Consider the following 72,089-nt stretch of genomic DNA (forward strand, 5'->3'; position numbering starts at 1 on the left):
CATTTTTGTAAGATAAACAAAAGACACATGGAGAATCTGTGAGAAATAAATAGTTGCTTGAAAGAGAGGCCAACATTAGGTGTGCCAATAGACCACATCTCATATTTCACCTCTTCTTTTCACAAACCTCTTGGAATTTCCCTAAAATACCTAATTTGAAAAACGTATGACCCAAAATATTGTTTTAGTGCCCTTGTTACACAGATCTACATCCTCTCCATTAGTATTTATTTACATTTAACTCTTTTGGCACCCCAGTCTCACTATTATCTTCATCAAAGCATCTCATGCTAAAACGACAGTATTAGACCATCTCACTCAGCTACCCATTAAATTGAATGGAAAGAACACTGGATCTAGATGTGACTACCAGCTCTATCAAAAACTAGCTGTGTAACCTGAGTTTCCTCATTTGCAAATTTACTTAGATGAGTCTTTGATGTCCCTTCCAGCTCTAATAAAATATAATCCAATGACATGCACTCAAATGATCTTCGGAGTCTTCAAAACATTGTCATCAGTCTCAACAATCAATGATACCTCTAGCACTTCCTTTGATTATCTTCATGGGTATCTCCTCTGGGAAGACATTTAGAGGCATCACGGTAGATTTGAAAGAACACTCATTAGATTTAAAGGGTGTGAAAAATTCAAGTCTTAGTCCTGCTATTTACTATGAGTAATGGTAATTTAAAATGGGAAGATCTTTCTCATTCATTAATAGGCTCATGTGACCTGCCTGGGTCACATAAAAGCCTGAGTCACATGAGTCTGAATCACATGGAGCCTGTGGTGGGAGGAGTTTGCAGAAGGGGTGGAACAGGAAGAGGCAGAGCTAGAGCAGAATTGAGAGGAAGTTAGTCATGAGAGCAGTCAGGGCTAGGAAGGATGCAGGCTCCTGGGTAGCATGAGTGATTTTGTGATTGTTTGTGATTTTGCTTAATGGAGCTGGTTTGTGGGAAGCCTAGCAGGGGGATGGCTTGGGGATGGTGTAGTTGTCTGCGTTGTTATTGTGTATACATTTTTGTTACTATGGTGACTTTGGCTTTTTGGTGTCTGAATAAATGTTTTGGTTCTGTCTTCCATGTGGAAAGTTTATTGTATTTTGTGATTCAGAATTGCACTGGAATATTTATGGCTGCCATAGGCACTGTGAATATTGCATTGGTGCTACACTATGTGACTCTCAGCACATTGCTTGACCCTCAGTTCCTTATAAGTAAAATAGGTAGAATGGTGGTTGAGAAGACAGTTTGAAAAGTTAGAAGTGCCATACAAATGGGAACTCTAATTATTCATAAGGGTTAGTGAGACTGGATTTGTGTTACAACTGATACAAAGAACACCCAACTGAGGAAACTCTTTCCACCAATGCAGGTTGGCACTTTCTCAGCACCTCAGAGAGGTGCCCAGAGAACTAAGAAGTTAAGTGACTTTGCCAGGATCATAAAACCAGCGTATAGTAGAGAACTGTCTTGAACCCAGGTTCTTCTGTTTTCAAGATTTCTGTCCACAAAGACAGGTTTTTATTTATTTTTCTTCTATGGTTGTCATTTAAGCGCCCAATCCCAGATTATTACTGAGTATTTTCTAACACCTGCATGCATATGTCTTGAGACAGCTCCTCCAGTCTCCCAAGGGCTTGTCTGCCCCACTTTATTTGTCCTTACTGACTCTCCACTCCTCTTCCTCTTATGGTAACACTTACCTCCTGTCCAATCCCCTTGGGTGTTGTGAAGAACATTTGAGCTTTTGTAAAGCACACTTCCTATCTGAAAATGAGCATATGCATAACAGTTGCATGTGGATGTTATTAATACTTATTCCTAGTGGTTGGTTTGGAATATTGGAAGACTGTAATAATGCTGCAATGAAAGTGTTCATCTAAAGCGTTCCTTACCAGTCTAACAATGTCTGTCTGTCTCTTCTGCTATCTTTCTTGGTTTCTCTCTCTGCCTCACCTCTCTTTCTCTCTCTCAGTCTCTCTCTCTCTCTTTCTTTCTCTCTGTCCTGCTATCTCTTTGTCTTTTCCCTTTGTCTCTGTTTCTGTCTCTGCCCTTGTCTGTCCCTTTATCTCTGTCTCTCTCTTTCTCTCACTCTTTCACTCACTTTCTCCCACTCTGTCTTTCTACCTCTCTCTACATCACTCTGCCTGTTTCTCTCTGTGTGTCTCCCTCTTTCTCTCTCCCTCTCTCTCCTGCTATCTCTCTGTCTTTTCCTTGTCTCGTTTCTATCTCTGCCCTCTCTCTCTCTCTCTTTATCTCTCTCTTTGTCTCTCTCTCTCCCTCCCTCCTTCCCTCTCCCTTTCTCACTCTCTGCCTCCTGTTTTCACTTTGTCTCTCATTTCCTCTGGCTATCTCTGTCTTTATCTCTCTGTCTCTGTCTCCTATTCCCACGCTGTTTCCTTCCCCAAGATCCAGTACTGCAACTATCTTTATGCATACAAACTCCCACTGACTCTCATCAGTCCAGCATTTAGTTTTAGTAGTATGGTACTGATAATATTATTCACCATACTTTTTTCAGTGTGAAGTCATTTCTCCTGTCTCCCACTAGGAATGCTAAGTTATGCCCCAGGGATACATTTCTAATAATGCCCCATTCTTCTTTCCCAAACATCCATAACAGCTGCAATGCAATAGCAATTTTCAAACAATAAAAAATAAATACATGGAACTCAACTCTTTCTTGGTTTGCAGAGAACTTTGGTTGAATGGGAGTTATGGCAAAAATGTATTCCCTCCAGGAAACATCCTCAGTTTATAGCTATCATCTTCTCATAAGTATGTATTGCTTTAAACACAAAAAGTCTCAAGAACTTCAACTATGAAAAAGTCATCTCTTCATAAGCTTTTGGGCTGAATGTTTCTTGTTATCTGAAGCTTATGTTTTTTGTATTGTCAAAAACAGTTAATGAATTTTATCATATGAATCATTTTGTTGCTATTATGTAGGTATTTGGATTTGAACAAGTAAAAAAAACACATTCTTCCACCTGATTTTTATTCTCTTTCTCTGATGACTGGGAGGAATTAGCAAGGCATAACAGAAGCAAAGGAGATGGAGAAGGAATGATTGAAGAGTTAACAAACTATAAAGATACTATGTCATGAAGACTAAACTTTCTGGGATGGAGTGGTCAGTAGTGCCAGAAATTATGGAAAAGTTATAGATACAAAAGTTGGTTATTTGGTCAATAAAAAGAAAAGTCTCGTAAGAGATAGAATGAACCTATTATTATACAATCATAAGCCTCTTAAATCTTGGAAGACAAAATCATATTCAAATTACTCCAAATAGATAATTCTTCTTTGAGGTACCTTCCAAGAAAGAGTTTTAAGATGTCCTCATGTGTAGTGATGAACTGCCCATGTGCAGAGAAGAAGACATAAGGCCCTTCATTAGATGAGGAATTTAATTTTCAATATTAAAGATAGGTAAAAATAATTTGTTTGTCCCATTTGTCTAGAATACAAATTGTTCTAAATACAACAGACCTCTCCTCTTCTTCCCCCATAACTTGGCCCAGATATACAGTCTGTACATATCATGTGACCCTTGAATCTTGATTTAAAACTTAAATCTTCTCCCTTCCCACATCTCTATTACCTGTAATGAGGTGAGATGAAATGCTTTAATATGGTAGTATTCCTCTTACCTGCTATTAAAGTCTCAGGGAGGAAGAAGAAATAATCATTTCACCAACATCTTTCTCAGCTCAAATGACCAGAATCTAATGTTTCCCACTGTAGGCCAACTACCCCTGCTTCCTCCTCTAACTGATTTCCAGCATCCCAATTGGTCATAGATTCTGAGACTGATCCCTCCAGAAACTTGAGAGAAGGATGGAGAATCTACTAATATGTAAAATGTCGCCCTGGAACAGAATGCTACAAAGCATTTCAGTGTGTCTCTCTCGCTGGTCTCATAATGGTTCTTCTCTTCCTCTCTCTGTCTCTCTGTCTGTCTCTGTCTGTCTGTCTGTCTGTCTCTGTCTGTCTGTCTGTCTGTCTGTCTGTCTCTCTCTCTCTCTCTCCCTTACCATCCCTGAGATTTCATAGATCCAAACCAAAATAAAGAAAAAATGGTCATCTGTTCAATTAGGCTAGCCAGGCCCCTCTCATTACCTTCCACATGTAGTAGAAATTGTTGTAAGCCAGACCATTCTGCATTGTGGCAAACAATAACAGCCATTGATCCTTTGTATGTTTTCTTTCTCAAGGAAATACTTTGTCTTTCCTATGGGTACAATTTCAGGGTTTTAACTTTTTGAAAAAGTTAATTTACTTATTGATTCTGTCCCCTTGGGCTCATTATACAAAGCCCCTATCATCAAACTTCAAAATTCTCCAGCTGAAACTTAAAACTTGCCACCACAGTAGGTAACTACCCAAGGTTATTAGCAAATGTCACTAATGCAACAGGATAACAAGTATTAAAATGAAGCATCTGTCTTTAGACCTCCTCGATAATCTAAAACAGTAATTACACGCATTAGTGACACTTTTTGACAAAGAAGCTATCAGTTTTTGTTTCAATCTGAGGAGACCTTTTCTACATATTTCTTAGCAGTAATGGAAAGAAACTGCAATTAGAGGATGCAGAGCATGTTATCATTTTCTTCTTTCAGTCCAAAAATAGTAGGTTATATGAGATAGAGAGTGCTAAATTTCTTTAATTGAAAATAATTTCTGTTGATCTCCTACAGTTCTGTCAAAGCTCACAATAGCAGATAACAGGGTGATAAATGCTTAATCCCCTAACCTGGAGGTTGGAACCTGTTATAATTACCTGTTTCTTCCTTTGATTTGATTTCATTTTGTTTTTCTTAAATTAGGAGACCTCTTAGCAACCTTTGTGAATTATATGTTGTTTGTGACCTGGATTTACTGTTCACAGTCTAGAAATAGTAAGACCTGAGATTAGAGGGTTTCACATAGGATCTGAGAGCCACTCCTATTTTTGGGTAATAATGATAACATTCAGTACTTGGGCATTCAGAGCATGTTGTACTTAAGTTACAGCCCTTATCCTTTGAGAATTTGTCTCCATCAGCCTCCACATACCACCAAAATCACTCAAGGAGTACTTGCTATATGCCTAACATTCTGTTACATTCAGTGGGCAATACAGGAGTAAGATTGTGCTTCTGTTCTCAGACAGCAGATCTAATTGGACAGACAATGTAGGATGATTAAAAAAAAACTGCACACTTTTGGAAATGTAACTAGGCTCTATGTGAACATGTGGTCTGCACCCAATTGTTGTCACCCTTACTTCCAGTTTACTTCCAGCAAATTCTTTATTAAATTGTTTTAACTCCATGGTCCTGTGTAACCAAATTACTGAATAATAAATTTTCGGAAATGTTTAGTCCTTTTTGAATGACCCTGTATTAATACACAGCAAACAATTAAAGCACAACCCCATACACAGTAAATTAGCAAGTGCCAAGTAGTGTGATAATGAACATTAAGTTCCTAGGATTTCAGAGAGGAGAGAGATGTCCAAAGGCTCAGAGTAGTTGGGGAAGGATCTCATGGATTATAGGATCAATGACTGAAAGTTGATCCCAAGGGGACCTTAATGGTTATACATCACAACTCCTCTCATTTTACAAATGAAGAAAAAAAATATTTAAACTGAACATCTAAGGATAAATGGTAGCTGGATAGGTTAAAATCAGAAATAATATGGGAGAAAGTAAGAGAAAGGAAACGGTTGTCTTTGCTGTTTTAAGCTTGATAAATTTGAAGTAAAGCTTAGTGTTCAAAAGTAATTACTGTACCAAAGTTTGAAGAAAAACAGTTTTCTTCTTGAATGATACTGAATTTGGGGGAAGTCTTGTAAAAGATGTTTTGGGGATGAGTAATAGTTGCAAGGTATTCCCATGGACACATGGTTATGGTCAGTGGGAAAGGAAGAAGGAAGCATTAATATATTTGTGAACTTTAAAGGACTAACTGATACACTCAGAGCTAACCTTTCCATAGACAACTGGGGGGCACTGGTTACAATAGTAATGGAAGTAACCTTGTAATTAAACCCAGGTTCCTGGAGGCAAAAAGGAAAGAAGGAAGGTGTGGGGAAGAAATGCTGGAAGAAAGTAGTAAGGAGTAAGTCCAACCACCACATCTGCATTCTAGGGAAATTCATGGAGATAAAAGACAGCTAGAGGATAAATCAGGCAGTCCAGGGATCAAGGAAATATTTTTATGTGATCTCAGTATCCAGTATTTGCCTTGCAGTCAAGAAAACATAATTAAGCATTTCCTTTAAAAATGTAAGGGGGTGGAGGGGTAGGCCTTACCTTTTTACAAAGAATATTTTCTTTAGAATTGTGTTTGGTTTTTATTTGTCTTGTTTCTAAGGTTTCAGTTAATTAAGTCAATAAACTTTTATTAAACACCTACTATGTGCAAAGTATTGGCTAGGGGAGTATAAAAAGAGGCAAAGGGTAGTCCTTGCCCTCAAGGAGCTCACAGCCTAATGAAAGTTTAAGATCCAATAGAATTTAGTATTCCTCTCTCCTGTGATTTAATATAGTGTTTTTACATAGAAAAAGTTCATTTTCTGTCTCTTTCCCAAACCCTCTAAGCTATTCTCAGTTACCTCAATACCCCTTCCCTGTCTCCCCAGCCAGGTCCTCTTGTTTTCCCTGGCTCCATCTCAGTTGGCATAACTATCTAGAGTTCCTATGAAAGATGAATTCTTCACTAGATATTTTGTCTTTGAGGAAGCATAATGCAGTGCAGAGAACACTTTAGAAGTACAAGATCCTGAATTTCCCACTGGTGGGGAACACAACTCTCTGGACCTCAATTTCTTCATATGTAAGTAAGTAGCATGACTTAGATGATCTCTAACATCTCTAAATCTGGGAGGTGGAGCCAAGATGGCAGAAAAGAAAGATGCACATATACTAGCTATTCCCCCACATCCCATAAAATACCTGTAAAGAAAGACTCTCAACAAATTCTAGAGCAACAGGAGCCACAGAACAATGGAGTGGAGGAGATTTCCAGCCCAGGGTGACCTGAAAGGCCAATGGGAAAGGTCTGCCCAGCCTTGGTAGCAAGGCAGGGTGCCAGGAGGAGGACCCAAGCAGGCCTCAAGGGTGGAATCCCCAGCAACAGTAGCCATGGTTTGCAGATCCCTCAACCCACAGGTGCCAAAGGTCATTGAGAGGGTTTTTTCTGCTGACTGAGAAGGGAGTAGGGTCTTCCCATAGCTCTGGCCACAGGTGGCAGCGGCAAAGGCCACATGGAGGGTAGGGGGGCAGCAGCTCCCACAGCAGCCTGCATCCATTGTTGGATCATAAAGCCTACCTCCGCCCTGTATGATAGCCCTGCCCCAACCTAATGCTCCTGGAAGAATTGAGCTGCTGATCTTTATCTCACACTGAATGGAGGCCCTGCCCCTGACAAAAGCCCCTGGGGGAATTGAGCAGCTTATCTGAATCTCAGCCCCTAGTGCTGGCTTGGTGGAACTAGAGGCCAGGTGGCTGTGGAGAGAAAATTCTACTACTCACAGATTCTGGGCAAAAAAGTTGCTCCCAGACAAGTGTACATGCTTGACTGTGCCACCTTGGAGGAACTGAGATCTCACAGATACCCAGAGTATACCCTACTCTTGACAAAGGACCCAAAAGTCAAGTAACTGGTTGGGAAAATGCCCAAAAAAGGGGAAAAAAATAAGACTACAGAAGGTTACTTTCCTGGTGAATAGATATCTTCTCCCCTCCTTTCAGATGAGGAAGAACAATGCTTACCATCAGGGAAAGACATAAAAGTCAAGGCTTCTGTATCCCAAACATCCCAAATAAATATTCAATGGTCTCAGGCCATGGAAGAGCTCAAAAAGGATTTTGATAATCAAGTAAGAGAGGAAGAGGAAAAATTGGGAAGAGAAATGAGAGAGATACAAGAAAATCATGGAAAGCAAGTCAACAACTTGCTAAAAGAGACCCCAAAAAATGCTAACGAAATTAATGCCTTTAAAAATAGGCTAACTCAATTGGCAAAAGAGGTTCAAAAAGCCAATGAGGAGAAAAATGCTTTAAAAAGCAGAATTTAGGGGGCGGAGCCAAGATGGCAGAGTAGAAAGACGCAAATACACATAGCTCCAAACCCACAACCCATACAACATCTGTATAAAGTAACTCACGGCGAATTCTGGAGCAGTCAGGCCACAGAACAGTGGAGCGAAGGAGATTTCTGTTCCAGAGGGACCTGCAAACCTCTCGCAAAAGGTCTGTCACTCTATAGACAAGGAGCCCAGCCCAGATCTGCTGCGGCCGCGGCACCGAGAGGAAGAGATCCGAGCAGGCTTCAGGGACGGGATCTCCAGAGGCCGCACAAGTCCCTCCACCCACAGGTGATGGGGGTCAGTGAGAGAGTCTCGTTGGCGGGTTGAGAGGGGAGTAGGGTGCCCCCATAACTCAGGCCCCCTCGGGAGGCAGAAGCTAAGAGACAGTGGCAGACCAGGGCTCCCCAAGCAGGCAGGAGCCTGGATCCATTGTGGAAGGTCTGCGCATAAACCCCCTGAGGGAACTGAGCCTGAGAGGTGGCCCTGCCCCAACCTGACCACCTGAACTTAATCTCACACTGAATAGCAGCCCTGCCCCCGCCAAAAGCCCTGAGGCTGGAAGCAGCATTTGAATCTCAGACCCCAAATGCTGACTGGGAGGATCAGGAGGCGAGGTGGGTGTGAGGAGAATATTCAGAGGTCAAGTCACTGGCTGGGAAAATACCCAGAAAAGGGAAAAGAAATAAGACTATAGAAGGTTACTTTCTTGGTGAACAGGCATTTCCTCCCTGCCTTTCTGATGAGGAAGAACAATGCTTACCATCAGGCAAAGACACAGAAGTCAAGGCTTCTATATCCCAGCCCACGCAATGGGCTCAGGCCATGGAAGAGCTCAAAAAGAATTTTGAAAATCAAGTTAGAGAGGTGGAGGAAAAGCTGGGAAGAGAAATGAGAGACATGAAGTCAAAGCATGAACAGCAGGTCAGCATCCTGCTAAAGGAGACCCAAAAAAATGTTGAAGAAAATAACACCTTGAAAAATAGGCTAACTCAATTGGCAAAAGAGGTTCAAGAAGCCAATGAGGAGAAGAATGCTTTCAAAAGCAGAATTAGCCAGATGGAAAAGGAGATTCAAAAGCTCACTGAAGAAAATAGTTCTTTCAAAATTAGAATGGCACAGATGGAGGCTAATGACTTTATGAGAAAGCAAGAAATCACAAAACAAAACCAAAAGAATGGAAAAATGGAAGATAATGTGAAATATCTCATTGGAAAAACAACTGACCTGGAAAATAGATCCAGGAGAGACAATTTAAAACTTATGGGACTACCTGAAAGCCATGATCCAAAAAAGAGCCTAGACATCATCTTTCATGAAATTATCAAGGAAAACTGCCCTGAGATTCTAGAACCAGAGGGCAAAATAAATATTCAAGGAATCCACAGAACACTGCCTGAAAGAGATCCAAAAAGAGAAACTCCTAGGAACATTGTGGCCAAATTCCAGAGTTCCCAGGTCAAGGAGAAAATATTGCAAGCAGCTAGAAAGAAACAATTCAAGTATTGTGGAAATACAATCAGGATAACACAAGATCTAGCAGCTTCTACATTAAGGAATCGAAGGGCATGGAATAGGATATTCCAGAAGTCAAAGGAACTAGGACTAAAACCAAGAATCACCTACCCAGCAAAACTGAGTATAATACTTCAGGGGAAAAATTGGTCTTTCAATGAAATAGAGGATTTTCAAGCATTCTTGATGAAAAGACCAGAGCTGAAAAGAAAATTTGACTTTCAAACACAAGAATGAAGAGAACCATGAAAAGGTGAACAGCAAAGAGAAGTCATAAGGGACTTACTAAAGTTGAACTGTTTACATTCCTCCATGGAAAGACAATATTAGTAACTCTTGAAACTTTTCAGTATCTGGGTACTGGGTGGGATTACACACACACACATGCACACATGCACACACACATAGAGACAGAGTGCACAGAGTGAATTGAAGAGGATGGGATCATATCTTTAAAAAATGAAATCAAGCAGTGAGAGAGAAATATATTGGGAGGAGAAAGGGAGAAATTGAATGGGGCAAATTATCTCTCATAAAAGAGGCAAGCAAAAGACTCATTAGTGGAGGGATAAAGAGGGGAGGGGAGAGAAAAACATGAAGTCTACTCTCATCACATTCCACTAAAGGAAGGAATAAAATGCACACTCATTTTGGTATGAAAACCTATCTTACAATACGGGAAAGTGGGGGATAAGGGGATAAGCAGGGTGGGGGGGATGATAGAAGGGAGGGCATGGGGAGGAGGGTGCAATTCAAGGTTGACACTCATGGGGAGGGATAGGATCAAAAGAGAATAGAAGTAATGGGGGACAGGATAGGATGGAGGGAAATATAGTTAGTCTTATACAACACAACTATTATGGAAGTCATTTGCAAAACTACACAGATTTGGCCTATATTGAATTGCTTGCCTTCCAAAGGGAAGGGGTGGAGAGGGAGGGAGGTAAAGAAGTTGGACTCAAAAGTGTTAGGATCAACTGTCGAGTACTGTTCTTGCCACTAGGAAATAAGAAATACAGGTAAAGGGGTATAGAAAGCTATCTGGCCCTACAGGACAAAAGAAAAGACAAGGGCAGAGAGGGATGATAGAAGAGAGAGCAGATTGGTCATAGGGGCAATTAGAATGCTTGGTGTTTGGGGGAGGGGGGGAGGGGATAAAAGGGGAGAAAATTTGTAACCCAAAATTTTGTGAAAATGAATTTTAAAAGTTAAATAAATAAATTTAATTTAAAAAAAGCAGAATTTAGTCAAATGGAAAAGGAGGTTCAAAAGCTCACTGAAGAAAATAATTCTTTAAAAATTAGAATGGAACAGGTCTCTAAATCTGATTATATTCTTTTAGCTTTCAATTCTGATAGGAGATACATTACTAAAGGGCTAGATCTGTAGTCCAGAAGACCTGAGTTCAAATCTAGCCTCAGACATTTCCTACCTATGTCACCTTGTGCAAGTCACTTGACTTCTGTTTGCCTCAGTTTCCTCATTTATAAAATGGGGAAAATAATAGCATCTACCTCCCAAGGTATCTTGTAAAAGTAAAATGAAATAATATTTGTAAAGGGTTTTGCAAATCATTTTTTCCAGTTTATTTATTTATTTTTTAACATTCTTTCCACAAGATTTTGATTTCCAAATTTTCTCCCCATCTAGCCCTCCCCCACTCCAAAACATCATGCATTCTGATTATCCCTTCCCTCAATTTGCCCTCCCTTCTATCACACCCCTCCCATCCCTTATCCCCATCTTCTCTTTTTTCCTGTAGAGCAAGATAGATTTCTATACCCCATTAACCATATTTCTTATTTCCCAGTTACATGCAAAAACAATTCTCACCATTCACTCCTAAAACTCTGAGTTCTAACTTCTCTCCCTTCCTCCCTCCTCACCCATCCCCACTGAGAAGGCAAGCAATTCAATATAGGCTATAAATGTGTAGCTTTGCTAAAGACTTCCATAATAGTCATGTTGTGAAAGACTACCTATATTTCCCTCCATCATATCCTGCCACCTCACTTACTCTATTCTCTCTTTTGACCTTATCCCTCTCCAAAAGTGTTTACTTCTAATTACCTCCTCCTCTCATTTGCCCTCACTTCTATCATCCTTCCCCACATCTCACTTATCCCCTTCTCCCCTACTTTCCTGTAGTATAAGATACATTTTCATACTATATTGAATGTGTATGTTATTCCTTCCTTAAATCAAATGTGATGAGAGTAAGCTTCACTTTTTCCCTCTGACCTCTCCCTTTTTCCCTCCAATGAAAAAACTTTTTCTTGCCTTTTTTTTTATGAAAGATAATTTGCCCCATTCCATTTCTGCCTTTCTCCTCCCAATGTATTTCTCTCTCACCCCTTAATTTTATTTATTTAGATATCATCCCTTCTTATTCAACTCACCCTATGCCCTCTGTCTATATGTGTTTGTGTGTGTGTGTGTGTGTGTGTGTGTGTGTGTGTAATCCCTCCAGCTACCCAAATACTGAGAAAAGTTTCAAGTTACAAATGTTATCTTTCCATGTAGGAATGTAAACAGTTCAGCATTAGTAAGCATCTTATGATTTTTCTTTCCTGTTTACCTTTTCATGCTTTTCTTGATTCTTGTGGTTGAAAGTCAGATTTTCTATTTAGCTCTGGTCTTTTCATCAAGAATGCTTCTAAATCCTCTATTTCATTGAATAATCATTTTTTCCCTTGAAGTGTTATACTCAGTTTTGTTGGGAAGGTGATTGTTCATATAAGTCCTAGTTCCTTTGATTCTTGGAACATCATATTCTAAGCACTTTGATCCCTTAATGTAAAAGCTTCCAGATACTGTGTTATCCTAGTTATATTTCCACAGTACTTGAATTGTTTCTTTATGGCTGCTTGCAATATTTTCTCCTTGACCTGGGAACTCTGGAATTTGGCTACAATATTCCTAGGAGTTTTTCTTTTTGGATCTCTTTCAGTAAGTGATCAATGAATTCTTTCAATGTTTATTTTACCCTCTGGTTCTAGAATATCAGACAGTTTTCTTGATAATTTCATGAAAGATGATTCTAGGCTCTTTTTGTGATCATGGCTTTCAGGTAGTCCCATAATTTTTAAATTGTCTCTCCTGGATCTACTTTCCAGGTCAGTTGTTTTTTCAGTGAGATATTTCACATTGTCTTCTATTTTATCATTCTTTTGGTTTTGTAATGTAATTTCTTGGTTTCTCATAAAGTCATTAGCTTCCATCTGCTCCATTCTCATTTTTAAAGAACTATTTTCTCCAGTGAGCTTTTGAACCTCCTTTTCCATTTGGCTAATTCTGCTCTTTAAAGCATTCTTCTCTTCATTGGCTTTTTGGGTCTCTTTTGCCATTTGAGTTAGTCTATTTTTAAAAGTATTAATTTCTTCAGCATTTTTTTGGGTCTCCTTTAACAAGTTGTTGACTTGCTTTTCATGATTTTCTTACACTGTTCTCATTTCTCTTCCCAGTTTTTCCTCCACCTCTCTTAATTTGATTTTCAAAATTCTTTTTCTTCCATGGTCTGAGAATATTGCATATCTATTTTGGAAGTTTTGGATGCAGAAGCCTTGACTTTTAGGTCTTTCTCTGATGGTATGCATTGTTCCTCCTCATATAAAAGGATGGAAGAAAATACCTGCTCACCAAGAATGTAACTTTCTATTGTCTTATTATTTTTCCCTTTTGGGGACACTTTCCCAGTCAGTAACTTGATTTTTGAGTTCTTTGTCAAGGGGAGGGTATACTCTGGGGATCCGTAACTTCTCAGTTCCTCCAAAGTGGCACAATCAAGGGAGAGGAGTTTATTCCTCTCCTGGTCTGTGAGCAGGATTCCCTCTCCAGAGCCTCCACCAGCTCCACCATGTCATCCAGCACACCTCCTCACCACAGGGACTCTTCTCAGGGCTGAGATACAGATCAGCTACTCAATTCCCCCAGGGCCTTTAGGCCAGAGTTCCGACAATGGAAACTACTGTTGCCTGGGGCCGGGGCTAGACTGCTGCATTCTCTTTTCACCTAAGTAAAAGAACTTTCTCACTGACCTTTGAGGCTGTCTTTGGCATTTGTGAATTGAGGAATCTGGGACCCGCAGCTTCTGCTCATGGCACCTTGAAGACCACTCCAGCCCTGTCCTTGCTGCAGCACATCCCATTCTGTGCTGCACTCCACTCCACATGCAGTATGATAGACCTTTCCTATCAGCCTTCCAGGCTGCCTTAGGTTGGAAATCTCTTTCACTCTGTTTCTTTGTGGCTTCTCCTGCTCTAGAATTTGTTTAGAGTCATTTTTTACAGGTATTTTATGGGTTGTGAGAGAAGAGCTTCTAGAGGTACATCCTTCTACTCTGCCATCTTGGCTCCACCTCCACCTCCCCGGGTTTTGAAAATCTCAAAGCACTATGGAAATACTAGCTATTATTACCATTAAAAAAATTTTCTCCTCAAGAACTTTCTCCAAACCTTCCTCTTCTCATTAGGAGCTATTTAAGTGGCCACTGCTGATTTCTAATCAATGAATTCACTATTTGGAATCATGATTAAGAAGGAAGTTTCCTGAGCAGTCTGTGAGGGAAAGATCTCTATTTTCAGGGTAAAGAAGTTGTTGCTGAATCATGCAGAGAGATTTTGCCATTTCCCTCTGAAATTCCTATAGTTCTTCAAGATTCCTAAGGGCTCCTTTCTCCATCAAGGTAGAGGATGTCAAAACCTAAAAACCAGAGTCTATTCTAAGAAAGAAACAAACAAAATTAGAGTGTGTGCGTCCATATTTTAATTTCTCTCACAAGCTGGTGACATACATTGAATGGGAGTTGCAGTCCAGAACTAGCCCCCCTAAGGAGGCCAGCACAGAGCTGCCTCAATTTGGGATTTGGGGGTACAGTGTTATATACCCTTCCAAGAGTAGGAGTTTCCAAGGGGTGCCAATCAACTCTTATTGGTCAACACTATATTAAAACACTTGTTCTATAAGACCACCTCCAGTCTTGGGATATCTAGACAGAAGAATCTAACTCCACCCAAGCCTGTGTAAGATAGAACCAATTCTGGCTTGGGTCTGATTTGAGCAGGACAAGAAGATTCAATACAAGCTCATCATCAGCAATGTCCTTCTAAAAGAGAGACTGAATTTGTAAGGGGAGGGATCTGGGGGAAACTCTGAGTCTCCAAGACACTGATAACTAAGATTCAAAATCATTTTTCACAAGGATACATGTTGACAGATTTTCTAATTCTCTCTTCTCCTGCCAGTTCAACTTAAGAATACAGAAGATGTTTATTGAAGTATATTTTGGGTAGCTTCTGGAAGCCTGGATAGTCTCTTAGAAGTCTCTGGAAGAGAAATTATATAGGGTGCTCCTCATCTGCTATTTCAAAGCAGACGGTAGGGAAGATAGGGAAACAGGCTGCTCCCCACATGGTTAGTAAGGGATTTGAGTGGCAACTCTCAACAGTTCCATCAACATCAAAGAGCCTTTCTACAAGCAATATGGGAAGATCAGAGGCCACAAGCCTGAGGTCTTGGAGTAGCCAGTGAGAAGGGAGAAGGGGAGAGGCACCAGCACCAGTGTTTGCCCTGTGCATTAGTACTGTTGGGCATTAACCACCACTGATGGTTAGTGGTGATAGGGAGAAGATTGGTTGGTTGGTTGTTGTTCTTTGTTTTTGAAGAGGACCAAATGACCTCACCAAGATAAAGTGAAGTTTCAGTGTGTCCAACTGTGGCTGATCAGACCAATATGAGCTCAGAATGCTCTACCACAGATTGGGCACAGACAGTCCACGTGAATATTTAGGGTGTATACTCCAAACATGTGCATCTTGTGTTTACTTTGTGCTGTCTCAATTCTGCTTGGAAGGCAGCTGGGGAGAAGATAGCAAGTCCCCAAAAGAGGGCTCACAAGTTATATCTTCTTGTTTAAACAAGATCCTATATCTAACACACATTAGGAATGTTTCATTTTTCTAGTTTACTGGGATTGACCGAATGGAATACCTAGCAGAGGATTAGAAGATTTATTCTTCTTATTTCCCCTAAGGACATAGAAATTTGTTATTTATAGGAACTAGTGTGCTACCAAAAAGAAAAATCTGCCTTACTTCAGTTGAGATATATACAGATTCTCTCAGTTTTGGAAACAGGGAAAGATCTTCCTGACATTTTAGGGATATAGGACAAAATAGTGGAATTGCATAAGTAAGCAGAAGTATCCTAAGTAGTTTTTTTCCCTAGCTAGCCTAAACAATGCCAAGTGGGATAGCTTTAAAGCATTTCTTTCTCTCTGTGTGTCAGTGTGTGTGTGTGTGTGTGTGTGTGTGTGTGTGTGTGTGTGTGAGTATGTGAATGTGAGAGTGTGTGTGAGTCTGTGAGTGTGTGTGAGTGTATGTGTGTGAGTGTGAAGGACAATAAAGCTGTTGCCTTAAGGTTCAACTTTCCCTTGATATGTTACTAAGTAAGCAATGTCAGTTAATGCACTAGAAGGTATTTGCAATTTTAGAGCTACAAAATAACAGACATAGCCTTATATGCATTATAAACAGGAATACAGAATTATAAATATCAGACATTATGGAATGAATTTCAGCAGTCAAAATTTGTTGGTACTAACTAGCTAGGTATTTCTTATGTCATTTCTAGTGAAAAGGTCTTTCTCCTTGGAAAAGAAAACAGAACATAAGAATTGAACAGGTTGTCTTCTTTCTGTCACCAATAGTCATCATTCTATTTACCCTAAAAAGAAGGAAGTGGTCCTCTCTGCCTCACCCCTGCTCCATATTGTTATTTTATTGTCCTTGGCTTCCCTCCACAGTGTGAGTTCATTCTGAACTCTTAGCACTCCTAACTCTAGCTTCACAGGACCCTGACAGAATCTTATATTCAACTTCTTTTACTCATGCTAGCTTCTTTATACACTAATTTTAAAGAATCCTGACCGACTCCTATATTTATCCTTTCTGCTTCAAAAGAAACCCAGAGTCATTTTCTTTTCCTCAAAATTAAATAACACTGGCTTTAGTGGCTTATTGTTGAACTGCCCACAAATATTAGCTTAACAAATATTCGTTCAATGAGCATATAATTTTAAAACCAAAAACCTCATTATTTCAAAAAAGACCTGATGACTTTAGGAAAATCATTCACTACTACAAGTGCAGTTATCTTTCATTCAGTCCTTTCAGTCATATCTGACTCTCTGTGACTCTCTTTGGGGTTTTCTTGGCAGAGATACTGGAGTGGTTTGTCATTTTCTTCCCTTTTTCTTCCCATTTCCTTCATTTTACAGATGAGGACACTGAGAAAAATAGGATGAAGTGACTTCCTCTGGCTCACACAGGTAGTAAGTATCTGAGACCAGATTTGAAGTCAGGAAAATGAGTCTTCCTGATTCAAGCTCTGGGAGACTCTATCCACTGTGCTTCCTAGCTGCCCACAGAATAGTTATAAACTTAAAATAAAACTATTGCTATTATGGTTCAAAATTATGGGAAGAAGCTTGGTACAATGGAAGGCTTTAGAGTTTGAGACCATGGGCTATTCATCTCCTACCACTCTATCCTTGTGACATCAGGCACATAAATATCCCTGGGCCTTGATTTCCTCAATCTATAAAACATGGAAGTTGGATTGCATGGCCTCTGAAGGTCCCTCCAGTCCTAGTTCTGTGATCCTCTGGCCTCATGGAGTTACATGTATTAAGATTTAAGGATTTTTAGGGAGTGAAAGACAAAGGATAATGTGAAGTTATAATAACTGTATAATTTGCCAGTATGCTTTCTCAAAATAAAATGCAGTAAAATCTCTAAGAGTACCACTAGAAAGCTACATTTCCAAATATAAAATTTGAGGGTGATTTTTTCCCTGTCCTAATTTGCCTGTGGTTTAAAAAAAATTATTTGGTTGAAATCATAATTAAACATAACATTATAAAATAGAGAACAAAAACTATGGTGACAATATCTTAAAAGCAAAGTAGAAAGAAAATATGTGAATTTTATTTTTATTTAATTATACCTTTCTAAATGAATAGCACCAAAAGTTTTACCAAATGCCTCTTTAAGTGAATCTTCAGGTTGAATAGTGGAAAAATTTCAATGTCAGTTAGTGAGAGCAATTAACCTATTGAAAAATCTCCCAAGAGAAGTGATAAAATCACCATTGCTCAGACAGTTTAAATCAAGTTGGACAAAATGCAGAGAAAGCACACTGCAGAAAACAATCCCTTGGTGTCAGGAATGGTTGAGATGACCTTAATAGATTTCTCTCCTGCCTGGCTTATAAGTATTCCAAGATTCTGTCTTCTTTTCCTGTATTGTGATAAAGTGACCTCTTTATTGTCACTAGTTCTAATGCAAACTGCTACTTGTTAAAATCATTTGGCTCCCAACTGAATCTAGGCAATCAACATAGTGAGTCTGCACAGTTGAAAAGAAACAGGGGAAACATGTAGGGTCAGTATCCACTGTCTTCCCACAGTTATGGAAAGAGAAGAGTGCCAATGGATTCTCCAGCCATCTAATTTATATTTGTAAAACTTCAATGGAGGAATGAGGAACCCAGAACTGGATCTCATGATGAAGCTATGACAGTCATGGGTGATGTATGAAAAGAATGTTTGTCCATGGTTATCACAGGAAAGAAAATGTATCTGAGGTCTCTTCTAGGTTCATTCTAATAAAGTGTCAAACTACCCAGCAGCCCGCAAAGTTTTGCTTCTTAACCCTATTCTACAGTAAAATCATGGTGAATGTTTTTGCCTGTCGTAAGTTTCCTCTTCCTCCTCTTTCTAAAGTTCCATCTAGTGCATATCATCTTTGGATATAGCTGAGTGTCTTTTCTTTTGTGTTTTCTTGTGAGAAAGCATACTGGCAAATCATTCAATTGTTATAATTCCACATTATTCTTTGTCCTTCACTCTCTTTTCCCATTCTTTTAGGCTAATTCAGAAAATAAGAATTCACTAAAAGTATTAGACCAGTGGTGGGGAACCTGCAGCCTTGAGGCCACATGTAACCTTCTTGGGTGCAGTCTTTCGACTGAGTCCAAGTTTTAAAGAACAAATCCTTTTATTAAGAGGATTTGTTCTGTGAAATTTGGATTCAGTCAAAGTGCCACATTTGAGGACCACCTAGAGCCACATGTGACCTTGAGGATGCAGGTTTAACTCTGTACTAGAATTACTTTACAAAATTGTCAAATTAACTCTATCCTCACTGTAGGGAGGAAACTACTAGGGGAATTAGACAAAGACTCCAGGTTCACTCTCTGAATTCTATAGCCAACAAAGTAGTGCAACCAGAAAGGCATTTGCTGTTCTACAGAGAACAGAGGGCCTTCTGGGAAGTGGGTAAAATGGTTTCTCCGTGTCTCTTAAACTATTTTTTTAGTTTGAGGAACTAAATTCCCAAACAGCTTTATCCCAGCCAACAGGTCTGATGAATTTTATCATGATTCCTAAGCGAAATGCTGGAGAGCTAGCAAGTTCAGAGTCAGTGAAGAGCTAAGAAGAGTGAAGGGAATGGAGTTCAGCAGAGAAAACTTCAGAAAAAGAGAAGCAGTAAATAGACTAGTTCTAAAAAGAGGTCAGACTTGAACCCAGCCCAGACTCCTTGAGTTTTCTCCTGCAGCCTGGATGTGAAAACTGCAGAGGCACTTCACAGCTATTGACTGGAAATGTCTGCCTAAAGAGAACTATAATGTTCTCTACTGGGGAGAGGATTACTAATCACAGCATCTCTAATGGAAGGATCGCTGAGTTGCAGATGATCCCAAAGAGAGCACCTCAGTTGAAAACTATAACTGAGGCTCAGAAGGAGGTTGAAAACGCAGCCTGACTGAGCCAAATGAAACAGTTTTATTAGCTGCATCAACCCTTCGTGGATTGTGGTGCTGGTAAAAAAAGAGAGTGAAAATAAGCAGTCAAAGCATTCCTTGTAAATGATATATGGAGTATTAAGTAACCCCTGAAAATAGCCAAAGTGAATGGCCAGCTGGAAAACAAAGAAGTGATACCTGGTAGAAAGCAATGCAAGACCTCCAGTGAGAATAACATCTGCAGCCTTGCAACACTAGAGGTGTGAACTGCCCCCCTTCCTGCATCACAAATACTTGCACATCCTTTCAGACAGATGCCGTAGCTATGTGTTCCACAGTAATGGATATCCCACACACTATTACTATAAATGTCCTTTCATTTTACCCAGTTCTTATACACAGACTTGTGGAAGAGCAGTAAGTTCAAAGTTTATGAGAGAGATATTCTATTGTTACTTAAATTATTGTTTAAAATAAAATATACTTTTGTTATAAACTAAAGGTATTCTATAGTTGACTGGTAAAAGTAAAAAACATCAGTGAGGGCTTGCAAGTTATAGTTTAAAGAGGTTTCTGACTATAAATTTCCTACGACCTCAGGTAACTAACTAGATAATCCAGAGGAGTTACCCTGGCTACCCTGATATATAAAGCATCTAATGAACTCCATCCCAAACTCTTTACCTGATTTAGTATACTTTAGGTAAGTAATGATTCTCTTTATGACTCCTTATGATTCATTTTTAAGAAGGGAAGAAGAAAAACACAGTCTCATTTCATATCATTTTTTCAAGGGTTAAAAACATAATGTCCCCCATCAAGAGCTTCAGGGATAAGGGAAGGAGAGAGCTCTGATGGGGATGGCTGATACTCTTTCTTTCTATATAAATAATAATAAGAGAGAAGATGTCATACTTCATCTTGAATGGAATGAAATTAGTGAAGACTTCTCAGAGCTTAACAAAAGGCTTTCAGTAGATGGTTCGGCCTAAGCTTCAGTTTCCCAGAAATCATGTGACTTTTGGGAATACCAAACTTAAACTTAAACTCCTTGGATTGCCACAAGACAACTCTCTTGGTTTGACACATCAAACATTATTTTAGCTTTCTATTGGTTATTCCACTGCTTCCTTATCCACTATTCACAGGGTAGACTGTCACGTTCAGATTGTGAGCCTGCCTCCCATCCAATAGGAGTAAAAGGCCAGCAGGGGGGTGGGATCTACATTAGGGCTATATAATCTCTGTTTTTGCCTTCTGCAATTGCCTCACTCTACTGACTACCTGTCAGACAGGAGATGCCCTTTCTCCCGCAATCATAATAAAATCTTGCTGCTTTGCTTCTACCTTGAGAGGTTTCTGATTTTTATTTGAGTCAGTGGTCTCTGATCCACATAATCTTGTTAAACCCTAGTTCCTACATATTCACTCCAAAGAAAATGCTACCGGCCCTTTTTAAATCTCAAAGGGAACACTAATTAACACAAATAATTATCAAAAAGAAAGAGGTATTCTGAGTTCTATACGGGTCAGTGCTGGTTAAATACTAATCTTTGTAATAGTTACAATACTAAAATATTAATCTTCATAATAATGCTTGATTCAGTTGAAGGAGTGAGAACTAAAGGGGAAAATAGACTTGTAGCTAGGTTTAGCTTAGGTTAAGAATAAAGGATATTTTACCTGTAGAGTGAAAGACACTTCAAAATTGCTCATTCTCTGCAATACTTGCAAAAATCAAGTACTCATCAATATGGGCACTCCTTCCATAGGCCCAAATTGTAAACCTCACCTTTTTGAAGCAATGACTTGGCATCCAAATATGTGATGGAGTTCTGGCCTTGACAGTCTTTAACTATTTTGTTTTTGTTTTGCTTGGAAAGTGACTTAATGTCTCTGAGCCTCAGTTTCCTTATCTGTTAAATAGGGATAATAACATTTATCCCTACTTATTACAGAGTGCTTATAAAGAGAGCACTTTGTAAACTGTAAGGTACTATGTGAAGTTGAGATAGTAATAAGATAGAGGAATAGACATTCATCATTAATTGCTGCAGCCAGCCTTCTGGTGATAAACCTCTCCAAAATTAGGTAAGCAAGTCCTCAGGTAACAGACACATAATCTATCACTGGGTCACTACTAAAAGTCTTTGCCAATTTTGTAAGGGACCTACAGAGCTTCTATTCCATTGGCATAACCTTCAGAAAGCAAGGTCACCCCCATTCCCAAGCCATCATGTGGAATCTGACTATATTTAGAATATATCATTTCAGGAGTATCACAGATTTACCATGAAGAAGTAGAAATATTGCACAGTAGGATGATGTTAGTTCATCTACAAAAATATATCTTCAAGTATTTTAGTAATCATTAATGGTACATACACACACACACACACACAGATGCATGCACACATGCACACACACGTACACGTACACAACCTGATTCTGTCTTCCTTAATTTTAAAGAGGAGAAAAGCCTGAACAAAATAGATATTTGTGGGATCTCCTAACACATTCTGACAGACAGAAATCTGAGGTCAAAGAATATTAAGCCTGTCCCCAGATGGTTCATATCTGACCTTCATTCTTCTTTTGATGTCCCACTAATTCTGATTTTAATTATGGACAAGTTTGTACTTACTCAAATGCTAACATCTAATGTATCTACCAAAATGTATATTACTTCACTTAAAAATGTGTAAGGCCATAATGAGATCATTATTATTCATGATAAATATAGTTATAAATGCATTAATAGCCCATAGGTAATAATTTTTTAGGTTTATACTGGTGGTTCCCAAAAAAATGGATTGAAATCCCAGAGTTGTTAGGATTCCTTTAACCCTGAGGGAATCTATCTAGCGCAAACATCTTTAGATGTCTCAGACAGGTGAATGGAAGAGGAAGAGAAAAAAGGGGGGGGAGGGCTGAAGCAAAGAATATGACCACAGATTTAGGGCTGGAAAGAATCCTAGAGGTCATTCAGTCCACTCATCTTTGTTATCAGGGGAGACATGTGAGGTCTATAGAGACAATATTATTTGTACTAGGTCACACTGGTTAAAAAGCAACCAAGTCAGAATTTGGGATTCAAATTCTCTGATTACAAATCCACAAATTTCAAAATTTTACAAATTTCTAACTATATCAAACTGCTTCCCCAGGACCGTGGTAGAATGATTATACTGAGAAGAAAAAAAGAAATCCTCCCTGATTGGTAGAGATTTTCTAGGGACAGGAAAAGTGATCTTCCTCTGGCTATCTCTTCTACTCTTACTTTTTTAGCCCCATTGCTAAGATCACCACCATCACCACAAAAAATTTTGATATAGTTCATTTGTTTTCAGTTATGTCCAATTCTTTGTGACCCCATTTGGGGGCTTTCTTGGCAAAGATCCTGGAGCAATTTGCCATTTCCTTCTCCAGCTCATTGTATAGATGAGGAAACTGAGGCAAATAAGATTAAGTGACTTGCCCAGGGTCATAGAGCTAATAAATGAGCAAATGTCCAAGGCCAGGGACTCAGGAAGATAAGTCTTCCTAACTCCAGCCCAGACACTTGATCCACTGCTCTACCTAGCTGCCCCCAACTTTGATATAAGGCAGAGTGAAATGGGTGCAAAGGAGAGGGAAAGTCAAATGCCATTAGAAATTTGAGGAGGGAGAGATTTGGGGTGGGGGTGGAATAGAAGGGAGGGGCATGACACTTGAGGAAAGAAGCTTTTACAGTTAGTACCTAAGTTAGGCTTTTGAAAAAGGGAGGGACTTCAACAGTCAGGTATGTGAGGGAAGGTCATCATAGCACTGGTTTCTTCAAGACTTGCTGAGAATGTTACACATTTCACATATTTAGCAGCTAAAGAGTGAAAAACCACTATGGTAAGATCAAAAGAGAATAATAAAATTAAGCAATGGGAGATCTACAAAATCATCCCTTTCTTTTTCATGAAGAAAAAGAACAAAAAACTAATGCCCTACTTTCAAATATTGACTCTTTAGGCCTGTGTTGCATGTTAGGAGTAAGAGAGTGAGTAGCAAATGCCTGAATCAGAATCCTTTCAAAATAAAGCCCTCAGTGGTGGCACTTTTGGCATATTTAGTCTTCCTACTACATGCTGAAAATCACCTTTTTTCTAGATTTTCTAAATATCATTTTGTATCTCACTCTCCTTCCCTCCCATGAAAAGACAAACTAGTCTCTATAATCTAGCTAGGTTTCAGTTCAAGTAGATGGGAAAAATGGACTCCTTGACTTACTACTGCCAAGTTTCCTGTTCATGGCCACAGGGCCTGGGACCCAGTTAGGCTTCCTCTCAGACCTCTATCTCTTCTATTCCATTCTTGCACCCTCCACATACCTGCCTAACACAGAATAATGGAGCTAGAGGCACTTTCAAAGAACAGCTATTGATATGAATTTCCCATCTATGTTCTTCCATTGTCATGCTCAATTTTAGAACTAGTAGCCTAACATAACATTCAAAACTCAGGTTGGGGAGATGTTTCTCAATTATGGTGAAAAGCTTCTGTTTCTTGCCTTCTAGCTACCCTTAGCAATTCTGTTCTTCTTTGCACATAATGCTTTTCCAGGAGAAATATTGGGCTGGCAAACTGTTAAGCCAGTCTTTTTAGCTATCTCAGTTTTACAGATTGAAGCAGCTAGTTGGCACTCTGGATGAAGTGCCTTGCCTGAAGTCAGGAAGACTCATCTTCCTGAGTTCAAACATGGACTCAAACACTAACTAACTAGCTGTGTGACTCTAGGCAAGTCATAACACTATTAGCCTCAGTTGTCCTATCTGTACAATGAGCTGGAGAAAGAAATGGCAAATCACTCCAGGATCTTTGCCAAATAAACCCCAAATGGAGTCACAAAGAGTCAGACACAACTGAACAACAACAAAATTTTGTAGATTAGGAAAATGTTACCATAATTCAAAATTAGAGGAAAAATCAGAGATAGATTCAAATCCAGCAGCCCCTGGATTTTCAGCCTAATTCCTCAATCCAACAGATGGGTCTATCTTCACAAATTTTTTCACATTTGTCCCTGAACACATATTATCTATAATCATGGAATCATATGAAAATAATTTAGAGCTTCAAGATCCTTACAGATAATTTAATTTGCCCTCCCCCAATTTTACCCCTTTAGGTCAAAGTGGAGAAATGAAGTGATGCACACAAGATCACATGAACAGTAAAAGAACTAAAATAGGATTTGAATGCAGATTCTCTGTCTCCACATCATTGTTTTTTCCACTATACCACCAACATTCAAATATTTGAGATAACTGATATAAGGATTTAGTTCTGGACTGATGTCTATTTTCTCAAGGCAACTTGCAATATTTATAGGATATTTTCAAAGGAGGAGAAGTAGACTGTCATTTATGTGACCAGATTCTATCCCTGTTCATCTCTCTGATAGGGTAGTCCTTAAGCTCCCACCCCCCCAGGTTTCTGGCATCACTTATGTCAAAGAAGTAGAACATTAACTTCTCCACATTCCTTGAAGCACACTGCCATCTGGTGGTTAATTCTTGATGATAAAAGTCTAATTATTCCCCTCATCTAGTCTTCCAAGTGTTTCCTGGCTTCATTATCATAACCTTTGGGTGGGCTTGAGATAGCTACAGCTGACCAATGCAAACAAATAAACAAAAGAGGGGAAAATTAAACAGCTACCTACTTAAACTGGTTGGTCATTCTAATCTTTTTTTCTTGGTATCAGAAGCCTAGGTGTGGTGGTCATAGAAGCAAAATAGCTTTTAGTTTATTTGATTTTTTTTTCTTTCTTCCTATTATACTATGTTTTTTTAGTCAATAGGATACACAGACATTGTCAACAAAATACACATTTTGTAGATTTCAGAGGTGGTCACAAATAGCTGTTACACTATAGACATGTTTCTTCTAATGAAATTAATCATACTTTTAATTGATTTTAAAAGTTCAATTAAGTCCGTTTTTTCCTTATCATTAAGTTCAGTTCTATGCAATCAAATGTCCGAGATCACTGTTAAAGAAAATCAACCAACAGGGTTGTTTTATTTCATGATTTCTCTCTCAGCAGCAAGATTTTGAATTTGTTGGCTCTGGGTTTGACAGGCAGCATTAGCCTGCTAAAGTTTGCTGACCCTTTCCGTTCCCTGTTATTTCCCCTCATTTCCCCACACAGTGGCCTACCTCTCCTTTGTCTTTTCCCTCCCACTCCATTACCTGACAGGAAAAATGTAAATATTTATATATCCTACAGAAAACAAACTTGCACTGTCTGTGATAGGCTAGCTCAGGGGTGGGGAACCTGCAGTCTCGAGGCCACATGTGATTCTCTAGGTTCTCAAGTGCAGCCCTTTGACTGAATCCAAACTTCACAGAACAAATCCCTTTAATAAAAGGATTTGTAAACTTGAACCCAGTTAAAGGGCTACACCCATGGACATAAAGTGCCACATGTGCCTTGAGGTTACAGGTTCCCCATCCCTGGCTAGCTGATCATATCTTGGTTAGAACTAACATCCAAAGGTGCTTGGGTATCACTGACATGAATGACATTGATGGTTTCTTTGCTACACTAATGCCAATTTAGACCACCATGTTGCAGAATCTGATGCAGAAATGACTTTGGTCCACACTTCCCAAGATTTCAAATGACAAGAAACTAAGCACACTTGTTAGCATAGAGCCTTGCAATGGGTTTTGAGATCTACAAAGAGACTTGAAACTCAAGAGAACACCAAAGTCAAAGAGAGATTCAAAGAATTACAAAGTCATGAGCACCCTCCAAACAATATACCAACATAAAGCCCTCTGCAGCCTTAGAAATCTGAGTTTATTTGTTTGTTTGTTTGTTTGTTCGTTTTTTCCACAGCTTAAACCATCATAGTCTTGGAAACAGGAATATTTCATAAACTCCTAGAATTGAAAGGGATCTTAACGGTCATTTTATACTTATTTTACAGATGAGGAAACTGAGACCACAAAAGGCTATGTGATTTACCCAAGGTCACACAACCAGAAAGCAGCAGAGCTAGAAAGAATCTGGATCACCAGTGCTCTTTTCACCACACATACAGCTCATTTAAAAATATTTTTGGGGGAGCTGAGTGCAGACCTACCCGCGGCCGCGGCACCGAGAGGAAAAGATCTGAGCGGGCTTCAGGGACGGGATCTCCAGCAGCCACATGGTTCCCTCCACCCACAGAGGGACCTGCAAACCTCTCTCAAAAGGTCCGTCGCGCTGCAGACACGGAGCCCAGCCCAGACCTGCTGCGGCCGCGGCCGCGACCCCGGCCCCGAGAGAAACAGATCCCACCAGGCTTCAGGGATGGGATCACCAGCGGCCGCAGAAGTACCTCCACCCACAGGTGATGGGGGTCGGTGAGAGAGTCTCTTTGGCGGGTCGAGAGGGGAGTGGGGTGCCCCCATAATTCAGGCCCCCCCGGGAGGTAGAAGCTGAGAGGAGGCTGCAGACAGGGGCTCCCCAAGCGGGTGGGAGCCATTGTGGAAGGTCTGTGCATAAACCCCCTGAGGGAACTGAGCCTGAGAGGTGGCCCTGCCCCAACCTGACTACCTGAACTTAATCTCACACTGAATAGCAGCCCTGCCCCCGCCAAAAGCCCTAAGGCGGGAAGCAGCATTTGAATCTCAGACCCCAAACGCTGGCAGGATCAGGAGGTGAGGTGGGTGTGAGGAGAATACTCAGAGGTCAAGTCACTGGCTGGGAAAATACCCAGAAAAGGGAAAAGAAATAAGACGATAGAAGGTTACTTTCTTGGAGAACAGACATTTCCTCCCTTCCTTTCTGATGAGGAAGAACAATGCTTACCATCAGGCAAAGACACAGAAATCAAGGCTTCTGTGTCCCAGCCCACCCAATGGGCTCAGGCCATGGAAGAGCTCAAAAAGAATTTTGAAAATCAAGTTAGAGAGGTGGAGGAAAAACTGGGAAGAGAAATGAGAGAGATGAAAGAAAAGCATGAAAAGCAGATCAGCTCCCTGCTAAAGGAGACCCAAAAAAATGTTGAAGAAATTAACACCTTGAAAACTAGCCTAACTCAATTGGCAAAAGAGGTTCAAGAAGCCAATGAGGAGAAGAATGCTTTCAAAAGCAGAATTAGCCAAATGGAAAAGGAAATTCAAAAGCTCACTGAAGAAAATAGTTCTTTCAAAATTAAAATGGCACAGATGGAGGCTAATGACTTTATGAGAAAGCAAGAAATCACAAAACAAAACCAAAAGAATGGAAAAATGGAAGATAATGTGAAATATCTCATTGGAAAAACAACTGACCTGGAAAATAGATCCAGGAGAGACAATTTAAAACTTATGGGACTACCTGAAAGCCATGATCCAAAAAAGAGCCTAGACATCATCTTTCATGAAATTATCAAGGAAAACTGCCCTGAGATTCTAGAACCAGAGGGCAAAATAAATATTCAAGGAATCCACAGAACACTGCCTGAAAGAGATCCAAAAAGAGAAACTCCTAGGAACATTGTGGCCAAATTCCAGAGTTCCCAGGTCAAGGAGAAAATATTGCAAGCAGCTAGAAAGAAACAATTCAAGTATTGTGGAAATACAATCAGGATAACACAAGATCTAGCAGCCTCTACATTAAGGAATCGAAGGGCATGGAATAGGATATTCCAGAAGTCAAAGGAACTAGGACTAAAACCAAGAATCACCTACCCAGCAAAACTGAGTATAATACTTCAGGGGAAAAATTGGTCTTTCAATGAAATAGAGGATTTTCAAATTTTCTTGATGAAAAGACCAGAGGTGAAAAGAAAATTTGACTTTCAAACACAAGAATGAAGAGAACCATGAAAAGGTGAACAGCAAAGAGAAGTCATAAGGGACTTACTAAAGCTGAACTGTTTACATTCCTACATGGAAAGACAATATTTGTAACTCTTGAAACATTTCAGTATCTGGGTACTGGGTGGGATTACACACACACACATGCACACACGCACACATACATAGAGACAGAGTGCACAGAGTGAATTGAAGAGGATGGGATCATATCTTAAAAAAAAATGAAATCAAGCAGTGAGAGAGAAATATATTGGGAGGAGAAAGGGAGAAATTGAATGGGGAAAATTATCTCATAAACGAGGCATGCAAAAGACTCATTAGTGGAGGGATAAAGAGGGGAGGGGAGAGAAAAACATGAAGTCTACTCTCATCACATTCCACTAAAGGAAAGAATAAAATGCACACTCATTTTGGAGGAAAACCTATCTCACAATACAGGAAAGTGGGGGATAAGGGGACAAGCAGGGTGGGGGGGATGACAGAAGGGAGGGCATGGGGAGGAGAATGCAATTCAAGGTCGACACTCATGGGGAGGGATAGGATCAAAAGAGAATAGAAGTAATGGGGGACAGGATAGGATGGAGGGAAATATAGTTAGTCCTATACAACACAACTATTATGGAAGTCATTTGCAAAACTACACAGATTTGGCCTATATTGAATTGCTTGCCTTCCAAAGGGAAGGGGTGGAGAGGGAGGGAGGTAAAGAAGGTGGAACTCAAAGTGTTAGGATCAACTGTCGAGTAATGTTCTTGCCACTAGGAAATAAGAAATACAGGTAAAGGGGTATAGAAAGCTATCTGGCCCTACAGGACAAAAGAGAAGACGGAGACAAGGGCAGAGAGGGATGATAGAAGAGAGAGCAGATTGGTCATAGGGGCAATTAGAATGCTTGGTGTTTGGGGGGGGAGGGGATTAAAGGGGAGAAAATTTGTAACCCAAAATTTTGTGAAAATGAATGTTAAAAGTTAAATAAATAAATTTAATAAAATAAAAAAAAATGCTTAGCTGGAAAAAAAATATTTTTGACATCCTTTTTGCCAAAGGATATATAGCTTTTGTTTAAATTATCTGTGGATGCATCCTCATCAAAATCATGGACTATGTTCCTAGTTGTACCTAGAACTGCATTGGTTGCTGTTAGTGGAAGCTAACTGATCCAATCCCTGGCCTGTGGGTACTTGTTATCCAAGACAGATAACACTGCTGGAATAAATCAAATGAAATACCAGATGGAGAAGTACTTAGAAAAGTTAAAAGAGTCTTACAAATCTAAGGAATGATTATTATCATCATAAAACATACATATATGTCTGTTGCACACACATGCACAATTGAACCAAAATTAAATAAGTGCATGAATTAAGTAATATTAGCAATATGTACAAGCAGAAATATAAAATTCATGGCAGCTGTGAAGGTTAAATTAAGGAGTTAGGCAGCCTCTACACACTAATCTTTGGTTGAGGAATTGATAGTGAGAAGGCTTAATGAATTACTTTACATTTCTATAATCCCTTCTTTCCTGACTCCTAGAAGGACTATGGAAAGTCTTAACAACCACAAAACTGAAAACATAAGGCTCAGTTGCTGGCAGGCCCTCTCTAAATACTGCTGTACTTTACAGGACTCAGTGATGTGTATCCAAAAGATGCATGCAGTAAATTATGAGAACCATCCATCTCCCAAATGCTCTGTGTTAGAGCACCGTGAGTTCACAGTGCACATCGCAAGAATCTCTCACTCAGGAAGGTTTAAGCAAAGTTCAGACAAGATGAGTTCCCAGACAGCTATTCTTAAACCAGATCCAGTATCCACAAGGCTTTATTCATGAGGCTCTATAACCATAAGCTTCCTGCAGTGTGGAGACATCTCCTGACTTCCCTGCTGTTCTTTATAGTGTCAATTCTTTAGCAATATCTGCCACTGCATCATATCCCACAGTCTTCTCAGCAAAATCTAATAAACATTTATTAACAGGAGATGCAAGTTGGACAATACAAGCATAAGGAAGGGTGTGAGCAAAAGTACAGAAATAGGAGAGCTCTGAGGGGCAAAAGGTAGTCTAATGTGCTTATAATAGAGAGGAGTGTAAGGACAGGAAAAAAGAAAAAAACAAAAGAACTGAAGTATTATGTGCTAAGAAATTTCTGTTCTTTTATGTTTGCTATGTTTTCTTTCTCATCACGGTGTGGTAGTGAATTGGGACTTAGATGAACCTAAGTTCTGGAGGGTCTTCTCAAGTTAGAGAGGCTTCAGTTCTGAAGCAGGCAATGAGATTTCTTGTCTATTGTCTGAAACATACTGGGTGAGGTATCAAGTACAAAGAAGGAAAACCAGAGGTATAAAATTGTAATCCCTTTCAAAGCAGGAGTGTGTTGATTGTTGTGTTAAGTCATTTCGATTGCATCCAACTCTTAGTGACCCCATTTGGGATTTTCTTGGCAAAGCTACTGGGGTGGTTTGCCTGTTTCTTTGATACCTCATTTTATAGATTAGGAGGCAAACAGGGTTAAGTGACTTGAGCAGGGTCACATAACTAGTAAGTGTCTGAAATCACATTTGAACTCAGGTCTCCATGACTCCAGAGCTCTACAATGTCTCAATTATCCCTCAGGAACTTGTTGGGACAATATCGCACAATGACTATTTTTGTTTCCTCTAACAGAGATTCATTTGCTGTTGTTGCAGCACCTACAATTTTTGCTAGATCAGTTTTAAAGTTATTTAGTATCTCTCTCTGCTTCAAGTATCAAAATCTAGGCCCAAAGGGCTACAAAAATGTGCATACCCTTTGACCCAGCAATATCGCTACTAGGACTGTATCCCCAAGAGATCATAAAAATGGGAAAGGGTCCCACATGTACAAAAATATTTATAGCAGCACTTTTTGGAGTGGCCAAGAACTGGAAATCAAGGGGAGGTCCATCAATTGGGAAATGGCTGAATAAATTATGGTATATGAATGTAATGGAATAGTGTTGCACTATAAGAAATGGTGAGCAAGAAGACTTCAGAGAGGCCTGGAAGGACTTATATGACCTGATGCTGAGTGAAAGGAGCAGAACCAGGAGAACTTTGTGCACAGCAACGACCACAGTGTGTGAGAGTTTTTTCTGGTAGACTTGGAATTTCGTAATAACGGAAGAACTTCTTAAAAAAAAAAATCCCAATGGTGGTTCTCTAAGGCAAAATGCCTTTCACACTCAGAGAAAGAAATATGGAAGTCATTCGCAGAATGTAGCAGATCATGTTTGTGTGTGTGTATGTTTTTGTGAATCATATTTTGATTTGTTATATGATTTCTTCCATTTATTTTAGTCCGACTACATAGCATGACTATAGTGAAAATGTACTCAATAGGAAAGTATATGTAGAACCTATACAGAATTGTATGCAGTCGTGGGGAGGGAGGGGGGTAGTGGGAGGTAGGTGTGGGGGGGATAAAATCACAATTGTAAGGCAGTGATTGTTAAACATTAAAAAAAAAATTAAAAAAATTAAAAAAAGTATCAAAATCTAGGCTACAAATTAAACTGTTTTGGTGAGCAGCTAGTACGACTCTACCGTAGTACTACGATGGCCCAGTCAAATGACTGAGAGAAGGTTTTTTCTCAGTTTTCTCAAAGTGGGCAAGGATTGAAGATGGGGTTGCTATTACTGAGCTTACCTGTTAAGCTAGGGTAGATCGGAACATGTTCAGATAGGCTTCCATGAGCCAATCATTCAATTTCCCATGTAAACATTTACACCTTAGAAATTGGTAACCTCCAAAGTAGGACTTGATTTATTGGTTTGTTGATTGTCTGGACTTAAATAATTGATGGGGTTTTTTTTCCTCTTTTTCTTTTTTTGTCCTTAAAAAATTATATTTGTTTATATGGATGACTTTCTGGGAGGGGGATGCTGAGGAAAATTATGAGGATGTAAAAAAGTAGAAGATATTAATAAAAACTTTTTTTAAAAAAAAGAAAATTAATTTCATGCCATCCATGCTAACTTTAGCTATCTTTTTTTAGTACAAGTTATATAATAAAGTCAATTTCTTTAAAATTGTTATCCTATCTATCCATAATCACTGACATCTTCTTTGTTTAAAAAAAATAAGTTAATGGTCTTTCAAATTTTGTAGACTTGGAAATGGGCATTGCATGTATGTGTGTGTGTGTGTGTGTGTGTGTGTGTACTTATACATAATTATACACACACACATAAAGGGTAGAGCTTGCCAAGAGTTGTCATTTCAGTCCCTTAATTTCCACTTGTATTTCCCATCTCAAATGCAAACTGTCTGAAACTAAGTTCATAACACACACACACATACACACACACACACACACCAATTTCTCCTTAGCCTCCTGACTTTACTTCTTTAATTATAACTGCTGTCACTATTACCTTGGTTGTCTGGACTTGAAATCTGAGTCATCTTTGATTCTTTCCTATTCCCATGAGAATTGGGAGGGTAATAGAGGGGCCAATCCAATCTTCTGCCTTGGACACCATGTGGCTAAGAGTACATGTCCTGCCTATGTGAGTCTGAGCTTGGCTCTTAGATTGCCTCTTTTGAGCTTATTCTTTCCTGATGCATGTGGAAAAGTGTATTTTTTCTCATGGACATTTCCAGGCTTGTTGAGAGGTAAATCTTATGAACTTGAAGAAGTCTAGAGTTCTTATGTCCTTTGAGTTGGAGCTGACTGGTGGCCCAGAGTGGAGTCCCTAGTAATCCAGTGCTCTTGAAGAAGACTACCTTCAATAAGAGGATGGGGCTGGACCTTGGCTTGACTTGCCAGAAGACATGGACTTCTGTTGAGACAATGCAGACCTGTGGTGAGATGTAAAATGCCTAATCAGCAATCTAGGAAATCACTTTATGTTCTGAGGAAATGAAAGTATCAACCCCCAAAAGACTAACTAGTTACCCATTATAAGTTGCTGATTGCTTAAAGTATGTCAACAAATGACATGTCTTTTGGGTTTTCTATTTTATGTATAGAAAATAAATACCTGTCCCATATCTAATTCTTATGGTACATTGATTACCTCTCCATTCTCCCTCTCTTGTTGGGGGAGAACTTAGATGTGAACTACAACGTAAGCTTTAAGCAATTTGTACTCAGGCACTAGTGTAGGGGTTTAATGTGCTGAGAAAGAAGTTGACTTTATTTCTTTCATTAAAGCCTAGGCTCCCCCAAGATTAAACAGAGTGCATCATTCCAGAACAGAGAAGGCAAAATGCACAGCACAGCAGCCCATTGAGCCTACCAGCAGTTTTTAACATTAAACAAAAATTTGTCATTTTGTGTGTTCTCTATCAACAGAGATTGCAAGCCATCTACGACTAAAAGGTAAGTCTTAGAGTTGCCTGAGTGGTTTGTCCATACTGATGCAGCTATTAAGAGCTTCAGGGCAGGATTTGAACACCAGGCTTCCTGGCTCCAGGTCCAGAGCTTTGCCACAATTTTCAGTAGAATCATAAATCATAGGAACAAAAGTCTAGAACTGGAAGGCAACCTCAGAAGCCATTTACTACTACTACATTATATTGCAGTTAAGATAACGGAGGCCCAGAGGTCACTTGCTTAGGCTCTGGAATTTGAACACAATTCTTCTGACTCCAGAAATAGAACTCTTTCCATTGCAGCATGCTGACACCATTCCATACTTTAATGATCCTTTTGTGCACACCTTTCCCTTCTCTTCTTTCAAAAATCAGTCCATTAATGGGAAGGTTTACCTAGTTCTTGGATCAATTTGACATCACATTCTGCTTTGGTAAAGTAAGGCAGTCATTTCAGTCAGGTCAGAAACTAGAAGAGGAAAATGAAGCCAGAGTAAAAGAACTCATATGAAAATCCATTCTTGCAGTCAGGGTCCACTGTTAGTCATTTGATAGTCTAGATGCAGAGTTAGGGAACCTGTGGCCTCGAGGTCACACATGGTCCTCTAAGTCCTCGAGTGAAACCCTTTGACTGAATCCAAACTTCATGGAACAAATTCCCTTAATAAAAGGATTTGTTCTGTAAAACTTGGACTTAGTCAGAAGGCCTCACCCAAGGACCTAGAAGGCCACATGTGCCCTCAAGGCCACAGGTTTCCCACCACTGGTAGAGCAAAGGTTTCTCACTGTTTTTTGTGTCATGCCCCACTCCACCCACCACCAACTCTGCTCCCAGTCCAGGAGCCCATAGATTCCTTCTCATAATAACCTTTTAAAATATGTAAAATGAAATATGTATAACTCAAAAGGAAACTAAAGTTGAGTGAAAATAAAGGTGTATTTTTTCCCCATCTAAGTTCACAGACCAGCTGAAGTACATGAACCCCATGTTAAAAACCCCTGACCTAGAGTTTTCTCCCCCAAACTCCTGGAATCACATTAATTCAAAGTCACAGTAGCAATCACAGGAAACAGTACTGCTATTGTCAGTCACCTAATTTCTATGGACTTTTGTTTCCTCATCAATCTAATTAAAAAGGTGAAGGCTTCATATGAAGCCTTTCCTGATTCTCTCTCCACCCCAGCTGCTCGTGCCCACCTGCCCAAATTACCTTATAATTTTGATTTATTTGTATTTTTCTCTTTATATTTCATTCTGTATATATTTATTCAGAATATGTATTTATGTTTTGCATACATTATAATTTATATATGTATATACTAACACAGAATATGTGTTTCTATGCTGCATACATTATATTCTATATGTGCATATACATATACAGAACAAAATGCAATACAAAAAAAGTATGAATATACTGATCTTCCTTATTGTCACTTCCATTAGAATATGTTTCTTGCCAGTAGAAAGTATCTTGCCAGTCACATAAATAAATGTTTGCTAATTGATTGATTGAAGGGCTAGAGGAAATCTAAGGGCCTTCCTGTCTCTAATATCCTATGAATATAAGTTTTAAGAACTAAGGGTATACCATAATAGTTTTTAAAAGCCTATTTCTTCCTGTCTACCTCATTCCCAGTTCTCATTCTTTCATCTAAAATCATTTGGTTTATGTAGAATCTACACTATTATCTACTCTACCCCTGATTCTTGTTCTCTTACCTAAAAGAATTTGATTTATATACTATCTACACTCGAATCTACAGAGACTCTCAAAAGCAATAGAACAAGTCTATCATCTTATAGGTTGCTTTTGTGCTAAAGAAAGCCTGTTTTTAAGTTAATGTTGCTTAAAATAGACAGACTAGGGCAATATGCAACCTAGCAAAATTGAACTGACTGGAAGTTTGATTGCCTAAAGGCAAATAAGCTGGGTTTCTGCCAGAGAGGAAACACCATCTGAGAATACAAAGACATTGGATATCTTTGATTCTGAGCTAACTTTGATTCTGGCCAGATACAGCTTTTGAGTTGAAGAAAATGAAAGGCCTTAGAAGTACTTCTGTGCCTCCATCCAGCGTTTCCCATCTAAACTTGAAGATGTGAAATACATGGTTTGAGCCTAAAGATGACACAGCTGCTCCCGTGCCTTGTAAATGGAATTCACAAGAAAGATCTTTTTTCGTTTGTTTCTGCACTCCTCTATCTCCATCTAGAGGATGGGGATTCAGCTACAGTTCTGCTGACAGTAGCTGGCTATGGATGCAACAAATATAGGATATTTCCAGGAAATTTTTCCCATTCTCATTAATCCTTTGGAATAGAATTAACTTTCTAGAATAAAATTGCCAGCCATTCCTTTTCCCTCAGGTAGAGGAGCAGTTTATCAGCTCTCCCATGGCAATCACTGCCACACATTATCATTCCAGCCTGGGGCAAGAACTGACATTTTTAATCTAGAAAGGTGATTTGATCATCACTGTTCATTTTTTTTTTGCATGAGAAAAACTCAGAAACACAAAATGATAAATTCAGAGCTTCTGCAATTGGCAAAATGGAGGGTATCATCATTCTCCAAGCTAGCTAGTCTTTTATAGTTACATCTAACTAGTAGAAAATGAAATGATGTTGGCAAATGTTAACACTAAAAATAAGTCAATCAATTAACAAGTATTTATGAAGTATTTCTGAAGTGCCAAGACTGTGCTGGGCATTATGCTAGCTGGGAATACAAAAACAATGAATGAAACAATCTCTCCTGGAAAGGAACTTACATTGTAGAGATGAAATAATCCAACTTCTTTATTTTCCAAGTAAGGAAAACTGAGGTCCAAAAAGATAAAATAAGTTTTCCAAAAAAAACACAGTGCCCAGCACATGGTAAGCACTTAACATTCTTGTTAACTTTCCACTGACACACAGCTAGTGAGTAGCAGAGTCAATACTAGAACATGAGTTTCCTGAATTATAGGCCTAATCCATTGCCAAATGTAGCTGCTAGTAAGAGAATTAGAGTATAACCTCCTCCCCAAAAGCAATTTTTCTTCAACAGGAGACATCTCAGCCTGCATGCTTCAATCAATAAAAGGCTGGGTAGATGAGATCCAGGGCCATCCCAATTGTGCATATCAAATGGAAGTAAAGCAAAATGTATAAGCACTTCTTACTTCACCCCATCCCAACCTTGCCCCAATTTTTTAGCTGTATTTTTTATACAGGTGAAATAAAAGCAGAAATATAGTGTGGTCAAAAGATAGTCAGCCTTGGGGTAAGAAAAATTCTGTGTAGCCCTGTCTGATGCAAACTGGCTATACAAATGGACAAATAATTTCTCAGAGCCCCAAGAAATTCTTTAAAGTTATGAGTTATATAGAGACAAGTTGCTGATCTATATTAGTGAGGGGAGTTTACTTCCTCTGCCAAAAAAAAAAAAATACATCTCTAGCCAGAAAATTGGTCAAAATGCACAATTTTTTATAGTGAAAAGATCACTCACTGGTATCAGGGAACCTGGTTTCAAAGTGCCTTTGATTCTTGCCTGTGTGACCTTGAACAGGTTATTTACCTTCCTGGAGCCTCAGTCTCCTAATTTGAAAAAATGAGGGAGTTGAACTAAATGAAGGCCTCTTTGGTCACTGCTAGCTCTTGCCTATGATCACAGTGGCCTAAAGAAGATAAAAGGAAAACCTGATTTATTCCTGTGAAAAAGGTAGAGGTAAAGTCAGAGAACTGATTTGTATTTCTACCTACTTCATGGGGTTTTTAGCACCATCTAACAGATCCACAGCTTTCTATTCCTATGTACTTATTCCTTGAGCCTGTGTACCTTCGTAGGGTGGGAACAAAATAGCCAGAGTTAAATGGAGGAAACTGAGGATTATGTCCTTTTGTACCTGGTTTCATTCCTTACTGATGCCACGTGCTAATATGCATGACCTCAGCTGCCTTTTCACCCTGGAACCTCCCTCTACCTGAAAGCCCCCTTCTCCCATTGGTGAATTTCTCCCCAGGGTCTCCATGTGAGGAGCATGCCAGACCAGTTCTCCTTCATTCCTCCCCTAATCCTGCTTCCATCAGTACACATCTTCTCAGGCACCTTTCTCTGAGTGTAAGTCTCTGTGTCTCTCTGAGTCTGTCTCTGTCTCTCTCAATCTGTCTATATATCTCTGTCACATACACACACACACACAATTTTTCAGGTCCCTTTCATGTGCTGTCTTTTCTTATTAGGATTTAAGCTCTTGCCTATTTCCCAATTGACAAATGGTCTAAGGATATGAATAGGCAGTTTTTAGATAAAGAAATCAAAGCTATCAATAATCATATCAAAAAATGTTTTAAATAGCTAATAATTAGAGAAATGCAAATTAAAACAACTCTGAGGTATCGCTGAGATACCAGATTGACTAATATGACAGAAAAGGAAAATAACAGTGTTGAAGGGGATGTGGAAAAACAGGTACACTGTGGGTAGAGCTATGAACCAGTTCACTGATTTTCTGGAGAATAATTTGGAACAATATTCCTGAAGGGCTATAAAACTCTGCACACCCTTTCACCTAGCACTATCACTACTAGGTCACTCTACCCCCCAAGGAGATTTTAAAAAGAAAGAAAAAGCACCCACATATACAAAAATATTTATAGCAGCTCTTTTGGTGATGGTAAAAAGTTGGAAACTGAGAGGATGCCCATCAATCGGGGAGTGGCTGAACGAGTTATGGTATGTGAATGTGATGGAATATTATTGTGCTGTAAGAAATGATGAACAATATCATTTCAAAGAAACCTGGAAAGACTTATATGGATTGATGCAAAGTGAAGTGAGCAGAACCAGGAGAATAACGTACACAGTAGCAACAATAGTGTGAAGATAAACAGTTTCCATAAGCAATCAACAAGTTAATAAATATTTATTAAGCACTTATTATATGTCAAGCACTGTACTAGGCACTGGGGATACAAGGAAAAAAGAATGAATCTTTGCCTTCAAAGAGATCACATTCTTTTTTATAAAAAAATTATTTATTTTCAGTTTCAAATTCTTTCCCTCTTCATACTCCCCCTCTCACTCATTGAGAAGGCAAAAAAAAAGAAATATATGTGTGTGTGTGTGTGTGTGTGTGTACACATATATATGTATACTAAAAATTAGAGATTAATAGTTATTCCTTCCATATCATGACTTTCCCCATCGCAGTTTTGATATATCATGAGTCAGCATAAGACATTAAATGGAAATTTGGGGGGGAGTTTTGCAGAATGACACACAAAGGTCAACAGATAACACAGAAAAAGGTTAGAAACTCAGAAATGTATACTATTATATAATATCAACATATTTTATCTTTTAATATCATAATAATTCAGACTTCTTCTCTGGTCCAAAGAGAGAGCCAAAAAATTTTACATGGATTTTCCAGATTACAGGGTGCTATACTGTGAACCACAATGTGGATAACTGTATATCTGCGTGTGTATATGTGTGTGTGTGTGTGTCTACACACACATAGTTCTTGAGTCATTTCGGTCACGTCCAACTCTTAGTGACCCCATTTGGGATATTCTTGGCAAAGACACTGAAGTGGTTTTCCATTTCCTTCTTCAGCTCATTTTACAGTTGAGAAGAATGAGGCAAACAGGGCTAAATGACTTGCCCAAGTTCACATAGCTAGTAAGTGTCAGATTTGAGTCCGGATTTGAACTCATGAGGATGAGTCTTCCTGATTCCAGTGTGCTCTATCCACTGTGCCACCCAGCTGTGTATATACATACATACATACATACATAATAGACACATATTTAGGTATATGTATACATATACTTACATATACATGAACATTTGTGTGTGTGTGTTTAGCCTTGCGCAATATCAAGGCAGCTTCTTTTTCCTTGCTTATAAGCACATTGGTAACAGAATAAGATTTTAGAACTGGAAGAAATCTTAGAGATGATGGTAATTTAAATGGGAAGATCTTTCCCATTCATTAATAGACCCATGTGACCTGCTTAAATAATATGGAAGCCTAAGTCACATGTGGTAGGAGGAGTTTGCTGAATGGATGGAACAAGAAGAGCTGAGAGGAAGTTGGTGAGAGTGGTTAGAGTAGAGGAGAGAGAGGACACAAGCAAGCACAGCTTGTCTTGTGAGTGTTTGTTTGTAGGAAGGCTGGGGGAGAGAGAGGGAGGGGAAGGCTTGGGAATGTTTGGTCCCCTGTGGTGTTAATGTGTATGACTTTGACTTTTTGGTGTCTGAATAAATGTTTTTCTTCTACCTTCTATATGGAGAGTCTGTTATACTTTGCAATTCAGAACTACTCTGGCATATTTATAGTCACCATCAGTGCTATGAATATTGCCTGGGTGATACAAGTTCAGAAATAAAAAAAACTGAGTACTAAAGAAGTTCTCTATCCTAATTTAAATTAGCCCAAGCCCATTCCAGCCCTGTACATCTGACTTGAAATTTCATGCCTGTTTCCCCGTAAGTCTTTTTTTTTTAAATCTTTCATTTTTCTGTCCCGGGGATCAGTAAAATATAGCCTGAGGGCCAAATCTACCCAAGAACTGGGAACTAAGAATGTATTTTACATTTTTAGATACGCTTCTCCCAAAAAAAAAACTTTATTTAAAATGCCAAAATCATTCTTAGCTCCTAGGCAATACAAAAAGAAGGCAGGAGGCTGTATTTGGCTTCTCGCCTCAGACCTTGAGCAAGCCACTTAACTTCGTATTCTCAGTTTCTTGATCTGTAAAATGCGGATGATAACAGTACCTTCTTAACAGGAATGTTCTGAGAATCAAGTGAAATAACATATGTAAGTGCCTGTAAGGTTCTTAAGTTCAGCAAATGTCTTTTGCTTCTTTTTGTATCTCTTGTACTTAGCACAGTGCCTGACTGACTATTGATTAATTGATTGATTTGCAAACGTTGAAAACACAAAAGAAATGCTTTTATATATTTACATTAAAATGGATACTCCAGAGTGGAAACATGCTAGGGTATATTCTAAGCCAGTGACTAGAGGATTGGACTGGGCACTTAGTAGCCATGGGTAAGTCGCTTTACCTTGCTGATTAATCCTCGAGTAACTAACTCACTATGACATCTAAATTGTGGGTGGCTCCAGAGTGGCTACTGTGGAGACAGTCTTAGTTCCAAAGAAATCACTGTTCATTGATTTTGTACAAAACACCTTCAAGGTTTGCAAATCACTTTACACATACACAATTGTTTCTTGCAACAGCTCTTTGAAGTACTGGACCTGTTATCCTATTGATAGCAAAAGAAACTGCCTCCAACAATGCAAATCAGGACCATCTCTGCTTTAGAGTCTTCAAAACTTATCTACAACACTGAAAACAGGTGATTTGCCCAAGGTCATACTGCCTGTATGTGTCAGCTGCAGGGATTGAACTCAGATCTTTTTGACTTGAAAGCTGACTCTTTATCCATTATGCCACGATGCTTCTCTCTAGAGGTACTGTTATCCTCATTTTACAGATTTGGCAATTGAGGATGCAAAGAGAATTTAAATGACTTGTCCAAGATCATATAGCTAATAAGTTCGGGATTTGAAACGAGATCTTTTTGATGCTAAAACTAAAATTATTTCCATTATACCAAGCAATCATCTCTCTTTTCACTTTCTGAGACATTCTTGAAAAATTGTTTACTCCCAATAGCTCCAATTTCACACTAGCCAATCCCTCTTTAATCCCTAGTAATTAGGTTCCTCTCGTTGCCTAACTGAAACTACTCTGGCAGAGGCCAAGAGAAGCTAAACCTAATAGACCTTTTTCATTTTTTGTACTCCTTGTTGCCTCTCATTTACCACGCCCTTCTCCTGGATATCCTCCCTTCTCTTCTGAGATAGCAAATTTTACCTGGTTCTCCTTTTACTTCTTTAACTACTTCTTCTCTGATTCTTTTGCTGTCTACTTGTCCTCTTTTCTACCACTTAAAGTATATGTTATGTAAAGTAAAGCAAATGTCATATAAAGTAAAGTGTATATGTTCTCTATCCTTGGTGTTTCTGTCCTGTCTCTGTCAAATCCTCTTCTCTCTCTCTCTTCCTCTTTTATCTCTCTTCTCTCTCTCTTTCACTCTCTTTCTCTCTGTCTTTCTCAATTATCTCTGTGTGGATGACTCCCAAATCTCTAGCCCTGATATCTGCCCGAAGCCTCAAATCCACACCTCTCCTCTTCTAGGACATTAGGGCATCATCTGAATGTGTCATTGTCACCTTAAACTCAAAATGTCTAAAACTAAACTTATTTCCTTTCCCTCAAAATATGTTCCTTCTAATTTTGTGATTTCTGAAGGAACATCATCACTTGCCTAATTTTCCATTTTCAAGATCTTGGAATTCTTTTTGACTCTTTCCTTCTCCCTCATTACTCTTAGTTAAATACCAACCAATTCTATCAATTTTACCTCTGAAATATGTTACCTGGGAAGACCCTCATTATCATCTCCCTGATCTATCAGAAGTTTCTCATAGATCTTCCTATTCTCCCTTTCTTCTCCTTTCAGTCTTATACATAGGTCTAGACATGTCATTCCTTTGTCCTCTTCCCTCTTCTGTCTAGTGAGGAAAGTTCAAACTCAATCTAATATTGAAGAGGTTTCATAATCTGGTACCTACTAACTTTCTTACACTACTCTCTTCCTCACTCTAATAAAACTATACTATTTCATACCCTACATGCCCCTGTCATTTTATACCTCTATACCTTTGCTCCTATTATTACTTGTACATGGAGGCACTCAACGTCCTACCCCCACTCATTCCGCAATCCAACTCAAATGTCACCCTAGTCAATGACCCATCTATCTAGTCACTAATATACTCCCACCAACACCCCCTACAACACATATTACTTTGCTTATATTTCTCTTATTCATTTATGTATTATTTTTTATTATCACTACTGATGTACATGTCATGTATCTCTGTTAGCATGCAAATTTCACAAGATCAGGAACCATATTTTATCTAAGTTACTTCTATATCAAGTAAATTCCTCACAAACATTTGATTAACTTTTCTAAGGTCATACAGCTGGTTAGAGGCTAAAGTCTATATGATACAAGTCTTCAAAAATGTCTAATATGGGAAGGCAGCTAAGTGACCCAGTGGATAGAGTTCTGGGCCTGGATTCAGGAAGACCTGAGTTCAAATTCAGTCTCAGACACTAACTAGCTCTGGGACCCTGCGCAAGTCACTTTACTTATTTGCCTCAGTTTCCTCATCCATAAAACGAGCTGGAGAAGGAAATAGAAAACTACTCCAGTATCTTTACCGAGAAAACTCCAAATTGGGTAACAATTAGTCTCAGATAACTGAACAACACAACCATGGGAGTAGAGAAACCATGGTTTCCCAGATGAGGTTTTCAAGAGCCACTGCAGAATACCTCTATGAGACAAGAAATAAATAGTTTGTCTTTTCTGGTCATAAATAGGATAACTTTCCACCAGGCTTTGTTTCCTTCACCTTTGTTATCATTTGATGGCTTGTCCAAAGAGAGGATAGTCAATGTGTCATTCACTGACAGGTTAACAGATCAACTAACCATACAGGCAGTCTGTGAGTTAGGTTCCATCCCACCCTCATTAGTGGTTTGGCTAGTGTAGGCATGGAGCAGACTTAGAGCCATAGTAATACAGCACAACTCAAAAATATGTGGCTTGTATAGATCTTGCCTTTGTTAGTACATTGGACTAAGACCTCAGTCTGGTGATTTCCACTCCCACATTTTATGTATCATCTGGTAGACTTGTATAATTAATTGCCACAGGACATAATTACATAAAAGGCTATTAATTTGATTATCAATGATGATGTTTTTATCAAGGTAAGGACATGCTGATGATGAGGAAAACAGTCAAAATTCTTGATTCCAGCTATAATGTTTACTCTGGAGAAGACAAGGAGACTTAAACTCTTAGGTAATACTGCAGTTTGCTAAATAGATATTTTTAGGGAGGTCTAATTTCCATCGAACTTTATCTTTATGTGACTCTGGGTAAGTGGTATAACCTCTATTTACCTGTTTTCTCAACTATAAAATGGGGATAATAATAGCATCTACTTCCCAAGGTTGCTTTGAGGATCAAATAAGAGAATATTTGTAGAAAGTGCTTAAGCACAGTGCCTGGCACCAAGGAAGTGCACTATGAATCTTTGTTTCCTTTCCTTCCCTCTTCTCTCCTCTCCCATTTTACCCTAAGACTATGATCCTAAGTAATAGTATTTGGGTTCTGCTATCATTCAAACCATAGGCCAGGTTGACTAGGAAAGAATTTGTCAATGAGCAAATCATTCTTCCTCATGTGATCAGCTATAACATGATGTTTTAGTTTTGAGTTTTGGTGACCCTAGTTGACCACTGAGTTTATGGTTTGATCATTCAATGACTGGTTGGATTTAGTCATAGAAGAATTACATCCATTCAATCCATGGTGCTATGACGAATTTTTAAAAAATGTTTTGATCAGTAAATTATCCAGACATGAACTGAAATGATAAATTTGGATCATTTTCTGCAGATAATTAAGACAAGCATTTACACCTTGATTATACAAATCACTGAATCAAAAGTAGTTTTTAACTTGAATATTCCACACTGCTAGATCATCTCTGCCCTTTTCCATTTATTTTGTATGCAAATTAAACTTTCCTATAATTTGCATTTTATGAAGCTATTTTTTTCTGGTAATACCTTGCATATTGCCAATGAGATTATTAGGCAATAATATCCTACTCCCCAACTCCCTAGTAAAAGAAAAGCTTCTATGGGTTTAACTAGGACCACTAATACAATAGGCCACTAGAGGGCAGACTGAGCTTAATAATTCTACCCTCATGACTAGCTAAAGCAGACATGCAAAATAATCAGGTTGTGAAGGTCTCCATTAGACTGACCTCTGTCCCAGTACGTGTAACACATTCTAAACACGTGGATGTTGTTCCTCGGATTAAAGATCCCTTGCTTCATCTCATGAGAGGATAAATTGCATTTTACTTTTGGTGGTCCCAAGACTGCTGATTCTTTTCTTGTTTTGAACTGCATTCATCACTGTGTCAGAAGGAATCCATTTGCAGGTTCCTATGATTAAATGCCTACTATGTTCCAGGCCCTGTACTAGGTACTTTATAAATATTATCTCATTTTGTTCTCACAATCTGTGAAGTAAATGTTATTATTATTCTAATATTTTTTATAATTGGGGAAACTGAGGCAAACAGCAGTTAAGTAACTTGCCTAGAGTCACACAACTAGTAAATGCCTGAGTCTGGATTTGAACTCAGGTCTTCCTGGGCCTGACTCCAGGTCCAGAATTCTATTCACTGTGCCACCTAGTTGCTTCTACCCTTAAAAATCACTAACATACAGATTACGTATTTCTATTGATATTATTGATATGGCATGACTTCATTTATTCCACAGATTCTGATATAATTCAATTCAGGAAAAAAAAAAGTTTATAAAATGCCTACAACATATAAGGCATGGTGTTAAAAACTGAAAGAGCTATGAAGATAAGACACAGCATTTGTGTGTTATCTGCATTTTAAAAACATAACTACTTTTGTTGTTCAGTTGTTCAGTCATGTCTGACTCTCTGTGACTCCATTTGTAGTGGTTTGCCTTTTCTTCCTCAGCTCATTTTATAGATGAGGAAACTGAGGCAAACAGAGTTAAGTGATTTGCCCATGGACACATAGCTAGTAAGTGTCTGAGGTCAGATTTGGACTCAGCTCTTTCTGACTCCAAGCCTAGCACTCTCTACGCTGTGCCAGCTAGCTTCCGTATATATAACTACATAAAATCCTAATATTTTGGAGTTTAAGGACTTTAAGTTTCAAATATTCACAGGTTCTTAGAATTTAGATCCTTCATATCTAAATTCTCATTTGCCTCATTTCATCTAACCTCCTCATTTAATAGTCAAAACCCTGACTTTGTGTTTGACTAGGAGCCCTGATCGAGCAACACAAAATGTTCCACATTTCCACATTCCTGATTCCCAAGGCTTGCTGTCATAGACCCTGTGGCTATGATTTCATATGACACATTTCCATAGACAAGGTCCTTAGAAGTACTCTAGAAATGGGAATAGAACAGGAACTTTTAACTGGAGACCAAGGGTCAATGCATAGATTTCAGAGAGTGTGAACTTTGGGGGGAGGGAATTACATCTTTATTTTCCCTAATTTTGAACTGAAGTTTAGCATTTCCTACAATCATTAATGAAAATGAGAAAACTTTATTGTGAGAAGGGATGCACAGGTTTCACCATACTGCCCAGGAAGATTAAAAACTCTAAAACAAGAAGTTGCTTCAGATTAAAATAAGGCATTCTTCTCTTATTTTATTGTTCTCTTCTGGTCAGTAGTGGTTCTTATGTTTCTTCAGCCCTATCTGACTTGAGGTTTTGGGGAGGTATGTTAATGGGGTCAACTTCCTTCTATGACTACTGCTTCCTACAGCTAGAGCTTGAAAAACTTCTTATAGTTCTTTGTGATGGAAAAAAAGGGGGGGGGGAATTTACATGATAACTTCATTATGTATTTAAAAATAAGTTGTACAGAAGAGATTTGTAGTTTCATATGTAATCATTTTTTATTATACCATGTAACGAAAATACTTGTTTTATTCCATAAATTAAAATTTAAATCAATATTTTTTTTAAAATGTGGTCTTCTCTACCACTAGAGCAGACCAGTTAGATGCCCAGTTAATTTGGACTTTAGTCAACTCAATTCTCTCTTCTCTCCCTCCTTGAAATGCAAAAAATAAAATAAAGGAAAATGCACAATCAAGCTTTCTCCTTAAGGAATCTAAGGAAAGGCAAGAACCAGGAAAATATTCTCTTGTTATGACATTATTGTAGAAAGGCAGTTTGGCACCGGAGAGAAGAGAGCTGGCCTCCAAGCCAGGAAGACCTGAGTTTAAGTCTCACCTCTGGAATATAACTGATTGTGTGGACTTGGGCAAATCACTTAACCTTTTAGTGTGCTAGACAATTCTCTAAGACTATTTATTGGTTGGTTGGTTGTTGTCCTTCATTCTCAAAGAGGACCAAAATGACATTACTATGTTGGCATCAAGGTACATTATGTCTGAATCTGGTTGATCAGATGAATACCAGCTCAGGAGGCTCTACCACATTTGGAGTGAAAATGTCTCTGAATTTGAGCATCTCGTGTTTCTTTTGAGTTATTACAATTCTGCTTCATTTGTAGAGCACAGAGTCTTCTTTGATGTAAGTGTGCCATGTTGGTTAATCCTTTGCCAATGTCTCCCATGTCACACAATCCATCCATTCCAAAGTTCTTCAGAGAGACCTCAAGAGTTTCCTTGTATCACTCCTTCTGACCTCCATGTGAGCAACTGCCTTGTGTGAGTTCTCCGTAAAATAGTCTTTTAGGCAACTGTATGTTTACCATTCAAACAATGGGCTAGACCACTGAAGTTGTATCCTCTGCAGGCTATAAATTGCATCAAAGGTACCAATCTACTTCTGTGTTTCCTCATACAGGAATTTCCTATACCTGTGTCAAAATCAGAAGTTCAACCCCTCTTCCTATTGTGGTAGAAAATATGCTGCAACCATATCACCAAGTGGGATGTGAAAATGGTCTTGTTATACAGACTACTTTGTAACAAGAATTTGTACCCATATCTCTGAAAATAGAATTTGCCAAACAAATAAGTAGCATAAACAAATCAAATTAACTATTCAAGAGCAGGCTTTCTAAACATCTGCATCTGCATTCAATTAATGTGCTCTTTATGAATTATTCTCATCTATTTATGAAAATATTTACAGTATTTGTATAACCTTACTTCCCCATTCTCTACTCAATAAGGTATTATATGTACTTAAGAGTAATAAAACTCCATTTCATTTAAAATGCTCTCTTATCTTTTTGTTTTTATTTTGTTTTGGTTCATTTAGACTGACTTTCCCAGTAAGTGTGAATTAGAAAAGTTTTCTGTACCTAAAGACCAGGAGGAAAACAACATGATATAATATGATAGGACAGACTTAGAGTCAGAAAAATTAGGTTAAGTCTTATTTCTGACCCATACGATAGATACATGTGTTCATAGGCAAGTCATTGAGTCAACTCTCAGTATTCCCAGGCAACTAAGGCTATAAATTACTGACCAGTTTCACATCTGCATCAGAAGACAGAATTTCCATACCATAAATTCCCCACACTGATGAAATGACAGATTCAGACTCCAGGAGGGGAGGGAGAAGGTCAACAAAAGACGTCTCAAAGAATCAAGAGTATTGCACAGAGAACAGTAAAGTGAGAGAGAAAGGAAAAGATGAAATTCCCCAACAGCTACCATTGTCTAAAATGAGAATGGCCTACCTCAAGAAGGCGTGGATTTCCTATCACTGATGTGCTGGAACCACTCACCATGCTCTTTTCAGGCTTTCAATCAATCAAAAAGTGTCGACTGTATGCCAGGCACTGTACTAAGTTCTGGGGATACAAAAATAAACCATGTCTGCAGCTTAATAGCAGCTAGGTAACACAGAGGATAAAATACTGGCACTAGAGTCAAATCCACCCTGACACTTACTAGCTATGTGACCCTGGGTAAAAACACTTAACCTCTGTCTACCTCAGTTTCTTCAACTGTAAAATACAGATGAGAATAGCACCTACTTCCAGGATCTGCACCCACACATACACACCAAATGTGCTCCAGGAGTTTAAATGCTATTAAGGAGACCACAGGTACAACCATAAATATATGCATATAAAGCAAATACAAAGCAATTTAAAAGGGGAAGTGACAAGAAACTGGGAGAATCAGCAAAAACTTCATGTAGAAGATAGAACCTGAGCTGAATTTTGGACAGAGTTTGGGCTTCTAAGAGATAGAAGTGACGAGGAAAAGCATCCTAGGCATGAGGGCAACAGGTACAAAGGCATAGAGATGTGAAATGTCATGTCATGTATGAGGAATAGACCAATTCAGCTGGACTTTGCAGTGTAGAGAAGAGGGTAAGAAGGGGGGAAAAATGGTTTATAAAAGACTTTAAATGCCAGAGTTTATATTTGCTCCTGGAGGTAATAAGAAGCCATTAGAGTTCGTCAGATCTGTACTTTAGAAAGATCACATTTTCCTTCCATTTCCTTTTCCTGTGAAAAGACTCTTGTGGGTTCATAACTATGCTAATCAGATGTAGTATCTGTCAGGGCTTGTCATCACCTAATCCCTGGATGTTAAAGTCATTCCATGGGGATCAGATCTAGGTGTTGGCATTCACTCAAGCTAGAGCATAAACTCTATAGAGCCTATAGGCTCTAACAATCTCAATCCTTATTCCCCCTATGCTTCATAAATTAAGATCAATTCAAATAGAGTTAGAAAAAGTAGTAATAAAATTTACCTAGGAGATCAAAAAGTCGAGAATATCAAGGGAATTGATGAAAAAAAATGTGAATAAAGGTGGCCTAGAAGGACCAGATTCACACAATATTACGAAGCAGTAATCATCAAAATAATCTGGTACTGGCTAAACTATAGAGTGGCAGATCAGTGGAATAGATTAGGTACAAAATACACAGTAGGAAATGACCATAGTAATCTAATATTTAACCCAAAATGCAAGCTTGTGGAGTAAGAACTCACTATTTGACAAAAATTAATGGGAAGGGAAAACTGGAAAGCAGTTTAGTAGAAAGTAGGCATAAACCAATACCTCATATCATACACCAACATAAGGTCAAAATAGGTACAAGATTTAGACATAAAGAGTGATATCATAAGCAAATTAGGGGAACATGAAAAAATTTACCTGCCAGATCTATGGATAAGGGAAGAATTTATGACTGAACAAGAGATAGAGAAGATCACAGGAAATATATTGGATAATTTTAATTACATGAAATAATCTTTTTAAAAAGGTAAGTTTTGCATTTCTTGCCTTCTCAGTGAGTGGAGAATGTTTGGGAGAAGGGGGAGAATCTAGAACTGAAAATAAAATAAAAGTGAATAGGAAGAAACAAATTTAAAAAAAAGAAAAAAAGAAGTAAACAAGAGGGTTACTAGAAGATGGGATCCGGATAAATGTTCTAATTCCAGGTTTAATGAAAAAAGAAAAGGAGAAAGTAATCAAGTCTACAAACTATGACAAACTAGGTCAATGAGACTTCAATTTCTGATACAATTCTAGAATATATTATTAACAGAAGTGTTAGTTAATATGAGGAAATAGTGTTCATAGAATCAGCAACAGCTTCATCAAAAACAGGCTAACCTCATTTCCTGTTTTGAAAGGGTTACTAGATTGGTAGGTCAATGGAATGTTCTGTAGTTTATCTAGATTTTTAGCAAAACATTTGACTAAGTTTCTCACACCATTTTTCTGGAGAAGTTAAAGAAAAGTGGGCTAGATGATAGCATACTTAAATGGATTCCAACATGGTTGAAGGTCCAAGCAGCAATCACTACAGTTTGATATCAGCTTGGAAGGTGGTCCGCAGTGTGGTACCTCAGGAATATCTGTCTGGTCCTTGGCTGTTTAACATTTTTATCAATAGCTTCAATGGCGTGCTTATCAAATACTCAGATGACACAAAGCTGGGAGGGAGAGCTAAACAGGGTTAAGATCTCAAAAGATTTTGACTGAGTCAAATTTAATAAACTAAAATGTAAGTCCTAGGATTCAAAAATCAGAGGTGTAATATAGGGGAGGTGTGTCTAGATAAAAATTTGCCTTTAAAAGATCCAGGGATTTTATTGCACTATAAGCTAAATGAGTCAAAACTGTTGGTGTCAGCAAAAAACAAAAGCAAAAACTTAATTTTAAAAAAAAAAACAAGTTAATGTAATTATAGGCTGGGTTGAGAGAGGTGCAGTGTATAAGAATGTGGTATTTTGACCCAGTTGAAACCTATCTGAAGTGTTGACTTCAGTAGTGACCAGCACATTTTAGGAAGGATATTGATAAACTAGAAAGTATCAAGAAGAGGCTGTTTACAGACTCGAGAGCACACCATAAAAGGATCAATTGAAGGAACTGGGAATGTCTAGCAAGGGAAAGAAAACATTGAGATTGGAGAGGATAGCTATCTGTAAGTATCTGAAGGACTTTCATTGAAAAACACCTTAAACTTGTTCTGCTTGGCCCCAGAGGACAGAAGAAGGAATGAAAATTGCAGGAAATCCAGGCATGACTTCCTTGGGAAATAGTGTTTTCCCCCTCACCACATACAGGTCTTCAAGCAAAAGCTGTATGAGAAGCAGTGTTGTAGAAGAGATTCTTGTCCAGGGATCGATCAAAATAGGTAGCCTCTGAAGGCCCTTCCAAACATGAGCTTCTGTGATTCTGTGAAGAGAAAAGGGTCATTGAAGTAGTTTCCTCTATTATATGACTCCATGAATAAAATTACAATATTGGAAATAGATGATATTTTTACATGATTTTTTTTCTTTAAACTGTAGAGAAAAGAAGTACAAAATGGTGGTGATAGAAACAGCGTCAAATGCCCATTTTACCCACTTCTCCATTTTTTTTTAATGGAAACAAGTACAATGTTGAGAGTCTTAGTTTACAGGAGAAACTAAGGAATGAGCTTCAGATTAAGATGATAACATGAAAGAAGCCCAGTTCTATCATATATATATACCCCAGAGATCAAAAAAGGAAACCAGGTCACAAATGACGATCAGGAAAACCAAAGAGGACTTTGAATCCTCTCTTACATTCTGCTGTGCATATAACATGCCTTTTTTTCTTTTCTTTTTTTGCATTTAAATTTCAATATCTGAGTTTATATGTTTCTTTTTCTTCTCTTTATTGTGTATTTAAGTCAGTATTAAAATCTAGTTTTAAAATTAAATTTTCAATTAAAATTAATTTTAAAAATTTAAAATTGGAAAAAAATTAATGGAAAAAAGTAAGAAAAAGAAAGCCAAAAAGTAACAATAAACTCTTTCATCATCCTGGGACTGCACAAAAAGATGACTAGAAGCCTGTAGGTATTGGGAAAGAGGTCCTCACAGGGAAGCTAGGTCAAACTCAGGTAAAAGGAAAGAGGCCAACTGGTACTTTGACCAGGGACAATCTAAAGATTTCAAGGCTGCAACAATTTCTTCCCTGGCAGTGAGAACCATAGAGTATTCTGAAGAGAATGTACCAAGGGGATCAAAAGTCTGCAAAAACAATAGCTAATCTGATTTTTTAAAAGAAGAAAATAAATTTGCCAATATTAAAAAAGGAAAAAAATATTCAGACAAAATAAGAAGAAACAAGTTATGAGAAACTATTTTGTCTAGTTATATGTCAGAAAAACTGATAATTTCAAAGAAATTGGTGAATATTTACAAAAATATAAAATACTGAGATGAAAAGAATATGAAATAAAGAATTCAAAAAATCCAGTTTCAAAAAAAGAAATTGACTAAACCATAAATAAACTTCCAAAGGAAAAAAAAAAAACACAAGACCAGATAGATTTACAAATGAAAGCTATCAACTATTGAAAGGACCATTCCAGATATAATTCTTCAATTCCTGCTTGAATTGGTGGGCCAGATCCCAGAAGGAAGCTGCTACTTCTCTCCTCTGACCTCTAGGGGTAACTAAAGAATTTAGAAGCCACACTGTCACTCAATAGATCCTACCTCTGAACTTCAGTCTTCAAAAAATAGCTTTTAGAAAAGGGTATTTATGGGCAGAGCCAAGATGTCAGAAAAGAGCAGAAAGAAGTATAGGAGAACTTCTCTCCACCTCCAGCCCTCTCCCCCTACCCCCAAAACCCAGAGAATCCAGAGTAGGGACAGTCAATGCATCTGGACAAGAAGAATTTACAAATCCAGCAAAGAAGGGCCCAAACTGGTAGAGGGTATAGGAATTGATGACAAGTGGCAGTTCTGTTGCTCACTATACAGCTTCAAGTCATAGATCCAGGGATGACTATGGAGGGGAGCAACACCTAAGAATGGTGAGGGGCAGTTGTGAACCATAGGCTATATGCCAAGCAAGAAGCAAGTTCAGAAGCTGTATGGTTCTGATCCCAGTGGGATCTTAGTTGTAGCTTCCATCCCAGTCTGAAGTCTGCACTGAAATAATCACAACAGAAATCCAAACCAAAAAGAACTTGCAGTTTTATCACTCAGAATCAAGAGTTTTCCAGATGACTGATAATAGCTGAGTGCAGCAACAGTCTTCTGGAACTCCAAGTAGATCAACCCACAGGTGAGTTGCTCAGATCCAAAACCAGATCAGGAACTTGCACAGCTCAGTCCTTGAAGAAAGAAATTAGACTTTGCTCTAAATCAGACTACCTTGAAAGTGCTGAAAATTTGTAGGTCCGCATCCTGAACTGTCCTTGTGATCCTAGAACAACTTAATACTAGAAGAAAGCAGTAACAAAACTACCTCAAGCATTTTTTCCAGAACTGTGAAGAGTCAGGAACTGACATAAAGTCTGAAGTCAGGAAGCAGTCTGGAAGAATGAGCAAACGAATAGGAATTCAACAACACTTAAGGGACACTCAAAACACAAATCTAGAAGAAGAGAATGACTCCAAAATATATACAAGCTAAACCTCAAAGAAAAACACAGCCTGGGCACAAGTTCAACTATGAACTCAGAATGCAGATTGAAACATTTTTTTTAAAATGACTTAGGAGAGAATCTGTTTTATTTGATAAAAAAAAAATGTTTGTAATAGAGGCTGTTTTTCTTTCTTTCTCAAAGTTGCAGGGAAAGAGAGAAAATGGATTTTTATTAAAAAAATAAATTTTAATTTAGAAGCCATCTCTTCATTTCTCATCAGGCTACACTGCTTTGGAATTCTCCATCATGCCCTCAGGAAACCTCATCATCAGGAACCTCATCATCCTACAAGATTGCATCAACTTTGGTACTCACTTCATCAGTACCCTTTATTCCTCTGATTAAAGGAGGGAGTGATAAGCTCCTCCCAAAACCTCCATTTAATGATGACATCTAGGACAGCCATCTCTTCATTTCTTACCCAGTCACTCTTTGGATTTCTCTACCATGCCCCAAGCAAAGTACCTTCTACCCTGCTTTTCAGCTTTTGTGTTTTATTTACCTTGTTAGACTTTAAGTTCCTTGAAGGAACAGACTTTCTTTTTTATGTTTGCATACCCCAGGCTTGATACAATGCCTGGCACATAGCAGCTTACCTGACCAACTGACTGGGTTTTTAAAAATAAAAAAATATATAACTAAAGTGGCATAGTAAGAACAGTGGGTATAAAGCATCCCCCAAAAGTCTGGGGTATTATTTTGTCACAGGTATGTACACAGGCACAATGAAAGAGTAAGCTTTGATTTCAGAACAAAGTGATGGTGATGATGAGGTTAAGGGCTGATCGGGAACCCCAAAATACCGACGGTCCGGGTCGTGCTCGAATGAATTTGACTCAAGCCTTCTTAATGCCAAAGAAAACAAAGTTTATTAAGGATTCACCTAATTGGGTTGCCTCTTAAGGAGCCTAAGCATTTGTGACACTTGTATTCACAAGCAGGCCAGACACAATCCCAGCTAGACAGAGTCTGAGCTGGATTGCATCTGAGCGCCTTCGTGGAGGCAAGGTGGGACTTAAATACAGAAAAGAGTATAGGAGGGATCTGGGGTGGAGTGGGGGCGGGGGGGGGGGGGAGGGGGGGAGTCTGGTAATCCAGGGTGATGGGAGGGGGGTGTGTGGGATGGCTCAGGTCCCTACATAAATCAGTTACTCAGAGGCCTCTCAAAGTGATGACAGAAAAGTGATTTATTCGATTCTCGAGAAGCGGGGCTCACCTGTAGGAGTAGGAAAGCCCAAGACAAAGAACAGGACAGTGATTTATATAGACCCTAACACAAGTCCCTCCTCCCCCCGCTGACCATTATCCTCATCAGCTGAGAATATGGTCTTACATTCTAGACACGAAATCTAACCAATCCCTTTTGAAATGAAGACATCGAGGAATTATGTAAATTTTGTCCATTCATTGAGACCCTAATACACTACAGTTTTATATCCTTATATGGAACTATTCTATTCTAAAAATATTGTAACCTTGAGCCTTTAGGCCTTACCTCACCCCTGGGAGAAAAATTACAATCTGAGGAGTCTTCACTAAATCTATCCCACTCAATCCCTCCTCTTATTTTATCAGCCTGAAGACTTCTCACGGATGTTTCAACCAAAATTCTGTAACATAATCTCACACTGTCTATTAATCTCCTCATCCCAATCAGGATCATTCCTGTTTCTTGTCTCCACAGGTGCCCAACCTTCCTTCTTTAATATCATCAGTCGAATGGCTCCTTCAGTCCTTTCTTCTACTCTAGCAAGTTTTAGTAAAGAATTTCTAACTATTTTAGTAATTAGTGAAATCAAACAAGGTAAACAAATAGGAAGGAACAATACCACTAATAGCTATAAGGCCGAACCACAGTAACCTCTTCCACCAGCTCCCCTCAAACCAGGACCACCAGGATGTATTGAAAGTGGAGCCCCAAGTTTGTATGGGAACATGAGCAACTTTCCTGATATTCTTGGTGATCTCTTTCACTATCCTTTCATTACCATCAATTTTTAAGCAACATGTAGATAAATTGAGTTTCCCACAAACTTCTCCTTCTTCTGCAAGTCTATTGCAGTACTGCTTCCCTAGTTTGTGTGGCTTGATCAGCCAATAAGTCCAAAGCCTTTGCTGTTTGATTGGTTATAATTTCAACTACTGCTTGGAGTCTGATTAGTCTGTTTAATAGATATATAGGGGTCCTATAACCCCAGCTCCCATCTTGAGCCCAAGTTGTAGGCGCATACTCTCTGATTATCCTCTCAGGAGGCCAAGTATCGCCCCACGCATTTGCATTTCCAGTCTGAGTGAGGGAGGTGTTGATGTTGCTCTTTCTTTTTGCTAGATCATCATATAGAGGGACCCCTAGATGCTGTTTCCCTGATTCAGGCAAGAAAAAGAATTTAGGTCTCACCAATCCAATGTAACAAACACCTCTCCAGTTTAGCGGAAGGTGAGTATAGGCTTTCTGTCCACATATCCAATAGTGCCCTATCAAAGCAGGATTTTCCTCTAGAAACAGTCTTACTCTATAATCCACAGCCGGAAAGTACTTCACATCATCCGGGCCTAATGGTCCCCCTTTCATGATCTCTGACTTACCCTTCTATTGTTGTTGTTTCCTCTTCCATATACAATGTTGATAATTCTCCCCAGTTCTATTGATTACACTCTAGAAAGTATCAAACATCATCCTATGTGTTCCATTCTCCCACTTCCATACCCATTCTTTATATTCTGTGTTATTCTTAGTACTATTCATATATATATATATATATATATATAACTCCACAAATAGTCATGGTCGTGACCCCCTTCGCATGGTTTTCTGGGATCAGAGGGGTTGTAAAACTTATTATACCCACAACTTTTGTGATGTTCCCCTTTTGCTCTCTTCATATGAAGAGGATGGGAAAAATGAATGGGTACAGGGAATCACCCTGCCATCTGAACAGGTAATACCATTCTGATCCCATCTGTTTGCATACTGGGCACAATCAATATGAGCCAGGGTTTCTGGCCTTCATGTGAATGTCCATTTGCAATTACTTCCTCCCAGCCATGTCTCCTGCAATTCAGGTCCTGTTTGGTTTAAACAATGTTCACCTGGAACTGATTCGGACAAAGACCATTGATGTTTCTCTTGGCTTGTCCAGAATTTTGTTCCGTCATGTACTAGAGATCTATTACTTAAAATCCAGACTGGACTCAGCAGTACTGCTACCCATGGCCATTGGTTCAACCGCTGAGGCCCCCCCCCCCACAAATCCAACAGTCGGATACCTCAAAGGTGTCCACAATGGTCTGAATTAGGGCCAGGAAACTATTTTCAAGGGGGGGGGAGGGGTTGATAACTGGGGCCTAGTGTCCCAGCAGTGAGAACAGGATCATGCCTAAAAGGGACATTCCCAGGGTATTACATTTTGGTTGCATTGTTCCCACGGTTTGTCAAGTCCACCCAGTCTTAATAAAAGAGTACTGTTTAGATATTGTGGTAAATGGCTTAGGACAATTGCTGAACAGAGAATCCTGTTAAGAACAAACAATAATAATCCTAGTATAGTTCCCCAAATAACAAAACTTATAATGAATTTTTATATATATATATATATATATATCATTGGCTATCCCTTTCCAAATTCTGTGTGTTCTCACACACGCTTCAAACGGAGCTTTTAAATACTGACAAAGTGTGTCTCTAAGCATGAAGCTTGAGAGTTTAATAACTAATAGCAATAATTATAAATGACAGTAAACAACTTTAAAATTTTTAAAGGCAATAACCTTCCATAACTTTGTCTACTGGCTTCCCAATCATGCTAAACATTTTCTGAATTGGGATGGGAAAATAGATAGTTCAAGGTTCAATCTTGCCCATATTCTTCCCCTCCTCTTATTTTATTCCTGTTTCCACACCTAAATCCAATCAATAAATACCTCTTCACATTCTTTCCCTTATGAATCCTTCCTTTCATCTATCTTCCTTTTCTTATATGAATATGGGAAGGAAGCAAAGTTGACTGACACATTAGCAAATTACAGGGGGCAGTCTCCTTGTCATAAGTACAGATACAGAGATTTAAATTAATGAACTGTCATTTAGAGGTTCCATCTCATACAGCAGTCTGGGGAAAAATATCATCTTACGCAGTTTTCTGATCTGGATGCTCCTTCAAACAGTCTTCAGCACAGCATCTCAGCATCTTCTTCTCTTCATCTTCTTGTAGAAATCCAGACGTCCACTCTCCTACAAAACTGAACTTAATACCATCTTAGATTACCATTCCTATCACTCTTACAAAAATCACAATTGAAACTTTGACAAATTGTCATTTTTTTAAAAGAAAAGAAAATTCACATTAAAATGCAGCTTCTACATTTCACAGTAAGTCATTATTCATTCCCTCATTAGGAAGATGAGATTTCACTAAGGAGTCAATACCAGGCTCCAGTACTTATATAAATACAATAAATAATCATTTTTAACACAGTGCATATCACATCATAAAACAATTCCAACTTCTAATCATGTGATACTTCTTTTAAAGCATTTACAATATAGTCCACAAACCATTTTTCATTTAGCATTAACCAACTAGGACAAAATAATAACTATGCATGCTAGCCTCACAAGCCCTTGACCTAATCATCTCTACACTATTACTAAGAATTAGAGGACCCCAACTTATTGTTGTTGTTCTAAAGTCCTAAACCTGTTAGCTCAATTTTAGACTTAACCTCAGATGTTCCCCTATCAACAATCTATTATTCAACAGATCTGGTATTTTTACTTACAAAACTTCTGATTTTAGGAATTTGCCACTAAGAGTAGGGACATTGCAGGGAAACAACATCTCCCTCACTGCATGTCAATTCCAGGCAGGAGTAGACTGTCAACTGGCGTTCAGCCAGGCTTCAAGTCTGCCAGGTGTCAGTGGGGAAATTGAGTCAGGAGAATCCTACCTCAGCTCAGGCTGAACAGCCGCTCTCCCGACCTTCCCATGAGATCACCTTTTTGCAGTTCATACCAGCATCTCACAGGCTTACTGGCATCATGGATCAGTGGATCAGACCGCCTCTCTTGCTATCCACACCTGGAGTTAGACTCAGAAGAACAGTCAGTTAATAGTCCCACAAAAATCTTAAAATAGCAAGCTCCAATAATCAGTTTCAGACATGACTAATTTCACATTGGCCAAGGAACATCTTTGAAGCAGGTCTAAGTAGCCTACATGCCTTTCTATACATGTTCTAGTTCCTGATTGAATAACAATCATAAGTCATTGCTCTAATAGATTTATATCTGTTTCCCAAACTACTTTATCCCTTTCTAACCCTGTTCAATCTAAAAGAGTGAGCTATACATGTGATAAGTTCAAACACTAACTTGAATTTTTATGTTCATGTAATGAATTCAAATCAAAACAATCATTTAACTTTCAATGCCAAATATTACCAGAGACTACCTACCTCTAAGAAAATTAGACTGAAATTCTTTCCCCAAACTGAAGATGTCTCTGATTTAGTCTCAGTAATTAATTCAGTTAATTGTTTTAATACTAATTGCTTTTACATCATTTTGTAACCTGTAAAGATCTTATTCCAAGTTGGGTCCTTTGTCCATTACCCCAAAAGAGGTTTAGTCTCATTTATCTAAAGGCTCTGGAAAACTTCACCTTAAAAACTCCTTGGCTTTTTTGTTTTTGTTTTTGTTTTTTTCACATGAACTGGCTCTCCTAAGACCCACTCTATCACTATGCCCAAGTCTATTCTACTTCCCACTCTTAATTCTATCAGTCCAAATCTCCAGTTTACTGGCCACTCCCATCAAGACCATTCCTGGAGCTCCCAGACCACCTGCCCCCCCCCCCCCCCTTTTTGTTTTGTAAGGGATTCCTTTCCTTGAATCCCCCTGTAAATAAAATACAATTATAGTTAACTTTAAATCGCAATTTTGTTCTGTGTAACAATGATACAATATCTATTTATTCCCATTAGATTTAGAAAGAATGTTCCCAGAGATTTTATTTACTTCTTAGATCTTAAATTTGCCCTAAAGAGCCAATCACTGAAGATCATTTCTTGTACATTTTCAAATTCTCACCAAAGCAAGTTCTATATACAATCTCCTCAGCTGCTGGGGCTGTACTTGTTACTAGCCTGAGGACTGCTTCTTTTCCCACATATACACAGTGTACCAGCTTTAGGTTTTAGCATTAGAATTACAAATGGCAAACATAATTTTCATAAGTGATAACAAATTGTTTTAGCTATGAACCCAAACAATAAATTTCAGATGACATCAATTGCATTTTCATATCCTATTAGAGAAACTAAATTCTTCCCACTTTTGTAACTTACAAATACAAATTGGATAGGTAGGCCTTTCAAAAACCCATACGAAAGATTTTACAAAGTATTTCTTAATACAGCAAATATTTCCTCTCTTATGAACAGTTTACAATTTATCACAATCCCCTTGAAACTAATTGACAGAAATCACAAGAAAAGACCTAAACCCAAAGCCTTTTCACATTTGCCCATAAACTTTCTTTTACAAAAATAACTTTAGAGTAAATGCTTGATTCATGGCAAAAACAATTTTAGCTAAAATTTCCTTTTCAACAACAGAAATAAACTTTTAACATAATACATGCTCAGATGAAACAGGCTTGAAAATCACACACATATATATATATATATATATATATATGTACATTTTTAAAGCATTCTCATTTTCTTAAGAATGCTACAAGGAAACTCTTATAAAAAAATTCATAACATCTCTTCTTAACCAGTTCATTAATTAACAATGCAATTTCTAATACAATATTTAGATGGATTACCTAAAAATTTAAACTTATTTAAGTTTATTTAAAACTTAAAAGAAGCCATTAACCTATTCAGCTCTTTTTTATAACCAAATGTAAGTTTCAAATTATCAAATTTCTATCACATCTTTTTAAAACCCCAATCTATATGTAATAAATTACAAAATTTAAAATCGTGTAACAGTTACATTAGATTAATGTTGCATCTAACAAATACCTATCCTTTTGTTAATGGAGCTAACATTTTTGGCAGAAATGCTGCTGGGTGTCTCTGCCCTCCTCTTATTTGTGCCAGGATTCCCAAGGCCACCCCTTTCTGGCCCTCCCACTCTCCAAAGAAAAAGAAAAACCTAAACTTATTATCTTTTTACTTTAAATACATTGTCTGGCATCAAATATATTGATCTAATTAAACCTAAATCCAAAACTCTCAGCTCTAAGTTGCTTACTTGAGATTTTTTTACTTTCTAATCTTCTGCTTACTTCCACCAAACTTTAATAAATTCTAATCTATCTGAAACATTAAATTAAGAATGACACATTTCACCTGTTCACAATTCCAAATACGACCAGAATGAATTCACTTAACTTTCTGTTATATCCCATTACACTAAAATTTCTTCTTTTGGGTGAGGCAGGAAATGGTTAAATGGTTGCTAGCATGCCTCTTCCGTCTGAGGGAAAAAAATTTTTTTTTTTCCTTTCTCTCCCTCCTTGTCCCTCCACCCCTCTGAAACTAGTCTGGAGGGGTTGAAGAAAGGGAGTAACAGGAATTTCAAGGACAGTTCAGCTCAGCCTTTCTGCTCCTGCTGGCTGGCTGGCTAAATTTACAACCTTATCAGATAAAAACAGAGACACACAGACTTTCATTCACACAGAAATACCAGCACAACATATACAGACAAAACATTTAACAGAATAGAATAGTACATATAGGTTTAAATTTTTGGCAAACCCAGTCCTCGGAGGAACCATATTTGGGCCAGATTGTGCCTCCTCCTCCGATGTCTTTTCACCCCATACGAAACAACTGTACTTAATCATCTTCTTCTACATTCTTTTCTCTATAACTTTGGTAATTCATGCCAATTTAGTAATGGGTTTCCCAAGGGACTATTTACCAGTATTTCTTCCTGACTCCACTCCGAAGCTCTATTCTTGGACTGCTTTTGTCCCATTTTGGTCGAGGGTTGTCGCCAACACCTCCGAGTCTGAGACTCAACGAATTGTGCTAGCTCCCTTGCTAGCTCTCCTGCTAGCTCTCTTGCCAGCTCGCAGGTGAGGGTCGCCCGTCACCAGCAGTCACCCAGCAAACGTTTTTTGGGGGGGTCCCTTCACCCTGGGGTCCCGCAGTGCACTAATTTGGTTGGGAGTCGTCACCTTCTCCCCGAGTCTATCTAAGACTCAACGAATTGACCCCCAGACCCCCACCCCGCGCTTACCGCTGGGTCGTATACGCGTACAAGTTGCCTGACTGCAAACTTCAACACCAACCGGTTGGCATTTTTACACACTTCACAGCTTCAGAGTCTTTGGAGTCCCTATCTCTATTCTTTTCTGTCTTCACTGAGTTCCTCTGCTTCCAGTCGTTACCTTGCAGAGAGGGAGGCCCAGCAGCCCTTTTCAAGGACGATGGGGAAATCTCCCTACGGGCACCCAGTCTTTGAACTGAGCTGTCAGCCATCTCTCAAAAAGGTCACAGACCCTGGGCGAAGCCCCCAAACTGTGTGGTATGGCTCAGGTCCCTACATAAATCAATTACTCAGAGGCCTCTCAAAGTGATGACAGAAAAGTGATTTATTCGATTCTCGAGAAGCGGGGCTCACCTGTAGGAGTAGGAAAGCCCAAGACAAAGAACAGGACAGTGATTTATATAGACCCTAATGCAAGTCCCTCCTCCCCCCGCTGACCATTATCCTCATTAGCTGAGAATATGGTCTTACATTCTAGACACGAAATCTAACCAATCCCTTTTGAAATGAAGACATCGAAGAATTATGTAAGTTTTGTCCAATCATTGAGACCCTAATACACTACACAGTTTTATATCCTTATATGGAACTATTCTATTCTAAAAATATTGTAACCTTGAGCCTTTAGGCCTTACCTCACCCCTGGGAGAAAAATTACAATCTGAGGAGTCTTCACTAAGTCTATCCCACTCAGGGGGTTTAGGAAGGGTCTTGAGGAGAAGTCCAAGGAGGGTCAAAGGCTGGAAACAGCTGGAGGCTATCAGGAGATATCAGACAATGGAGGGTTTGGGTGGGAAGCAGGTGGGGCAATCCAGAGATCTTGATAGGGGCAGTATGGGAATGGGGTTTTGATGGGATCAAGGGTGGGGAGTGCAACAGAGACCTGAAATGATAATGAAAAGCCCATGGGCTTCCTGAGACTGCAGAACAAATGGGAAGATTAGATTTGAGTAAGAAAGGCCAGATTCTGTGAAGAGATTCAAGGGGAGCTCAAGGAGGCTCCCAGAGTCTGAACCTCATCAGTGAGACACCATGTAGAGAACTCATATGGCAAAGGGGTCATCCAGCTCCTCTTTACTGGAAGTCCTTTAGTCCATAGACATCATTTTTCTCTAATGCAAAAGTATCATGCTCCTTGAAATTGCTATCTGGAAATTGCTTCGGAGTGGAGTCAGGAAGAAATACTGGTAAATAGTCCCTTGGGAAACCCATTACTAAATTGGCATGAATTACCAAAGTTATAGAGAAAAGAATGTAGAAGAAGATGATTAAGTACAGTTGTTTCGTATGGGGTGAAAAGACATCGGAGGAGGAGGCACAATCTGGCCCAAATATGGTTCCTCCGAGGACTGGGTTTGCCAAAAATTTAAACCTATATGTACTATTCTATTCTGTTACTTGACAGGGCTACACAAAAAATAAGAATAACAAAATTCATGGAAGAATAAAAGGTCAAGGATTTCAAGGAAAATAATGAGAGGAGTGACAAGGAAAAGAGTTTGGCAGTACCAAGACTCATATTATTCTCCAAAGCAGCAATCCTCTAAACTATGTAGCACTAACTTTTTTTTAACTTAGTGAGTGGAACAGATTAGGCACACAAAATCCAGAAGCAACTGAACATATTAGAATGTAGTACATTAATTCCAAGCATTCTAACTGCTAGTATAAAAACTCACATTGAACAAGAACTACCGGGAAAAACTAGAAAACAGTCAGGAAGAAATGAGTTTTAGACTAGACACCTCAAACCACAAAAAGTTCCAAATGGATCCATGACCGAGATAGAAAAGGTCACATCATAAACAAATTGGAAGAGCAGGAAAGAAAAGGAGAAAACTTTCACAACTATGGATGAGGGAAGAGTTCTTGACTAAACAAGGAATTAGAAAGAATAACAAGAGACGAAATAGATTGCATGAAGTTAAAAAGTTTTTGGACAGTCAAAATCAATGCAGTGAAAAATAGAAGAGAAGTAGTTAGCTGGAGTCGGGGTGGTCAGAATCTTTGCAACAAACTTCTTTGATACAGGTGTGATATCCACCCTATACAAGGAACGATGTGATTCAAATAAATAAGAACAAGACCCATTCCCCCAAATGGGAAATAGTGTAGGGGCCGTGGGAGAACAGACACAAAAATATTCCCTTGATGGAGCCATAAACTGATACAGCCATTTTGTAAAGCAAATCTTTAAAATTACTTAATTGTACATATGCTTTGACCATCAATGGAATTACTAGACATATATCCCCAGGATAGAGGCAATAATAATAAATAATAACAAAAGCTAGCATTTGTAAAGTAGTTACTACATATGTGGTACTGTGCTAAGCATCTTACAATTATTAGCTCATTTGATCCCCCAGCAACCTTGCAAGGTAGGTGCTACTATTAATTATAAGGAAGAAACTGAGGGAAACAGAGGTGAAGTGGTTTGTCTGGAGTCTCACAGCTAGAAAATGTGTGAGACTAGATTTGATCAGATAGATAGATCTTCCTGACTTTCTGACCCTATCCACTGTGCCATCTAGAATCATATCAGCATTTTCTGTTGAAGCAAAGAACTGAAAAGTAAGGGAGTGTCCACGAATGGAGTAATAACTGAACAAATTACAGAATATGAATGTAAGTATACAGACTGAATTTGTAATTTCATTGTGGTAGGGCATTCTAGTAATGAATTTACTCTATCAGTGCAACTTATAGTCTTAGAGAGTTTTCTGCACTGAGTGGTTAAGTGACTTGGCCAGGTTTACCAGCCAGTATGTGACAGAGGCAGCATTTAAATCCACATCTTCCTGATTCTGAGACCAGCTCCCTATCCACCATTCCAGGCTGCCTCTCAATATGTATGTGCTGAAATACTATTGCAACCTATAAAATGACAAAGGAGAAAAATCCAGAGAAACTTAGGAAGACTTTTATAAACTGTTGCAGAGTAAAGTAAGCAGAAAGAGAAAGACAATTTCTATAATAACTACAATATTATAAAGGAAAACCATTCTGAAAGACTTAAGACCTCTGATCACAGCAATGACAACCAAGACTTTATAAGACATGATGAAGACTTGACAGAGAGTGAGAGATATATTTTCAGACATTACCAATGGGACAATTTGTTTTGCTTGAGTATTTCTCAAATTTTGTTTGGCAAAGGCAATGGACTGGTAGAGAGTCAGGGGGGGAGGGACGTGTATAAGGGTAACAAGTGAATGGTGATAGTAATGACAAAAAAAAAGGCCAATGAAACATTTTTTAAAAAATAAATGCACAAAAGAAAAAAGAAGTTCAAAGGGAGATATAGACTACTATCAGAACAGCTTCACATCTGTTGAATACATTGTCGACTTTGGGGGCAGCTTCATGGTGCAGTGGATAGAGCAACTGGAGTCAGGAGCACCTTAGTTCAAATCCAGCCTCAGACATTTACTAGCTGTATGACCAGTCACTTAGCCCAGATTGATCCAAAGGGGCAGAGAGAATATATGCCAAATAGATCTTTCAAAAATAAGCTACATACAATTAAGATTCATGGTTTCATATACAATCCTCTTCTGTTTTTATTTATATGTGGAAATGTTCATGTTTATTAATGTTTGTCATATTCATAATAATAAAACATTAAATTAAAATCCTAAAAAAAGACATTGGAAGATGGCTTGTGACTTTCTACAAAAGGATCCAGAGAGATCTAGAAACAGAACTCAGACGCCCTGGCTCAGAATGTGTATCTGTAATGCAGTCACCAAGACCTTGGATAAGTCACTTAGCCTCTATCTGCTTTTCCCCCCCTATGTTTGGGCTTTTACTCAGTACATTTACAAGAAAAATTTAGAGACTACAAAAGTTTGTAATTGAGTACAAAGATCACATTTCAAATACTTATACTTCACCAAATATTTGTGAAAATCAAAATCATTGAATCTTGCACTATTTGCTTTACGTAAATTATTTTATAATTACACGTGCTACCATTGCTTTAAAGTTTTTTGTTAAGGAAAAATAAAGAGGACCCAATAATTTTTTAATCAAAATAGTGTTTCACATCTTCTTGTGTATTTTATAGGCTCAAAAAGCACCATCAATATTCTTAAGACTTAATATGTCCTTATATTTGCAGACATTAATCATTATAAGTTTCAGAATTTTTGTGTTTTCCTTCTGTTGCTTTTAAAATGTAAGAGTGAGGTAATGTGCTGAAAATCTGCCATGGAATTTCCAGTATTGACTAAAATTTCTTACATAGATAGATCTGTCAGGGAAGGTTTAGTTATATAATCCTGCTTAGGAACAGGGAAGAATTCAGGTGATTTTTGGAGAGCCCTGAGAGGCCTATAATGTTTCATCTCTCTTGGTAACACAGCATCCTGAAAATATTTATAGAACTTTTGAAATTTCATGTGACAGGAACCATGCAAATATACTGAAGCAACCCACAGAACTCAGTCATGCATTTTAGACTAACATAGGTCTCTGAATGCTTTATAGGTACTGAGTCTAGAAGTTGGGGGTAGATATAATTGCTATTTAGAATCAAAAACTGGATTTGAGTTCTGATTTAGATACTTGCTGGAGAAGTCACTTCTTCAGCCTCGATTTCCTCATCTCTAAAAAGGATGTAATACTATTTATCTCACAAGATTGTTATGAAAAAAATATTCTAAGTGATACATAAAAGTGAATCTATGAAATCTTCCTCCAGTGTTTCATCAAACCTCTGAGGCAAACTTGGGGGAGCATGAACTTTTTGCAAATGCTTCTATAACTGGAGAGGTTTTAAGAATGAGACTGACAGCAGCGTTCGCAGCAATCATTTGAGGACCAGTCTAGCTAAAGAGAGGTACCAGGGTGATTAATTTTTTGGCTTACAGAAACTTTTGAATACCAGTTACTAAGTTATAAAGTAGTTATGTATGAGGGTGAAGGAAGATGCACCCTGAGAAAATGATGAGTCATTGAAATGCTAAAGGAAGTAAAAGTGAATTACTTCGGTATGTGTAAAAACACCTGATTCCCACCCCTAGTCTTATGCAGATCTCAATACATCAAGAACATCAATGAAGATGTTCTTCAAGAATTTCCATGACCTCCCTGCAAAAAACAGTTATCAATTTATGACCAATATATAGGTGATGTGCCTCTCCTAATGCAGCTAACTTTGTCCCTGACTATGAAGCCCATATTTTGAGCCTCTTTGGCTTGGTAGAACCTCCTACAGGTAGCACTGCCTTAGTTTGATCTTTAATTTCATGTCATCATTTTTTTTATTTATTATAGAGTTCTTCTTTCTATTAACACCTGACTTTGGTCCATTTCACAAATCCACCAGAGAATAACCAGAGAAAGGAAGAAAAAAAGAAATTCAAATCAAACCATTTTGTTTGTCCACAGTAACTCTTGAAGATGTCTGGTGAAAAGTGAGATTTGTAGAGTGAGAGTGGGAGAAAATTTAATGCTTAGGGATTAACTACAGAGACCATTTATCTATGTTATTTATGCCTGTTGTACTTCCTTACAAATCTGCTTTCTGTCTTGGGAATGTTCATCTCAACAGCTGCTCTCCTTCCCCTACTGCCACTCCCAAGCAAACCTCTCAAAATTTAACTAAGTGTAAAAGTCCACCATCTATGAAAATTAGAGGGAAAAAAGTTATGTGTCTTTGCATCCTGTCCTCTTGCTCTCTTTTCCCAGAGGCATTACAGATTTCTTCACAATGCATTTGACATTGCTATTATTAATCAAATAATGGAGGCTAGCCAAAAGTACCTACTAAAGGAATTGTGCCCAGAGAACTATCACTGTGATGGGGAACAAAAAATCATTCATTCAACAACTATTTCCTGAGTATTTACTGTATAGAAGAAACCATGTTAGGCACTGTGAATGATAGGAAAACAAATAATACATACTTTTTGCCCATAAAGAATTTACAGTTTGTAAAGTAGCTGGTCTTTGAAAGTTTAGGACTGAATCATAGAAAGGGTTCTAATGACCTGATATTAAACTAGCTACAAAAATTCAATATTAAACAGGCCTTTTATGAGGTGTGCAATAAACAAACTGATGGGGTTCAAGAACTTCAAAAAATGTGACCTTCATGACAAGAGAGAGGAGAGCTGATTCTAAACCCAAAAGAAAATTAGTCCAAAAAACCTAGAGTTGGGCTACAATGAGTAATGAATGTATAGGGATGAAATGAAAAGACTCTGAGATTCTGCAGTCATAAAGTTATTAAATATTTGTAAAATAAGTACCATAAGGGTAGGGGGGAACTCCTGATACTAATAGATTCATAGGACAATTCTATCAAATGTTTAAAGAACAATTAATACCAACACTATAAATTATTCTTCAAAAATAAGAAAGTACACTACTATATTTCTTTTATGAGACAAGTATAGTTCTAATACCAAGGTATAATAGAGCACAAAAGTACAACTGTAGACAAATATAATTAATGAATACTGATACAAAAATTTCCAATATTAAGAAAACAATAAACACAAACATATTAAGACAAAAACATCCAAGACCAAATAATTATTTCAGTGGATGACACACATAAAAAAGTCTTTGACCAAGTATAATACTAATTTATGCTAAAAAGTCTACAAATTATAGACAAAGAGGGATCTTTTTTAAAATCCTAAAAATTATCTACCTAAAATCAAAAGCAAGCTATACAATAAAGATACACTAGAAGCTTTCTTATAAATACAGGAATTAAGCAAAGATTCCTATTCTCTCTCATTCTTATTTAATATGGAGGGAAGGGAATACTTATATAGTGGCTATTATGCCAGACAGTTTACAAATGTTATTTCATTTGATCCTCACAACAACCCTGTTATTTCTCAGCTAATGTTGTTATTATCCCCATTTTGCAGTTTAAGAAAACTGAGACAGAGGATAAATGACTTACTCAGGGTCACACACCTACTGTGTAAGGTGATGTCATGGTGATGTCATTTTGGTCCTCTTTGAAAACGAAGGACAACAACCAACCAACCAACCAAGATTTGAACTCAGGTCTTCTTGACTAGTGCCTCAGTGCTCTATCCACTGTGCCACCTAGCTACCTCTGGTTCTTGAAATGTTAGCAATGGCAATAAGCCCAAGAGAAAGAAATTAAAGACAAAAATAAGCAAAGGGGATATAAAAGCTATCACTATTTGTTGATTATTTAAGTTTCATCTAGAATACCAACAAAGATATTGAGACAATATCCTCAACAAAAGTTGCAAAAGTTGCCAAAGCATGGAAATATCTCTACAAACTGATGCAAAATGAAATAAGCAGAGTCAAGAAAACAGTACACACAATGACTACAACAATAGAAATGGAAAGAACCACAAATAAATGAAAAATGAGTATTGCAAAATTATACAGAATATGACTCTAAAGAAGAGACATAAGTATGTAAGAATATACTTATTCTCCCACCTCACTTCTTTGTAGAGGTGGAAAGTCAACAAGATTGCACATTGTACATTGCACATATCTTCAAACATTTTTAATGAATTGATCAGTTATGCTGATTTTTTCTTTTTTTTTTTTGTCTTAAAAATGTGGGAGAAATCACGGTGACATAAAAAACCAAAACACATCAATGAAAACTTACTTTAAAAAAAAAGACAAGAAAATTGTGGGTACTATGTAAACCTGGCTAAATTAGGGGGTAGTTTTTCTGTGAAACTGAAAATGGTCATTATCTGACTAAAAAAAAAAAAAAAAAGAAAACTAAACCATGACTCAGCATGGGAAAGTAGGAAGTGATTTGGAGGAAAAGTGGTTGTTATTTGCAGCAAATGGGGAATTTCAGATTTTGTTATTGCCAGCCAGTCAGTAAAGCCAGTGGAATTGTATATGTTTCCATCTTACAACTATTATAGGTTTCTAGATGTTTACCAGTAAACTCCTTTGAGGAAGCTAGCATAATTTTTGTGATATGCAACTAAGATTGGAGATTTGTATCCTAAAAAGGAGAGAACTAAATTGTCTTAACTCTCCAGGCTAGATTCCAAGAGACATTTTAAAATAATCACATTTTCCTTCTGTCCAGAATTTTCCGGAGTTTGGGCTCAATGTCAACTTTGTGACAACTGCAGACAGGAGAAAGTAAACAGATCGTGTCTAAAGGAAAAGATTCCTCTAGAAGAATAGTGCAAGAGTGTTGACTTTAACTACTGAATAACATTGAACCCACTAGGGAGGAAGCCCTAGACAAAAGAACTCATGCTGCTGAAAGCAGAAACAGAAATGAGAAGCCTCAAGTTTAGTCAAATGTCTTTCAGTCTCCAAAGACTTGTGCTGGAAACTAGAATGGAGAGTTTTTGACACAGAGAGATATAGAAAAACAGAGGTAGAGGATAAACTGAATTTTCACTAATTTTTCTGTTTATGTTTGTTAAATTATTAGAATATTTGTCATATCTCCATTCTGGTTTGTACATCATCTCAGTCCAGTCTGAAATAGAAACTTGTTGGAGGAAGGATTGCAAAGGTACTAGACTCCTTAGGACATGAGGTCAACTCTTGCTTCTGATGCTTCCTACTCATGTGACATTGAGTAAGTCATTTAATCTCCCTAGTCCTCAGTTTCCTCACCTGTAAAAAGGAAGGGGTTGGACAACGTCCTCTGTGACCCCTTCTAAATCCGTAACTATTATTCTATTATTGTAGGGTTCAGTGTACTTATCTTAAATATTTAGTCAATAACATTGGTACTATCTCCCTTCTAATGCTAGTACATTCAGGTTTCTCCACAGACAAAAATTGTTAATAGATGAAATTTATTGCTATGTAGCCCTCACATTTATTGTGACCCCTTCTCTCAATGGTACCTCTACCTCACCTTCCCAGGCCTACCCTTCTTGTCCTAGCACTCCCATGCTATTTTCCTTACCAATGACTACCACAATGAAATATTAGGCATATAGGACAGCTACTTATTTCTTCAACCACAAAACAAAGACTTACAACTCACACGCACAAAAACCTCATAAATCCACCTTAACAAACATTTAAAACAAAACAAAACAAAATAACCTACCACACCTATAATAAATTAACACTCCTAAATGTCGCAATGGCCATTCCAATGGAATGCTCTTCCCCCTAACATCCAATTCTTAGAATCCCTGGCTTCTTTTAGGACAGGGGTGAGAAGCCTATGACCTCAAGACTACATGTGGCCCTCTAGATCCACAAGTGCAGCCCTTTGACTGAATCCAAACTTCATAGAACAATCCCCTTATGGATTCAGTCAAAAGATTGCACGTAAGGACCTAGAAGGCCACATGTGGCCTGTAGGCCTCAAATTCCCCAGCCCTGTAGGATTTATCTCCTGTATCATCTCCTCCAGGAGGCCTTTCTGAATAAGCACTCCCTGTCCTCAACCCTATGCTAGTGCCACCTTCTCTAAGGTTACCATCCAATTATTGCATGTATGAACTGATTTGTATTATTGGCCCCCTCCCCATGAAAATGTAAGCTCATTAAGGACAAGGATGGCTCTTTTTTAATCCTCAGCACTTATCTAGTGATAAAGAAGAATGTAGCGATAAATAAGAGTAGTATGAGGCTTTGATTTCACACCATATAGCTTAGGAAAGGACAACCATGATCCTACCACTACCATCAGCAATCCAAGATGGCCCACAATACTGTATCATATAAAGCCACCAACAGAATTTTCTTGGGGTAAGTATTATGACAGGATTCTGTAGTATTTTATTATTATTTGAACATTTAAAGAATTATCATGAGGGTGAGGCATTCAATTTTTGCTAATGATTGGACCCAAACAGTGTCTAGCACATAGAAAGTATTTGATGAAATCTTGCTTGATTGATCGATTAATTGTTTGACTGCCAAGTAGATATTTCAAATCACCATGCACTGCACTGCTTGAGCAAGTCACAGGACCAGATTGGCTGGGGCTTTCTTAGACCTTTCAGTTATAGTATCCTTCCATCCACAGTATAGTTACAGAAAAGACCTTCTATTTGGTACCCAACATCAATTCAGAATACCAAGAACTTTCCAACTCAAAAGACAGCCACCAAAGTTGGAAACATCCTTGTCTCAGGATCATTATTCAGTCACCTATGCTGAGGGAAAGACACACAAAACAAAATAGACAGTCAAAGAGAGGCAATGGAGAGAAGTGTTTGTAGACAGAAATTGGGAAGCGTCTCCCTTAGATTTCCAAGGGAAGGGCAGAGAGGGGAAGCTTTGCTAAGATTCCAATGGAGGGGCTATCCCAAAAGGAAAGGAGAGTTTCACCTCATTTTCATTTATATAGTCTACAAAATGGGAGGCTCTTTATAGTTATTCACCAATCATCTTTGGCACCACCCCCTAGTCACAAGGCAGGGACCAAAGGAATATCCAAGAGGTACTTAACCATTGTTCATGAATATCCTTTAGCAAGGAGCCAAAAAGTATGCTAAGCTCCATAGAAATCACTCCAGTACAATGCCCTCATTGATATGGCGTTAAACTAAGGAGAGAAAATTTAGTAATAAAGAAGAGTAGTTTGAGGCTTAGATTTTTATGGCATATAATTTAGGAAAGGACAGCTCTGCCCCCACCATGACCACCAGTGCCATGATATGT

At 38.4% G+C, this 72,089-nt stretch overlaps 1 long non-coding RNA gene across 1 annotated transcript; it reads right to left on the reverse strand.

Moving 5' to 3' along the window:
• Positions 1-32,165: 32,165 nt before the first annotated feature.
• On the reverse strand, positions 32,166-59,842 carry LOC140506695 (uncharacterized). Its single transcript, XR_011968038.1, has 3 exons — positions 57,311-59,842; positions 47,972-50,943; positions 32,166-33,055 (listed from the first exon to the last, which is right to left on the reverse strand). It is a non-coding gene; the product is annotated as an uncharacterized lncRNA (long non-coding RNA).
• Between the last annotated feature and the right edge of the window lie 12,247 nt (positions 59,843-72,089).

This window comes from Notamacropus eugenii, chromosome 5, assembly GCF_028372415.1.
Source record: "Notamacropus eugenii isolate mMacEug1 chromosome 5, mMacEug1.pri_v2, whole genome shotgun sequence".
In the NCBI taxonomy this organism is placed as follows: Eukaryota; Metazoa; Chordata; class Mammalia; order Diprotodontia; family Macropodidae; genus Notamacropus; species Notamacropus eugenii.